The following is a 72089-nucleotide window of genomic DNA, read 5'->3' as shown; positions in this document are numbered from 1 at the left end:
GTGCACCTAGGTTAAGGATCTTGGCAATTGAGAACCACCCTTCTCTATCTTCAACAACTAATTCTTAGCAATGGTGTTGCTAAAATCTTTAGAATTGGTCATAAATTGGGAATATGATAGACTAATGATCCAATATTCATACACTTATTTTGGTGGAATTTGTAGGGCTCCCATGATAGTGATACATTTTATATACACTAAGACTTCACCATTATGATCCTGGATACATCTTTTAGCAACATCATACTTATCTCTACACTCTAAAACAAGTTATGGGCAAGGGATGACTCTAAGAAAACCAACAGCTTGAACTAGACCACTCCCAAATACTCTTTCATCTATGGAACTAGGTTGGAAGTTCTTGAATCTAGACACTACTTTTTCAATTTCCTCATCTACAAGAGTTGTATCCCATAATTTTGGTAAGAAGCTCATTAAAGGTATGGGTTTCTTTCTTTTGGCAACTTAGGGCACAAGGTAGCCATGAGATGTGCATGTTTTAACTTGTAGAACTAAACAGTGGATGTAAAGAGACCAAACAAGCTCTAAAAATGCTAAAAGAAAATAAAAATAGAGGATTTGGGTAAGAAATGCATACTCACCATGGTTGATTTCATGAAAATCCTCTAATGCAGAAAATAATTGCTATTCAACTTTTGACTCTAAGAAGACACACCAAGCTTACTTTTTAAAGGAAGTTGTGGAATTTAATAGAAAAAGGGATTTTATGACTTGGTTGAATGAAATACATGCTAAAAGATAGGGAAAGGTATTGATGTAACTAGAAGTCATAACCTCTTAATGAAGAAATTTCCTTTACACATGCCAAATCTCCTTTTACTACCAACTTTCCCAATGATCATTAAACACACATCTTTTCACCTTTACCTAGAGGAATAAAGTATTTTTGTATGCCACATGTCTACAGGTGGTAAGATATAAGCATGTGATCTTTGAGCTATTGAACTATAAAATAGTTGGTTCAAAGGTCAAGTTCTAACCACCAGCAATATTGGGACATAGTGTTCAACAGACCCAACCCATGACCTTTAACATAAATAGACATTATTGAACTTTGAACTCCGAGCTAACAAAAACTTGAGGTACAAGTTCAATCATATTCAAGAGTGCCAATGTCTTCCAAAAAACACAAGGTTTCATGTCAATCATACAAAGCATGTAACCTTGAATCTTTGATCCTTGATCCTTCAACCTTCAACCTTGATGTTCATGGTTCAAGTTCAAGACTCAAGAATGAAAATGAAAACAACATAAAAATACCTGAAAAAAATATAGTAAGAAGGATGTATCTAAATTTTATGTTACATTTGCATTATACATTTGCAATTGTTTTAAATAAATGAATGAATTTACAATTAAAATTGGTGTATATATGTATTTACTATTTGCACTTTACTTAAGTTTACTTAGGTTAATGCATTATGTTATTATTTATTTAGGTGAGACACTTAGGAGTTTGTGTACTCTCATGAGTTTTCATGTTGACAACACATAAGTACGCAACTCTAATTCAACACATGGTGTCTACAACACTGGAGTTTGCATCATTCATTGAGTTGTCATGTAGACAACACAATTATTCGCACTTGCTTTTTAGCACATGTTGTCTACAACACTGATTTGCATGCTACACCATTGCAGGCTTATCCTCTCATCATCGTACTTACTTTCATGCTTAATGGAGGATAACCCATATCTAGTGGACATGTGCCTGGTTGTATGACTTATCATGTTGCTAACTTCTATGCATTCTAGAAGCTCTTTAGAGGCCTTTATATACAAGCACTCCTAGTGTACTTTCATATGGCATATTGAATGAATATATCGTCATTCTGATCATACTCTCTTTGGTCTATTGTTGTGGTTGTGTTTGAGTTCCTTGGTCTTGGGCGAATTTTTCCCTATGGTAAATTCTTAAAATTAACTTCCTTATAAAAGGAGAAAGATAAAACCTAAAAGTTGTAGAAACCCTAAAGGGAAATATCCTAGGTTGTATGAAAATAATTAATTAAAGATATAATAATTATATGCCTAAAGTTTAGCTTAAGTAAAGTAGAGATAATAAGTGACTTAATAATTAAATCAAAATGATTTAATTAATAAGAAAACATCTTATTACTCTAACAACCCCCTTAAGATGAACTTGGGGAGTAACTAAAAACCTAGAAACTACTACTAAAAGCAAATGCAAATGGGTCCCAACAACAAAGGCTAGATCAGGTACACCCATGCACAACCAAATTTGTGTAAAGAGGAGAAATACATAAAACCACATGGGAAAAACCCTACTCCAAAAAGAGATGGAAAAAATATCTCGAAGATAGGAACAAAAGGATGATCATGAAGAATACAACTAAAGCATGAAACTGCAAACTCTGTCAAACTGTTAATCTGAAGAACCTCCACTATATAGAACATGACCAGGTAGAAAAGACTAACTCTAAAGAGTTGATCAATCAAAGATGGAAGATATTTTTAGGACCTCCAAAAATAAGAATGAAGGAGTGGCCATATGGTAAATGATCCATCTCACTAAAATGCATAAGTATCCAACCACTACAATTTCCTAGTACATAGGAACATAGACTGAATATAAAGATCAATCTATTGAACCAAGAAATAAATACAACCAATAAACCCCCTATAATTCTAAGAAGTAAGAAAGGAACACTGAAACTGAATGCATAATCTCTTGCAAAAAGAAGAACTAGGAACATCAAGAGTGTAGAAGAAGTACAAACACCTATAATAGTGCATGCCACTTGATAAGGGAAGATGGTGAATATGGCCAACATGAAACCCCCCAAGGCACTTTATAATATAGTATGAGTACAACAAAACACAAATATATGCAAGATCCTAAAATGCAACAGAGTGACACTTTATCTCAGAGCATTTACAAAAATGTTACAAAAGGATATCAATAAAGATCAAAAGAAACATAAGGTTGGTACAATAGATAGTACATCCCATGATGAGTCATCTAAAAAAATGAAAATGATCCCTGGACCTGAAACAACCAAGATATCCACTAGAATGCCAAAAATGTAAAAAAACAAAATAAGATGTACCTAGAGCTAAATTTGGAAAAATAACTAGCATCACTAGAAATAGTATAGAAAGAGCTTTCCAATTATATTAAAAAAATTCCCAAGTTAGAGATCAGATGCTCAAGATATGTCTCCCAGAGTGCAAAATAGAACCCCTAGCTTTGACTACATAAAAAGGCAACCAAATAGCATCAAAAGTTCAAATAACCTATATCATCACAACAAAATTGGGAAGAGCTTTATGATGATATACAATTTGTCAAAAAATACATTTGTTTGATGAAGATATGACCAAAATACAACCAATTGCTTTTTATATAAAAAAAACTCAAAAAGATGATAGTTTTAAGGTCATCAAATTTCGGCCAAAGGATGATGACATCATGCACTACAATGCAAGGTAGCTACATTGACATGTGTCAATACCTGGCTAACATACACCTACTTTGATGATGCAGGTGTCACATATTTTTTTTTTTTTAAAGAAAGAACTTTTTAATTTTTTTTAAAGAAACACCCTTTTTTTCTAAAAAGATTTTGTTTGATTTTGATTTTAAAAAAGAAAAAGAAAATTGTCATCTTGGGAAGCAATCTAGGGAAAAATTATTTTGCCTCAAATTGCAACTATGTCCAAATTGGACAAATTTTATATGGAAATAGGGGTTTTTGGATGCTACAATTCTAATGGTGAGGCCCATATGGGCTCAAAGTGCACTGAGAAAAGTGAACCCTCAAATCCAATACAAAATACCTCTAAAAAATGGCATATCTAAAAACTAAAGCTACACCTCTTATGAAGGTAATAGGGGCATGAAATTATGGACCCCTGATACCATGTTAAAGTTGATGAAAGTGTAACCCTACAACTCCCAAGAATCATTGCATGCAAGCACATGTCATAGAAAGAGAGGAGTAAAGCTATGGACATTGGAATTCACAGATCCATAAAAGATGAACCATTCTTGATGTACAAAAAAAATATTGTAATTGTATTTGAATGAATGAATGAATTTACAATTATCGTCCATATAAAAGGAGAAAGGTAAAAACTAAAAGGTAGAAACCCTAAAAATAAAAGACTTAATTATTATATGCCTAAAGTTTAGCTTAAGTAAACTGTATATAATAAGTGACTTAATAATTAAACCAAAATGATTTAATTAAAAAGAAAATATCTTATTACTTTAACAATTACATCTAATCCACATCTAATTCAAATTTCTTCTCTCATAGGCACAAAAGTTGAGGTAGGAGTTAATTTCTATACATCCTCCTCCATTTTTCCTCAAATCACAAAATTCACCACCTGCTTGGGCTTTATCTCGATAAATTCAAGATTCAGATGATTTATTATCAATTTTTTCACTTATATTTTTTATTCTCCTTGAACCACTTAACATTATTTGAACCATGCATAATTTATGTCAAAATTAATGTTTCAGGTATAGGTCACACCTGGGGTGATCTATATCTATATAGATCACACTTAGGGTAACTTATACCTCATGGATTTAATTTGTATATTTTGGGTCCCATTACAAAGTATTTTATTTCTTTTGCTTAGTAGAATCAATGTTCATGAATTTGAAGCCCAAAATCACTATAAAAGTAACACACTTGCCTTATTTAGACATAACTAGACATGATCAAGCAAAGTGGATGTACCAATTTGACAACAAAGAATTCACAAGGTGGAATCCATGACTTGAAGTTATCCATTTGCAACAAGGGGTTGATAATTCAAGCATTTCAGTTGAGCATCTCAACCTAACATTTAGGACATCATATCTACACTATGGAGACACAATAATTGTGAAGATGGCTAGGTATACCTTTTCCCTTGGGGGATTGGTATGACTCCTTTTTATTTTTAGATCAATGCCTTATTAGTTCAAATTTATACAAATACATGCATTCATGCACATTTTGATTGCATTTACATGCTAAGGTTTTACTCTTTAGGGTTATATCTTGACATTTTACATTTATGTTACTAGCTCTGTTGCATTCTAGATATACAATCTAGATACACAAGTACTATCACACTTCTACACTTTTCTAATGACTATATGTGGAGGTGGAAATCACCAAAATGAGGGGTTGACTAAGGAAAACCCTTATATAGCCAGCCACCTACACACACTTTCCAGATTTGTAGGTTTTAGAACCTAGATTCAAATACAAATCTAGATACTCATTTGGAAGCTTGTCCCATTTCCGATTTTCTATTACAAATTTTGATACTATTGGGTGTAGGTCTTAAGTTCAACCTATACCTGACAATCTAGATTTGCAAATCCAGTTGTAGAACTAAAAAGACAATCAAAAAACCTTCCCATACCCATTTTATGATTTTTGTTGGCAACAATTTTAGCTATAGGGCTAAAAGGGCTGACCTGTTCATGGAGCAAAACAAAAAATTGGTAATTTCAATTTTTAGTTAGCAAGGTGATTGGTTTGGAAATCAGAACATTAAACCAGTCTTGAAAGTACATTGATCCACTTTCATTTTTAGGTGCAAACATCCCCTTTCTTGCATCTACATTTATGGATCAAATTTTTACATCTCTTTTACATTATATTTATAAATCCTGCACACAAGGAAATCTAAGCCTTCAAGGGTTTAGATCCAATGTTTGTACTCTTTGCTCACTTGGCTATATTTGACAGATCCATGCTATGTAAGTAAGGGTTTCTTCCTTGATTCCTAATGTATATAGTAAGTGGTAGTTTATCATCATTGATAACTATTTCACCATATACACTTACATATAGATACAAAAATGCCCATCACATGTAAATGCTAAAATAAACTCAATACATTCATCTTGATATTTTTATGACACTTAAATGAATTTTTTTTTTCAATATTTATTTTATATTATTTCTATCACAATATTAGTACATTAATGCTCTCAATAAAAATTATATAATACATAAGTATATAAATATAATGGTGAGATAACATAATAATAATGATATAATTAACATTTTAATAGATTTCTTACTTTTTCTTTTATTTTTTATTTTTTTATCGGTAAATGACTAAAGCCTTGTATTATATTAGGTTAGAAAAGTTTACATAGTTCTCTGTTCAAACGGGCATTGGTAGGAAAGAATGGAGTAAGAAAACCTCTAGTCTAGCCCGGGACCGAAGTCCAATATTGTACAGATTTAAAAGGGGCATAACCCAATGAAAATATAAGTTTTTCTTACAAAAAGTTACAAATATGATGAAAAGGGAGCAACGTGCCCAAGGAGAGACAAAAGAGTCGAAAATCCAAACAAAAGGTAGAGATCTATCCTGCATATGCAAGACAACACATGACAAACTTCCAAAAGGGGTTAGTAGCCAGAGTTAAGGAACAAAATAAAACCAAGGGATGTGTATACAAAACCAATCAACACATAATGAAACCTCTGCAACACGGACCTCTTTAAATATGTTGTCCTTTCCTTCCTTTGTTGTTTATGCCATATTTCCAAACTCCACATTAATAGTAAGTGCAAAGTATCATTATCAGTTAATTACATAAATTCCAACTATCTAAAAATTAGCTATAAGTGACAAATAATAATCCTACTTTGTTTTGATGAAAACTGTCAAATATGAATATCGTTATACTAATAAATGAATCCTTGTCTATATTTAGCTATATATTCCTCTTAACATTCTATTCTCTTGTCAATTTATGAGGCTAATTTGATTAGATGATTGGATTAACTTTTAATGGTGCTTATTTTTCTTCAGTTACTACCCTATTATTGATATCCCTTAAGATCCTTGGTGATTCCATGCTTAGTTTAAAGATGAAGATTACTAATTACAAAATAAGTTTGAAAGAAAAACCTTGTCATACAACCAATAAATTAAGGTTTAGGCTAAACCATCCCCGAATAAGTTTAACAACTATACCAAATTTTCTATATCCATCTATTGTTATTTATGAAACCTAGTTATAAAAGCTTGTTGAGCCTATGCCAACCTCATAATCATGAAACAATAAGCTTTTGAACCAACCATAAATGAGAGACACATTGAGTCATCTACATATGAAAAGGAATGATCTTAGAAGAGAGCAAGAGCTAAGATCCATAATCGAAGCAAAGGAAAAGACCACCAAGTAGGGCCAAGCCCAAGAACACCGATGAAACATAGAAAGCAACAACAGGGCAAAGTAAACATATGTAATATATTCATAGAATGTTTTATATTCAGCAGAAATATATACAATAACCCATCAGGCACAGAAGCTACCCATAGCCAAGAGGCAACCGATAAACAACCCAAGACAAAATGCTAGAAAGCCTAAATACAAAAAATATACTAAGATAGGGCTCTAGAGTCCAACTAAAAAGCCCTAGCAGAATACCCTGAGAAGCATTTAGAAAAAGACGCCCCAAAAAAACCCACCAAAGAGAGGGAGATAGAACCACCACAGTCGTGATGGAAACAAGAACACCAAAAAGCCACTAAAACCAGACCACCAATCCTAGCTACACACCTACCTCCTCCTTCTAGAAGACCATGATGATTTTAGAATCTTCCTTAATATCTTTGGCCCTAGACCCAGGAGGAAACTCATAAGTGCTTCTGGTTCTACTTGACTTGTCTAAATTGGGAAGACAGAATTCCATTGCTTCCAAGTCTGCAAAGGGAACTCCTGGATGTATGTATGCATCAAAGGAATTTAGATAATTCAAGATCCACTCCTTATTAAGATCCTCTATAATATCCCTCCAATGTAGTAGAAACTAAACGCTAGCTTCCATCCTGGGCCATTCACGAAAGAAGAGGATGTTATCCTAAATAACCAATATGGGGTTCCTAGGAACAATTGCTAGCTCAAAACTCCCCAATGGATGAGCCATATAAGCTTTCAGCAAGGGTATTTTGAGCTTCTTATCAATGCTAAAGACCAACTATTCTAGACTTACCAACCAGATAGGATAGAATATGTATAGCAGAGCTAGATGATATCCCATTTCTCAATTTTGGCCCTAACTAGACATCCAATCCAGGTACCTATAATGTCACTATTGGTATGCCATATAAAGTCATAAGTGAAGTCACCTTCACCTAAAACCCTACTAATGGCTACCCTGTTCATATCATCTATAGGATTGAGAAAATGAGTCCATCTCTTCAGCTTCACATTGCCTCAAAATGCCATAGTTCAGACTTCAACAACATGACATAGACTAATATTGGTATCCATGTTGACACCTACTTAGGATAGACACAAGACCCTTAAGAAAAATGTAGAGATATAAGGAACCAACACAAATATATAGAAGCTTCAATGAAATTGGGAAAGATCTAGAAGGAATCCAGCGGTGATGCAATCACAATACAACTAGGCAATGATTCATATAATGCGGAGGATAATAAAAAGCAGTGCCAATGATCATGATTAATCGGAGTGATGATACCAAATAAGTTGAGAAATGTGAGCCAAATTCACACCTAATGTGATAAGATCATATTACCAAGTGTCGAAGGGAAATGCTAAAGAAGTCTAAAAAATATGATTACCTTAGCCAACTAAATTTGATTAATCAATTGAGTATTTTTTCCATCTGTTCCTTTGTTAAGTAATTGGTCTGATTCTATATTACCTTCTCTATAAATGTGTGAAAACCTTACTTCTTAAAATTTATCCAAAAGCCTAAGAGTTTTTTCTAGTTTTGAATTTAATATCCAATTAGGGGTCTTTCCTTTTCTAAGTGCATTAAGGATGATTTTTGAGTCTCCTTCAATTATTATCTTCTTGATTTTTAAGTTTATACACTATTTTAACCCTTCATGTACTGCTTCTAATTCTGCTATATTATTTGAGACTATTCCTAAGGGCTTAGCTCACTTCATGAGGCAATTTTTGGATTCCTCCCTAATTATACACCCTATTCTTACTACTCCTGTATTGCCTCTAAGGGCTGCATCGAAATTAAGTTTCTTCCATCCTTTAGGTGGGGGTTCCCATTTGCATTCTTTTCTAGCTTTACTATTCTTGTTTTTATAGATGAGGGGTGGATTAATTAGATATTTCCAATTCTTTTTTGTTTCTGCATCCCATTCTGAGAAGGGCCCTTCTTCTTTTGAAGTTTTTTTGAGATTACAATTTATAACTTTTGCAATGGTTGCTTCAATCTTGTTAAGGAGAGATGATATATTAAGTTCTTCATTATTAAAGATCTGTCTGTTTCTTTCCTTCCATGTCTCCCATGCTAGAATTGTTGGAGTAATGTTCCAAAGTTTTCTATAAACTTTATTATTAGGTTTTTTGGCCATCCTATTAGGTGATCTTACCATGTCCCTAGAAGTGGGGTTGACCAATTCAATTTGAATTTTAAGCCATTCCCATCATTTCTTAGCATATTTGCATTAGTATAAGAGATGTTGAGCCATGTCTAAGTTTTCTTTGCAAAGGATGCACCTCGAAGGGCCTTCAAATCCCATTTTCCTGATTCTATCTACTGTTAGGATTTAGTTTTGAGAGGCTGCCCATAGAAAGATTCCAACTTTGGGTAGACCAATTGGGTCCCAACAAAGATTTACCAAAACTTTTATTGCTTCCCATCTTTGTGAGTTTATTATTTGATTATATCCCTCCTTTACCTTGTAAGTTATGTCTTTAGTAGCTACCCAGATAAGCTTATCCTCTCTATTGAAATAGTTTATTAGATGCTCTCTAAGTATGGCTTCTAATTTCTCTTAGTCTGCAGGGTTAAGACCTCTATTTTCTAAGGATTTCCATTTTGATGGGGCTTCTTCATTAGAGGGATCATGTTGGATGTAGTCATCTACCTTGGTTCCCTAGATTGATATAAATAGAATTTTTGCATTGTTAGTAATATTAGATTGCTCAAGAGGGCGATGCCCATTCTAGGAGTCTTCCAATAATAGGGCTTTATCTCCTCTACCAATATCTCAAGTTGTAAATTTTGTAATCAAGGGGCGATATTTTAGCATAAAATTCCATGTTACAGACCCTTTGGGGGGTTCCTTGTTCTTAATAATGATGTGCTATCTAATGCATTCAGATAATTATTATATAAAATTCTAGCCCATTTGTTGTCTCTTTCTTGGTACATTCTCCAGATTTGTTTAGTGTCTAATGCTTCATTTTGCCAATCTAGATTTTTAATTCCTAGCCCTCCTGCTTCATTAGGCCTACAATTTTTTTCCTATCTTATTAAAGTTGCCTTCTTCTTATCCTTTATGCCTTTCCAAAAGAAATCTCTCAGTTTTGTTTCTATTTTTTGATTGATTTTCTTTGGTAATTGTGAACATGTTAGTTGATAGATGGGTATTGCTAATAGAACTGATTTGATTTTTGTAGCTTTCCTAGCTTTGGTTAAGCATTTTCCTTTCCATGCTTTTGTATAATTATCTATTCTTTCCAATGTTTGTTCCCATCTTTGGTTCTTTTTTACCCCTTTATCCAGGTATATTCCTAAATATTTACAAGGGAAGGTACCTTTCTTGTATCCTATTTCATTACATATTTATTCTTCTCTTTCTAATGGTGTATTTAGGGGAAAAAAAATCAATTTTTCTGCATTTATTTTCTGTCCCGATGCTTTTGTATAGTTGTTCAGAATTGTCTTAATGTTGTCTATTCCTTTTTTAGTACTAACTCCAGCTAATATTGTGCCATTAATGAATTGTTGATGTGTGGTATTAGCCACATTCTTCGTGACCTTAATTCCTTTAATTTTCTTTTCAATTTGTGCTATCTTAATTGTTCTCCTGAAGGTTTTAGCCATAATTATGTAAAAGAGGGGGAGATAGGGTCACCTTGTCAGATCTCCCTAGATATGCTAAAGAAACCTTCTAGGGTTCCATTTATAAGGAGCAAAATTTTAGGGGTAGATATACATTGAAAAATGATGTTAATCCATTGATGTGAAAAATCCAAATGCTTCTAATGTTTTACATAGGAATCTCCAGCCTAGTTTATCATATGCTTTTTGAATATCTAGTTTTAGTAGAATACATGCTTCTTTATTCTTTGATGTTAAATGGAATATTTCTTGTATGATTGAGATGTCACCTAGAATAGATCTCCTAGGAACAAACCCTATCTATTCTTTTGATATTAATTTAGGGATATATTCTTTTAATTGGTTTGCTAAAGCTTTAGAAAAAAAATTTTAGATAGTATTGCAAAGAGTGATAGGTCTGGAGTCTCCTGGTTCTTTAGCCTTACTTTTATTTGGAATTAGAGTTAGGAATGTATTATTAATTTTTTCAAGTAGTATCCCTCCATTTCTTGATGCTTCTATTGCTTTCCATAGATCTACTCCTATAATTTCCCAACATTTTTGGAAGAAGAAAGTCTGAAATTCATCTGGTCCTGGTGATTTATTTAGATTGAATATAAAGAGAGTTGTTTTAATCTCTTGCAGAGAGAAAGGTTTTGTTAGAATTCCTTTTAGAATAACTGAGCGGGGGGGGTGAATCAGTTATCCAAGGTCCAATGATGTCCAATACAACTTTTTCTACAAATCCTTAATGGCACATAGCTAAAATTATCATGCATGCAATTGAACATTAAACAACCATGAAAAGTAAACATGCATCACACCATAACACTAAGGATTTTGATGACCTAGAAACCCTCCAGGAATAAGAAGGTAAAACTGGGGTGGGGGTGATACTCACTGAATAACTGCACAATCGATTTCAACCACTTCTGATGGTCTGCCCTGTTAAAGGCTTTACACATTTTAAGATGTGACCTTGTTAAAGGATTTAAGAGCATTCAACTTAGAATGTCACCCTGTTAAAGGATTTACATAGAGCTGTTAGACTCACCCAAGTCCATGGGATTTTTAGTCAACTTCTCAAAAGAATCTTTCATCCCTCTCTAAGGATCTCTTATCCTCCTCTCTAAGGATCTCTTATCCTTCTTCTAAGGATCTCTTTATCCTTCTCCTGAGGATCTCTTTATCCTTCTCCTGGGGATCTCTTTATCCTTTTCTTGAGGCTTATTCACCTAGCTGTTAAGCTAACCTAGCAATCTAGGGTTTCAATGTCTAATACAATGGTAAGAAAGTATTAGAAGGGTTTTTACCTAATACAGATTGTAACCCTAACTATGTAGATTTCATATCACTCTTTAGTTCTTTTCTTTGCTTGGCTTCCCTCCCTTTCAGTGCCGATACCTTGTTCACCCTTCAAGATATGTCTCCTTGAGTTCTTCCACTCGTTATGCCAAAGCACTCTATGGTCGCTTGATCAACTCAGAGTCTTGATGCTCTGTTCTTACTCCTCTTGGCTTCTTTGCATGACCATACTTTATGACCAACACGTTGTTAAAGGATTTAAGAACATTCAACTTAGAATGTCACCTTGTTAAAGGATTTACATAGAGCTATTAGACTCACCCAAGTCCATGGGATTTTCAGTCACCTTCTCAAAAGAATCTTTCATCCCTCTCTAAGGATCTCCTATCCTCCTCTCTAAGGATCTCTTTATCCTTCTCCTGAGGATCTCTTTATCCTTCTCCTAGGGATCTCTTTATCCTTTTCTTGAGGCTTATTCACCTAGCTGTTAAGCTAACCTAGCAATGTAGGGTTTTAATGTCTAATATAATGGTAAGAAAGTATTAGAAGGGTTTTGACCTAATAAAAATTGCAACCCTAACTGTGCAGATTTCAGATCACTCTTCAGTTCTTTTCTTTGCTTGGCTTCCCTCCCTTTTAGTGCTGACACCTTGTTCACCCTTCAAGATCTGTCTCCTTGAGTTCTTCCACTCGTTATGTCAAAGCACTCTATGGTCGCTTGACCAACTCAGAGTCTTGATGCTCTGTTCTTACTCCTCTTGGCTTCTTTGCATGACCATACTTTATGACCAACTCCCTCTCATGCATGCGCATTTGATCTCTGACCTGTAACTCCTTATAAAGAAGTTTTGTTCTCAATTTCTCGCTCAAATCTTAATTTTCTCTTGAGAAAATGGTATTGTTTTCCCTCCAAATTGTTTCTTCTAGAAACTTCATGATAAATCCATTAGCATTCACCTTGAAAATGGTTTGCATGGATTACATAGAATTCTGTGACATCTACTCATCATCCCTATCATCCAACTAATTCACAAAATTCGATGTAACAACCTTATCGTTGTTGATCTGGTGAATCTTTGACTTTAACAAATAATGCAGCAACTCGTCATCATTGGTTTACTGATGCTCGGCTCCTTCTGTGTTACTCGGCTTCTATTATTATTTACTGGCACTCGACACCTAAAGAAATTTTGTGTTACTCGGCACCTGATCTTCACTCAGCACCTGAAGTCACTTGGCACTTGATCTTCACTTGGCACCTGAAGGCCACTCGGCACACACTAAGTTGAACTTGCTCGGCTTCGACTGAGAATTTGTTTAGTACTAACTAGCTAGCTTGGCTCCCTTCAATGAACTTAGTTAATCCTTACATCTTTGATGCATCTCAGTGTGTCCATCCTCTGTGTCTTAAAGTATGTCATCAATACACTATTTCATCAATGGCTTAGCTAATCCTTATACTTCATTACAACACCATAACTTCAACCTTTCTCTAGGTACTCTAGTTACATCTTATTGATTGCCACCTCCTTTTCAATCAACCAATTGATAGTATTTGGGTCACTAAAGCAATTGTCATTCCTGCAAGTAGCAAGTTTGACATTAATGACAAAACAATGATTGAAACATTCTTTACTAGTTCCATTATTCTTCATTCATGATCTTTTTCAATCATTTCCAACAGGTTTATTGAGAGATTTATTATCTTCTTTTGTGTCACCTTAGGAATTTCTTTCAACATCTCCTTTCGTGCTACTAGGTTAGACGATTCATTATTATTAAGGATATCTTTATAGTAATCTACAAATATTCCTACGATTTCAGCTAAATTGTCTATTGAATTTCCTTGTCTATCTTTAATTTTTGATATATTGTTAGTAGCTCTATGTTGTAATGCACTAGTATGAAAGTATTTTGTATTACAATCTCCTTCTACCAACCATTTTTCCCTAGATTTTTGTTTCCAAAACACCTCTTCCTTGGCTAAAATTTCTTATTGTTTTAATATGTATTCTTTTTCTTGCAAATATGTTTTGTTATTGATTCCTTTTATAATGACTTTTTTTTTTTTTGTCAACTTTCTTCTATATCCAATTTTTCTTTAAATATATTGTTGATTTTTTTTTTATTCCATTTAAGAATTTTTTCCTTTACCATCTTTAATTTGGATATAAAGAAAAACATTTTTCATCCATGAACTTGTCTTTCTTGCCACCAATTTTTTATATTGTCCATGAAGTTTTTATCGAGGAACCACATTTTTCACATTTAAGTGGATTTATAATGGGTTTAGATGGTTCCTTGATATCTATTTTTACAAGAAACTGATCCAACCTTGCCAGTGGTAGAATTTCTACCTTGATTTCTCTCTCTAAGTTGCTTAAGTCTCCTTTTAAAAAAAAATCTGTCCAACCTTTCTGCTATATAGCTAAAATCTTTTCATCTATTATTCCATGTATATGTTCCTTTTTCAGTTGTTATATCTATAAATGAGTTGTTTTCTGCCCATTCTCTAAAACCCTCTATTACTTGTGGAATTATCTAAATACCCCCATATTTTTCTTCCCTTTTTAATATTGCATTGAAGTCTCCTCCAATAATGAAGTTCTTATCTTGATGATTAATTAAAAAATGAGCTAATCTCATTCCATACTTCTAATTTGTCTATTGTTTGGGTAGGGTCGTAGACATTTATTATTATGATATGGACATTATTTTTAGTACTTGCAACCCTAAATCCCATCCAATTAGGATTATTGGCTATTATTTCTAGATCAATCTTCTGATAATTCTATTTCAAACAATGTAAGGTTACGCTTCAACAAGCATTCCAGGTTGTTATTCTCATTGATCCTTGGGAAGGTTCTTTCCCTTCCCACTTTGTAATATTTCACTAATCTTGGTTTGTTCCTTTGCTTGTCCTGCTGCCTCCCTAAGCTCTCTTAGTGATTTCTGTCCTCTTTTAAGTTTTTGTTTTCCACAATTAGGTGTTTTCAAACCTACTTGATTGATGGATATTCCTATATTTTCCAAATTTGATTGGTATCTGACCTTTGTGGATATTTCTAACTCTTCTACTTCTTGTTCCCCTTCTGATAAAAGCTCTTTTATCATTTGATCATTTAATAGATTTTCTTCTTCTTCTACAATCTTACCTCCCCCCTCATTTCTACTATTTTATGCTCTTTCCATGAAGATTTTTTCCCCTAGGATTCCAAACTCTTCCCAGGCTGTCTTGTCTCCTAGCTAATTTTCCTAGTCTTCTATAGGTTTGCTTGATTGATCATTGCTTTGCTCTACTTCTATAATTTTAAAGTTTCTATCTCCACTAGTATTAATGGCTCTAAAGATGTCTTGTCCTCTATCCTGATTACCTCTTCCTTTTCCAGATCAAACATATCCATCCCACTGATGGGTGTCTGCCAAGACTTATAACTTTTTGCCTTTGATTTTTTCTTGATTCTAACATTACTCCATTGAGTTGATTCAATAGCTGGTATGCCAAGGCTCTAATTTCCTTTTTCAATCATTACTTATTCCTTTTCTATAGGGCCTTGTTCTTGATTAATAATTTTTTCTATTCTCATTATTGCGGTCTCCCTATTGCTGTGCACTACCCTCTGATCTGTATCCATTTCCTCTTCTGATACTTTTTGTCTCTATATTGATTTCTCTTTATGTATGTTAGAAATGCTTTAGAATAACTAAGAGGGGGGGTGAATCAGTTATTCAAGGTCCAACATGTCCAATTCAAACTTTTCATCAAGTAAAGTGTGCCCATCAAACTATTCATTCATATAAGCTTTAACTTTCCTATTTAGCAAGTTATTGTAAATCAACATGCAAGCATAACACATAAACAAATCAACACATAACATAGTGATTTACATGAAAATCCAATTTGGGAAAAACTACCAATAACATGCTACTCAATTCTCACTCTTCTAAAGTGATGCCCTTTGAAAGGTCTGCCCTATTAAAGGCTTACAACACACTGTTAAATGTGACCTGGTTAAAGGATTTAACCACCCTGTTAGAAGTAGGCCTAGTTAGAGGACTTTAGAACATTCACTTGGAATGCCACCTTGTTAAAGGATTTACAAATGGCTATTAAACCAACCTAAGTCCATAGGATTTTCTTCTATCCTAACTAATACAATTGCTAGAGAGTAACAATTAGGGGTTTTGACCTAATTACAAAATACAACTCAACTTGTAGATCTCGGATCACCATTCAGCTCATAACATTGCCTGGCTTTCAATCTCTGCAACCCTTGACAGCTTGCCCTCCTTTCAAGCTTAGTCTCCTTGAGTCTCCATGCTTACTGTACTAGTGTAATCATCTCTCTTTGACCACTTGTCAAAGCAGAGTCTCTATGCTCTATTCTTCCTTCTCCTAAATGTCTTCTCCTTGACACCCTTCTAACCACTTCGCAATTTGGCACACTAGCAGCTCTTGCTTCTTGGTCTGTGACTCCTTAAATAGAAGTTTGGAACTTCCTTTCTCACTCAATTCTTCACTCCTTTAATTTCAATTTGTATGGATTAGGTAGGATTCATTGAATCTAACCCATGTTTTGTTTCTTCTAGAAACATCATGAAGAATCCTCTTGAATTCACTCATAAATGATTTACATAGAATTTTGTGCCACCAACTCATCATCCTTTTCCTCCAACTGGTTCACAAAATTCAAGGTAATAACTTTGTCGGCTCAGATTTGGCAAATCTTTGACATTTCCAACAATGTAGTAGCTCGACACTATTGAAATTCCAATGCTCGACACATACTATGTTACTCAGCATCAACTACATTTTACTAATACTCGACACTTGAAGTTCACTCGACACCTACTAAGACTTTCTAATGCTCGACACCTATTACTTTTCTCTTCACTTACACTTCACTCGACACACACTAGATTTTGCATTTGCTTGGCTCCAACTGAGAATTTGCTCGACTTCAACTAGCTTGCTTGGCACCCACTAATGAACTTAGTTTAAGCTTTGCAGTCAACCTTATTCTAACTTATACTTCTAATGTTTCTAGATGTGGCCAACCTCTATGTGTTTGAATATGTTACCAATACATCATTTAACTATTGTCTTAATTGATCCTTGCACTTCATTACAAAATCATAACTCAACCTTTCCCTTAGGTGCTTTTGTTACATCTCGTTGATCAAATCCTCTTATCAATCAACTAAGTGATAGCACTTGGATCTTATAAGCAATTGTCATTCCTACAAATAGTAGGTTTGACATCAATGACAAAACAATGATTGAAGACATTCTTTTAACAACACACTTCCTTCTTTGCAACAATCTCCCTCTTTGGCATTGATGGCAAACCAAACTGATCAACCATCAGACCAAACTATTCAACCATGTTAACTAGGTTAGAACAGTAAGTCAAATGCCAAGAGGTAATTGTGTTACCATTAGTTTTCACATCTCTCTTTTGATCTACTATCCTAATTGCTTCATTTCTACTTCTCCCCCTTAGTTGCTATATCTTTTCTTACATTCTCTCCTTCTGTATGCATTGCTCATCTTATGCTATTTCTCTTTGTTCTAATCGGCTTCTTCACCTTCTTCCTCAACTATTGATCAGTTCTGCTATTTCTCCCTCAATCTTTATTTGATCAGTTTCTACATTTTCTCCCTCTTTCTTCATTCTTTATCTTCTCAACAGTTTTTGATCAGTTTCTTGGCATTTCTCCCTCTTTGACAACAATGCCAAAGACATATTATTTCAGCATCTTATCATGTAAGTGTAGCTTTTGTAGGTTCTTTCAATTTCTCCCTCTGTCACCTTGCTTGTGACTGATTTGGAATTTCATCACTTCAATTACTTTAGGCATGACTCTTAAAGTAAATATCCTTTGCATCAATGTGTAATATTTCAACAATCAGCTCATTTGATGCAGGGTAGTCTTGTTTTTGCTTCAAGTAGCCTTGGCTAGGGGTATCACCCCTAACTTACCTCTAAGATACTCAAAAGCATCTTTAGGTAGTACTTTTTTGAAGATGTCAGCATTCTGTTCCTTTGAGCTAACATATTCCATCTTCACTTGTTTGTCTTCCACCAATTATCTTACATAGTGATACTTGATTGCAATGTGCTCGATTTTGGCATGCATTACAGGATTCTTTGATATGTTGATAATACTTGTATTATCACAATAAAGTATCATAGGCTCATTTACCTCTTCCTTCATACCTTGCAATAGATGTTTGATCCATACAATATTGGTGCAATTTATAGTAGCTGCAACATATTTAGCTTCTACAATGGAGTGTGAGGTGCAACTTTTCTTTTTGCTGGTCCATGTAATCAATCTTTTTCCCAAGAAAAGTGCTCCTCCACTAGTGCTTTTTTTTCCATCAATATTACCTCCCTAATATGCATCAGTGTAGGCTCTTAGCTCAAACTTTTCACTCCTCTTGTAGTACAAACCAAAGTCATCAGTTCTTTTTAGATACCTCGGTATTCTCTTTACTGCCATCATATGATTTTCTCTTGGATTTTTAGAAAATCTTGCTACTATTCCAACAGTTAATGCAATATCTGGTCTATTATGTACAACATATTGCAACTTTCCAATCATTGATCTATACATCGTTTGATTCATTTCAGCTGACTCATCATTTTTTGATAACTTATGTCCTGTTGCCATTGGTGTGCTAACTGGTTTTGAGTCTTCCAATCCAAATGTTTTGAGTATCTCTTTGATGTATTTTGATTGAGTTACAAATATGTTATGCTTCAATTGATGTACTTGCAATCCAACGAAGAATTTGATTTCTCCAAACATTGACATCTCAAACTCATGTTTCATTTGATCAGCAAAATCTTTGCATAGAACATCTTTTCCTCCAAATATTATATTATCAACAAATATTTCTGATATCAAAATGTCTTTACCTTTTTTTGCCTTGATGTACAAGTTGCTATTGTCATCTGTTTCTCAAATCCAATCTTCACAAGATATTTGTGCAGTCTCTCATACCATGTTCTTGGTGCTTGCTTCAAACCATAAAGTGCCTTATACAGTTTGCAAACCATATCCTTGTTATTGTCATCAACAAATCCATCTGGTTGTTCTATGTAAACTTCTTCTTCTAGTATACCATTCAAAAAAATAGCCTTCAAATCCATTTGGTAGACTTTGAAACCTTTGTATGCAACATATGCAAGTAATGTTCTGACTCCTTCCATTCTTGCAACAGGGGCAAATGTTTCCCCATAATCTAGTCCTTCTTCTTGTGCATAGCCTTTGCAAACTAATCTGGCTTTGTTTCTTGTTATCTCACCATTCTTATCAAGTTTTTTCCTAAACACCCATTTGGTACCAATTACATTCTTATTAGCTGGTCTAGGAACTAGGATCTAGGTTTTGTTCTTCTCAATCTGATCTATCTCTTCTTCCATAGCTTTATACCAGTCATCATCTTGTAGTGCATCTTTCACTATTTTGGGTACAACCTTGCTTAGTAGACATGATTCATTTCTCATTCTATTCCTTTTCATTGGTTGTGCTTCCTTGTCACCAATGATTTGATCTACAGGGTGATGTCTTCTCACATACTTGGCTAACCTTGGTTCTATCCTTCTTTCCATGTTTGATCCTTTAGCTTTAGAGTCATTTTTATCTCCTTCATATAGTACTTCATCATCTCTTTCATGTGTACTATTTTCAAAGTTAGAATGTGCATTTTCTTCATTTTGTAACTCGGCTTCTGAATGCAGCACAACATTTGCTGGCTGTGACTCGGCTGATACTGAGATTTGTTGCTGATTTTCAGTTTGATTGGCAACATTGTCTTCAACAGTCATTCCTTCATAGAAGTATACAAAGGATCTATAATCTTCTAGTTGCTTGGAGTCATCAACTTTGACTTCTGCATGCTCATCAAAATTTACATTTGCACTCTCCATAATTTTGTTAGTGTTAGCATTCAAACACTTATATGCTTTGCTTTTAATGGAGTATCCAAGGAATATGCCTTCATCACTCTTAGCATCGAACTTGCCATTTCTAGTATCTTTAAGAATATAGCATTTACAACCAAAGACTTTGAAATGTTTTACATTAGGTGAGTGACCATACCATAGTTCAAAAGGTGTTGCATTTGTACCTTTCTTGACTTGGACTCTATTCAAGGTGTAAACAACAATACTTATAGCTTCTCTCTAGTACTTTATAGAAACATTCTTCTCCATCATCAAGGTTCTAACACAGTCTATTATTGATCTATTCCTTCTTTTAGTAATACCATTTTGAGGTGGAGTTCTTGGTGATGATGTTTGCCTTCTGATACCTTTTTCATTGCAGAATATTTCAAATTTCTTTGATGTAAACTCTCCTCCTTTGTCTGATCTTAGACATTTCAAACTCTTACCTATTTCCTTCTCAACTTTGGCCAAATACCACTTGAACATTTGAAATGCGTCAAATTTTTGTTTTAAAAACATAACAGTCATCATCCTGGAATAGTCATCTACAAATAACATTATGTATCTATCTCCTAGGTAGCTTTGTACTTCTATTGGACCACATAAGTCTGTATGGACTAACTCTAGTACTTCTTTGGAAGTATATGTTTTGCTTTTGAAACTAGACTTAGTCATTTTCCCTAGCTGATATTGTTTGCACATTGTATTTTCAGGCTTCTTCAATGTAGACAAACCTCTAACTTTCTTCTTTTTGCTAATGCTATTCAGATTGTCAAAGTTAACATGACACAACCTTTTATGCCATAACCACACATCATCAAGTCTAACAAGACAAGTTGCATCTTCAATATCTAGGTAGAATAGATTACTCCTAGTTTGTTCACCTTTTCCCATCAGATTTCCATTAGTGTCATAGATCTTGGCAATTTTATTTCCAAATTCAACTTTGCAACCTACATTGCCTAACTATGATACACTCAACGAATTGTAGTTTAATCCTTCAACATAGTATGCATTATCACATGAGATTTTCTCTGTAAGTTTAATTGAACCATTTCCTTTGATTTGACATGGAGCATCATTACCAAATCTAACACTATTTCTATCATATTGAGTAAAAGTAATGAACTTACTTTTATCTCCTGTCATGTGATGTGAGCAACCACTGTCTATGATCCACTTGTCATTCTTGTTTACATAGGTTACTAGTGTTGTGGCTTCATCTTCATCCGATTCATCCTTCATGGCTACATACACTACTTCATCATCATTCTCATCAGAATCTTCTTCAACAATGTAGCATCTTTTGCCTTTGTCCTTGTAATCTTGCTATCATCTTCTCTTTTATTCTTGTACTTGCTTCCTTCTTTGTAGTTCTTCTTCTATGTACACCTTGTAGCAATATGACCTACTTCATTGCAATTAAAACATATGATAGGCAACTTACCTTTGAATTTACGTTTACCTCTATGGAATCTCCTAACCAGTAGTGCTTCCAACTATTCCACATCTTCCTCATCTGTGCTACTGTCACTGGATGCATGTTTTCCTTTTCTTCTCTTCTTGTTTGATGTCACCTCCTCAGTTTCTTTCAATGTTAGCTTGCCTTTGAAATTAGATTCAAGGTTCTCAAGTCTATAGTTGTCAAAATTGGATAATTCAAATGTAGTAAGTCTTCCTATTATTCCTTTAAAGGATAGAGTGTTCCCTTGTACACACCTTAACTTTTGAATGGTTGAAACTTTAATGGCATAGATAGGGAGTAGGGTTCTCAAGTATTTTCTATTGATATTCTCTTCTTCCAATTGACCACCCAAACTTCTTATTGCACTTACCACTTCTTTCATTCTCGATCCGTATTGAGCAGCATTCTCACCTTCCTCCATTTTCATGTCATCAAACTTTCCTCTGAGGCTTTCTCTCTTTCCTCTTTGGACATTCTAATCTCCTCCATAGGTATCTGTGAGGGCTTTCCACATCTTGAATGCAGTATCACATTCTTTGATATCATCAAATTCAGCATAACTAAGTGCAGAGGCAATCTCCAATGTTGCCTGATTGTGCTCCTTTCTTTTGTTCAAATAATCTGCAGTAAGAGGTCCAACTGGGTCTACATGCTTTGTTCCAATTGAGGTTTTTGCATAATCACCTATTGATCCAAGATACAATTTCATCAGACTCTATCATGTAACGAAGTTCTCTTTGTTGAGCTTGGGAACTTCTCTCTTAGACATCTTGATCTTCCTACTTCTAGTACCTTGAAACTAAATCAGCAGATGGCTCTGATACGAATTGTTAGAAATGCTTTAGTGGGTGGGGGGGTGAATCAATTATTCAAGGTCCAATATGTCCAATTCAAAATTTTCATCAAGTAAAGTGTGCCCATCAAACTATTCATTCATCCAAGCTTTAACTTTCCTATTCAGCAAGTTACTGTAAATCAACATGCAAGCATAATACATAACATAGTGATTTACGTGGAAACCCAATTTGGGAAAAACTATCAGTAACATGCTACTCAATTCTCACTCTTTTGAAGTGATGCCCTATGAAAGGCCTACCCTATTAAAGACTTACAACACACTATTAAATGTGACCTGGTTAAAGAATTTAACCACCCTATTAGAAGTGGGCCTGGTTAGAGGACTTTAGAACATTCACTTGGAATGCCACCCTGTTAAAGGATTTACAAATGGCTATTAAACCAACCTAAGTCCATAGGATTTTCTTCTATCCTAATTGATACAATTGCTTGAGAGTAACAATTAGGGGTTTTGACCTAATTATAGAATACAACTCAACTTGTAGATCTTAGATCACCATTTAGCTCATAACATTGCCTGACTTTTAGTCTTTGCAACCCTCGATAGCTTGCCCTCCTTTCAAGCTTAGTCTCCTTGAGTCTCCATGCTCATTGTACCAGTGTAATCATCTCTCTTTGACCACTTGTCGAAGCAGAGTCTCTGTGCTCTGTTCTTCCTTCTCCTAGATGTCTTCTCCTTAACACCCTTCTAACCACTTTGCAATTTGGCACACTAGCAACTCTTGCTTCTTGGTCAGTGACTCCTTAAATAGAAGTCTAGAACTTCCTTTCCCACTCGATTCTTCCCTCCTTTAATTTCAATTCATATGGATTAGGTAGGATTCATTTAATCTAACCCATATTTTGTTTCTTCTAGAAACATCATGAAGAATCCTCTTGAATTTTCTCAAAAATGGATTACATAGAATTTTGTGCCACCAGCTCATCATCCTTATCCTCCAACTGGTTCACAAAATTCAAGGTAACAACTTTGTCAGCTCAGATTTGGAAAATCTTTGACATTTCCAATAATGTAGCAACTCGACACTATTGAAATTCTGATGCTCGGCACATACTGTGTTACTCGGCATCAACTACATTTTACTGATGCTCAGCACCTGAAGTTCACTCGACACCTACTAAGATTTTCTCATGCTCAGCACCTATTACTTTGCTCGGCACTTGAACTTCACTTGACACACACTAGATTTTGCATTTGCTCAGCTCCAACTGAGATTTTACTCGGCTTCAACTAGCTTGCTCGACACCCGCTAATGAACTTAGTTTAAGCTTTGCAGCAAACCTTGTTCTAACTTATACTTCTAATGTTTCTAGGTGTGGCCAACCTCTGTGTCTTTGAATATGTTACCAATACATCATTTAACCATTGTCTTAACTGATCCTTGCACTTCATTACAAAATCATAATTCAACCTTTCCCTTAGGTGCTTTTGTTACATCTTCTTGATCAAATCCTCTTCATCAATCAACTAAGTGATAGTACTTCGATCTTATAAGCAATTGTCATTCCTACAAATAGTAGGTTTGACATCAATGACAAAACAATGATTGAAAACATTCTTTTAACAATTGACTTCCTTCTTTGCAACAATCTCCCTCTTTGATCTTCAATCTTCTTCATTAATGATCTTTTGAATTAGATTTCCAACAATGTATTATTTTCTGATTCTTTCCTCATGACTAATTTGCCTTTATTATCTATATGGTTACAATCTGCTATAATAAATTGATCTTCCAAATCATTTTGTAAGAGCAACACCTCGTGAGAAAGCATGTTCAACTTTTTCATATTGACCTCTATTTCTTCTAGGGTTTCCTTATCTTGTCTGCACTCTTTACAATTCTTATATTTCTCTATTATGGGTCGATTATCCATTTTTTCTTTTTTATCTTTGGATCTTTTGTTTTAATTATGTCTTTCCTCTGATCTTCTTGCTCTACCTCTTTTTTCCTTCCATACTTGACTATTTGTGTTCTCTTTGTCCTCTGGTTTTCTTTTATCCTTTTTTTTGCCTACCTTCTTCTCCCTTTTCCTAAGATTTCTTAAGACTTCTTTTAGATTGTTCTTTATGTTTTCCTTCTTAAAGTTTGTTGCAATTATTTCATTGATTTCTCCTTCATATTTATTAAAGGTTAATTTATATAATGATCTGTTCATTATGATTTTCTTTATTATAGGTTCATTTTGTTCCGTTTTCATTGAAACTAAGAATCTTATCTTACTTGATTTATAATCGTTTACTTCAAAACCTATAAGATCTCCTAAGGCTTTCCCTATTCTTTTTATAATGTTAATATCATTTAGTTTTGGGGGAATATTTGCACATTTCATCCATTTTATTGCCTCTATCTTCTGATTACTATTTTCATTAAAATTAGGTTGTCATGCTATGAATTTAATTGGGTGCCCTTTGTAATAATAATTTGATATTTCTACCAATTCGTTCCTAATTTTATGATCTTGACATTGCAAATACCAAGAGTGATTATCAAAAGGGGTTATGTTACTTACCTTTGCATCACAGATCTTTGTTAGGTTCTTTTCCAAGTTAGTTTTGTATCTTGTCAGGCCATTCTAAATCACATGAATTCCGAGATTAGAGCATTCCTACCATTTTGCATCACTATATTCGTTGCTAGTTATAATTGTTTCATTATTTTCAACATTGTTAGTATCTCTAAGAAATGGGTTAACTAGTTCAATCTGCTTGTTAATTACAAGCTACTCCTTTTTATGCAGAGGGATATATATCGATGGCTTGAGTGTCATTACTACAATTTTAGTTGATCTATTTATAGGGTTAATGGGCAGGGGTGAAACTAGTTTCTACTTTGTCATAAGGGCTTTAGACTGGTGCGGGTTATGTTTAGAGATTCCTATAGGTATATTGTTTTCTTCTGAAACCTTTGTGGGTCACGATAACATACCTAGGCTTGGGATATTAATGATTGAGGTAGAATTCTTCTACTTACCTCCGCTATTGATATATTTGGTTTTTTTGAAAAAGGCTTCTTGGTTCTTTAATCGCTGATTAGATGAATCTTTGATGGCTCGCTTGGTTTTGATATTATCTGCTCGTGTCTAAGCTTTGTGTTTTTCTATTTTTTGACTTGTTGCCATCCATCTTCGTCTTTATTTTTTTGATTATTGATGATGTCTGCACTTTGATTTGCATGGAGCCGGATTAGGGTTTCAAAATTGGTGATCTTTGCCATTGATTTACTAGTTTGTTGTTCTTCTTGGTTTGTTTATAAAGCTTCAAAACAATTTTGAGTTGGAAGATAACTCTTCCCTATAATCTGTTGATGATTTTATGCCTTTTTAGAGTGGTTCTAAAGCTTGGATTTGCTTGCAGGGGCATGTGAATGATAACCCTTTTTGTTATCGAGTCTTGTCGGGGGCCTTGCTTTTTTCGTCATTTTCACTAGGCAAAGTATTTCGCTTGTAAGTATGAAAAAAAAATTGTTATCTTATAGATTTTTTACTTTTGTCAAATATACAAATAAAAAATAAAAATACAATAATATAATAATAATTTGATTCTTATTTTCTTACATTTAGGAAAAAAAAAAAAAAAAAAAAGAATAAAAAGAATATAGTAAATGTAACTTCAACAATATCTCTAGTGCATTAACATTCTTAATATATTATGTACATATAGAAGACAAGAGCTTATAACACAATACTAAAATTGTAAGAGATTTTAGATTCAAGTTTACTTGGACTTAACACATAATAATAATTAAATTTAATAAATAATAATAGATAAATAAGAAATAATCAAAACTTTAATTCATTATATCATATATGTAATAACGGTGATGTGATTTTTATAGAATTTTTAGTGTTATAATTAAAATAAAAAATATTATAACATTTAATATTAATTATTATTATTATTATCATAATGTAATGATAATTTGGTATTAAATAATTTTTTAAATAGAATAATGAACCAAAAAAGAAGCAGCTTTAACCCATTTTTAATAATAGATATATTTACACACGAATTAGTCCTCCTAAAATTAGCTTCATCTATATCGGGCCGTGTTCAATCATTGCCAAAAAAAACCTCTACGAATCTAGTAGGCTCTCTATTTAGGAAATACCAGATCGTCGGACTCGACATACAAAATCGTGGACTTTCCTGTCTGTGTCTCTGGAGATTTATCGATTACTGGTCAATACATTCTGCGCCATATAGTGAAATTAGTCTGTAAAAGCACGAACTTTCCTGTACCTGACGAAGATGACAGACAATTTGAGGAATCCGTGTCTTACAATGCATCAACCCTGGGCTTCGCTGTTGGTGCATGGGATCAAGCGAGTGGAAGGCCGCTCTTGGCCTGCGCCTCTCCGAGGTGAGCTTCTTTTAACCTCTTCCTCACTCTCTCTCACTCTTTCTAAATTGGACCCTGGACGAACCCTATATAATTTGAACAGTGGATAGTCGGTTGGAAACTTGAAAGGAAGTACTTCGCAAACACGCCATTTGCCTTTTTTGAATTACGGATAAGTTGCTACTTGTTTCACTTTTCGTCGCTTTGTTTTCATTTCCGGAGATTATCCTTAAAAAATCTGATTTTTATTTAGCAAGTTGACCCTCAAATTCGAATATTATCTAAATTTTAACTCTAAATTTCCTAATTTTTTGATGACCGATCCCTAGCATTACATTTAGTAAACAATTCGCATGCCATTTGCGTTTTTTGAGTTACTTTGAAGTTGCTACTTGATTCAGTCTTCGTCGCTTTGTTTTCATTTCCGTAGAGTATCCTTCAAAAATCTGATTTTTAGTTACCAAGTTGACCCTTAAATTTGAAATATTATCTAAAACTCAACTCAAAAAATTCCTACTCTTTTTTTTTGAAAGACCGACCCCTAGCATTACATTTTAGTAAACAGTTGGCCCTCAATTTGTTTTCGAGCGATCAACTTGATCATTCTCCTCTCATTGGAATTGAATTTCAGTGAATAAAAATAAGCTGCCCACAAATTGTAGGCAGAGAATATTGGATACCAATTGTTTTCTGAGTCCCCGGTTGTTTGTACTCAGCTCATGTGAAAGAAAGTGGGCACTCACGTGGAGGGCGGTAAATAGTTATTTGTAAAAAGCTAAATACGATTAAATAGTTGTGTAAAGCGGAGTGCAATCAAATATTAGAGTTGCTTCTCACATTGCTTATAAATTTTTAAATTGTTATAACATTTTATACTGAATTTAGTTCTACATTATCGTTTAGCTATCAGCACAAGCTGTAGGGCGAAACTTCTTTTGGCTAAGAGCTAAGAATTGAGAGGTATCTATTTTGTTGAAGTTGTCTAGGACACAATTCTTACCTCATGGCTTATGGTGTGGGGCCTTGCACTTGGCAAAGATGTCAAGGTGTGCCGATTCAAAACCATTTAACTTCACGAGTAGACCAAGGGCTCATTTACATGTTATGGCTTTTCAATCTATGTGATGATTTATTGCAATTCTTATTCAATTGTATAGGTTCCAATCAATATTTATTGATCGATATGAGATGAACAAAGGACTCATTAGAATTGATCTCTCATGATAATGAATGGTCCACTTATCCTTCATTGTATCTTGCTGATTGTCAATAGAGTGAAACATAGGATTTGCAACGGGCCCACCCATCCAAGTACTACTCTAGCTCAAGAGCTTAACCATTGAGCTTCTTTCACAATCAATTATACTTAGATTGCCAAACCCTTAATGTGTCGATGGATATTGACTTCTAATTATGGAGTTGAATTGTGATAACTAATCATACAAGTTGATAGACTGCAATTGTTTCACATACATGAAAATAGATGTATTCAAATATTATGTTACATTTCCTTCACTGTCAACAACTTTTGGGATATGATTTCAGTTCTTCTTGGAAGAATTGGGACACCCTCAGAGGGATAATTATTTGTTTATAGATAGTCAGAGTGCCATTCATCTCGTGAAGAATTTTGCTTTGCATTCAAAGACAAAATACATTTAGTTGCGGTACCATTTCATTTGGTTAGTTTTGGATGATGGACATTAAAGTTGGACAAGATACATACAGATGACAATCCAACAGATATGTTTACCAAGGTAGTGACAAGGGAGAAGCTGAACTCCTCTTTAGCTTTGGTTGGTCTTCTAGACTAAACATAATAAAATAACAACAAAGTCCAGGGTGGTTTGATCTAGTGGGAGCCCCATGTCGTAGCGATATTGCTACAGGATCAAGTCTCCAGGTGGGAGATTGTTGTTTAATGTGGACCCTAATCAGTCCCCAAGTGGGAGATTGTTAGTTTGTGGTGACTGATCAGGGAAGTACTGTACATACTTCATAATTTTTTGGGCCGACATGTTGTAATTAATTATAACCCTAAAGTGGCAAAATACTTGTATAAAAGTGCTAGGGTTAGGGATTTTCATATGTGTGATGCGATAGTTGTTTCTTGCGGCTGTATTGAGCTGTAAGGGATTATGGATTGTAATCAGGTTGTAATCACTGGATTGATATAATATTGGACTTGTTGTTTGGTGGACGTAGCCCAGGGATTGGGTGAACCACATTAGATCTTGGTGTCTTGTGTTCTCTTTTGTGCGATTCAATATTTTCTGATATTGCTTATATTTGTATGTAATTATTATTTCTGTCTGTGGTTTAATCCTAACATAGAGTTCATAATATGAGGTGTATTTACTTGGCCACAATTCATTCATCAGACACCGATTTCTACTTTGTCTTTTCTAGTTTAACTTAATTAAAGGTACATAGATTATATGAAAGCCTCAAAGTGTCTTTTTTAAAGAGAAATTTGGGATATTTAGATGGAGAAATCTTCTTTTGTAAAGATGATGATCTGGTGAAGTACAAGTTGTGATTAATGATTGATTGCAGTGTTGGGAATACATGATGTGATACTTTGCTTTGCAATTTTTTAGACACATTGTTGATATACAACTTAATTCTTCTGTTTCCAATGTAGTTTGACCACAAGTAAGAAATCACTCTGCATATTACAGATGTTACTCTACACATTGAACAGAGTGCTGGTCTCGTTTTGTTTATTTAGTGCACGTGGAAAAGCAAACTACTTTGTGGAAGTATTTGGACAAGTCCATTTTGCTAAGTTTGGTAGAGAAATATATAGCCAGAAATGTGAAACTTGAGAGATTTCAAACCTGAAGCTCAATGATGAACACAATTGGGAAGTTGGAGCAATGGAAAATAAGACATATTGCATGCTAATTTATTAAAAACAAACATTCATGATGCATAGAACTTTCATAAAATTCCAAGTCATATGAACAAGAATTTAATCTACTGAGTTGAGAAATATAAGCACGTTAGGGGTAGTTTACACCTTTTCAAGGCATCCTTGGACTTCTTGCAGCTGGATTCATACCTCACACATCCTTCAACTGTCACATTGCATGACATTGCCCACATTGCAGCCTGGAAAATATTGTGTTAAAGTACATCATTGTGTTGGGCTATTCAAACATTACCATATGATTTCTTGCTGATACCAATTTTTTTTTCCGATGGGTGAAATTTGCAGCATGTACCACGGTACAAAGCTGTGTAGCACAGTGGGCATTACTGTGTACCGCTGGACAAGCCCTTGGAAAGAGAGAGGTCAATGAGTTTAAGCCCAAATGATACTTCACCTTGCAGGTAAGGACATTGATTCCAACATCTGTACATGTTCTCAGTGCGATCCAATCCTTCTGTAGATTCAATTTTGCGGCAATACGAGTCTTTAAATCTATTTATTGTATAATTACCAATTCATGAGGAATACAAGAGCTTTCTACACTATCCCTTGTTTCTGTAGAATAGGTATAGACTTCACCTTGTAGGTAAGGATATTGATTCCAACATCTGTACATGTTCTCAGTGCGATCCAATCCTTCTGTAGATTCAATTTTGCGGCAATACGAGTCTTTAAATCTATTTATTGTATAATTACCAATTCATGAGGAATACAAGAGCTTTCTATGCTATCCCTTGTTTCTATAGAATAGGTATAGCACATTGCCATTTACTCTTTCATTTCATCATATGCTCAATATGCTTTACGATTTAACAAGTCAGGTTCATATCTCATAGTTTTTGGGTTGTCTATTGTGTAACACTTGGGACCTAGGCTTGGTATAAACCACTTATAGAGTATAACATACCTCTTCAAATTTGTAAAGTAGGAAATATGAAATCTTGGGGAATTATGTACCTTTAGGCTGGATTTCCATTTCGGTAACATGGACATATGTGAAATGTCTCATTTTTGAAATAGGATTTAATAATAAATAAAAATATTAAAGAATAAAAATAAAATCCAAATTGAAATTAAAAATTACTGTAATTAAAATATATCATAATAACTTAAGTAAAGTTTAATGAATAGTCAAAAGGCATGAAATGAAAACTTGTGACTCCCTCAAACTTGGGGTATAAAAGGAAGAAGCAAACTTTATGTGTAAAGGGGAAGAGAGGAAGGAAGAGAGTGTTGTTTTTCCAGGGTTGCTTGATTATACATGGGCAATGACTCTTATGGCCCTCCCAAATATAGACGTTATATTTGTCTGCCCCAAGAACTATGATATATTGATCTGCATATTTATTCGATTGGTATTATTGTATATTGGATGAGATCACACATCTCATACGTGTGTGTGTGTGTGTATCTATCTTATATCTTTTGTATATATATATTGATATATGTGAGAGGTGACTTTTAACCAAGGGGCACTAGTCTTCCAAGCAGCACCAATTAATATATTATTAAAATAATATAGTAGTTATTATATTATTATGTAATACAACAATTATTATATTATCATGTAATATAACAATTATATAATAATATAATAATATTATCTCGCAATAATAACATAAATATAGTCACAACCTTTGTGCTATCTATGTTGGCTTGTGGATTCCAATCACAACTACAATAAAAGAAAATCACAAATTTAACTGTGAAAAAATGGTGGTAAACAAAATTGCTGGACAAAAATCAGAGACAAAGGCTTTAAAACACCCTAGATGCTGCCCTTTGCAGAAGATGTGTAGAAAAAGATAGGTCAAAAATGCCCAAAAAGAATGCCACGAAATTGCAAAAAAAAACAGGCTCACAAAAGATGTCAAGTGCAGACTCAAAAACTCCAAAAAGCCAACCTCTTTTCAGAGCAAGGTGGTCGTGTGGGCAGGATAAAAGAAGACTGTGCCCAGACAAAAAAGATACACAAACCCTACACAAATTTTAAAAAGAACAAATTCCAGCAAGTTTGAACACATTTTAACAAAGGATGTTGAAAATCTTGAGTCTAAAATTTCATGTAAAAATTAAAGTTTTTCAAAACCTATTTCAAGAAATAAGTCAAAAAATTTCAATAATGAAATTATATTTGTTTGAAAAAAAGCTCTGATACCATCTTATGCTAAAATAATGAATGTGTTATTTAACAGAAATCGTAAATGATCTATATATACAAGTATACACAAGAATGTTTCTATAACTAACAAAGAGAGAGATAAAACCATTTCGAAGAGAGAAAGAGAAAGTTTCCATATTGAACAAAGAGAGAATATGGAAAACATAGAAGAGGAGTGACCATTAGAAATTGAAGTAAATCTACTGAAGGGAGAGAAACAAAAATAGAGAGATTTAACTCTAATAAAATTAACACTCCCTCCTAGCAAGGGATGATTCCTTCTTATCATATATTGGTTACATTACCTTTATTGTGATGATTGCCCATAATGGCTACATCTGTATGTGAAAAGACATCACCTCTTGTGACATCAACCATCATGACTTATCCATCAATGTTACTTCATGTGATATCCACCATTTTGTCTATCCATATTTATCATGTCACCTGATATCTACCATTATGGCTTAGATATCTTTGTATGTAATATCCACCATTATGGCCATACATAAATATTACACCATGAGATGTCAACCATCATTTTGAAATTGCCACCTTACAATGATGGTAAGATGCACATTTGTCCACCATTTTGAGATCGTCACCTGACAATGATATTAACCATGGCTCATCTAGAGGGGGAACACACAAGTACAAGAAAGTCCCCATGAATTCTCTCACGTGGTGTTGTCATGGTGTCACGCACTTGACATCGAACCATGAACCATGTCAAAGGTTGGTAATAAGGGCTTACACCTCAAGTCTCTCTCTAAGAGAAATGCATTACAAGGATTGACACCGCAATTTCTCTGTCTCAGAGAAATGTACTATGAGGGCTGACTCAATTTCTCTATCTCACAAAAATGCACTATGAGTTTTGACACCTCAATTTTCCTATCTCAAAGGAAATGTATCACGAGGACTAACACTTCAATTTCTTCATCTCAGAGAAGAATGCTAAGTTATGGACTCTCTCACATGACATCCACCATTGCTACTCTGAGAGAGTGAATCCACCATGACTGCTCCTAGAGGGTGGAAGAAGGGCTTTCACCACAAACTTCTTTCATAGAGAAGAATACATTTTAGTACATCTAAAGGAGTCACCAATGTTGGGACTCCCTCTCAATAAGGGTTTCATTCTCGGTAACTCTAAGCTTGTCTTGGAAATGCACAAACTTCACTTTAGCAAGGGGCTTGGTGAGAATATCGAACATCTGATCTTTAGTACTAATGTAATTTAATTGAATAGCATTCATTTGCACTATATCTCTAATATAGTAATATTGGATCTTCACATACTTTGACTTGTCATGAATTACAAGATTGGATTTTGCATCACTCTTGAGGCTTGTTCGTTTGGTGGAATTGGCTTGGAATTGTCATTGTCAAATCCTAGAATAACATATTCTAAATTTGTTTTCAAAATATAAACATGGAATGAGGATTTGTTAATTCCCATTTACCCCCAAAACATGGATTTTAATCTCCCATCTAAAAAAGTGGAAATGGAAAATCAATTCCAATTCCACTTAAATGAGAATTGAGGGTAAATGAAATTTAATAATTTTTGAGTTTTACTATCATTTCTCTCCACCTTGTGGTTTCATTCTCGCAGATTCGGGTGACATTGTGGAGGAGGGTTTCATCTCTGCAACTGCAACTTCTTGAACACCTTGGATCTGCTGGTAACGGTTGCATTTTTTATCAGTGTTGTGTAGAACACACTAGAGCATGAAACAACTATTATGGGCATCCCTCTCTTGTATGCTCTTCTGATGCCGTCTGAGTCTTCCCTTTGTTGTGTCTTGCCAGTGAAGGGATGAGTGTGGAAGTTTGCGACCACTTTGTAATGCTCGCTGCTCAACTTGATGTCGTTCTCCGGATTATCCAGCTTAATATCTCCTTCTGCTCCTGCAAAACCCACTTCACTGTCAATTTTAAGACATAACAAACAAAAGTAGTGAAGTAGCACTTAAATATTATATGCAAACCTTGGGGTGAGCGATCTTTTGAGGCATGTTGGACAAGGAGATATTTGTTGTTGTTGGCATTGTTGGAGTCGGCGTAAGTCTACCCTCCTCTCACTTGGGTGGATTTGGGGTTCTGCACAAAACTTTTCTTCCACATAGTGTGTCTTGAACATCCTTGTCTGCTAGGATATTTGTGACCTTTGAAGTGTTGGTGTTTGTTGCTAAAGCAATAATTAAAATACACGACACAACAACTAATGAAAGAGAAGCATGCCCATCCATTTCAAAGCTCAATATGTTCAACATAGGTGTTGTTTATATCGAATGAGAAGATGTTGCATGTATTTATAGTGAAGATCAGCTGAGTGGTAATAATGGAGCTTTGTGGCTTCTAGTGCAAGGTGACTCACAATCAACAATTGCTTCATTAATTTAGAGCAACAGAAGGTGAAAAAATGAGATGTAAAATGATGTATGAATCACAAAATTTTGTCAACATTAATCACTAAAAATTGCAGTTAACTTGATTTTCAAACTAGTTGGATAGGATTACATTGTCAACATTTCATGAGATAAAATGCCTAGAAAATAGTTTATTGCCTTTGTTAGTATATTGATAGGTTAATATCTATTGAAAATAATAATAGAGAATTATGGAACCAAACACAGAAAATGCATCTTCTCAACATGAATTCTAGGTGAACCAAACAGTTTTAACCATATTCTAGAAACCATTTTCCGGGTTTAAAACTTCCTGAATTGTCAAATACTAGAATTTGACAATCCAAACATTATTTAATTCCACCAAACAAACGGTCCCTTGGTGAATTCCAAGCTCACCAAGTATCCATCTATCCAGGAGTATTACGACTTAGGTCTTTGCTCAAAGGCCTTCTAGCCATGGGACTCCATCTCATGAATCAAAGTCTTCTGATTGATGACTAGAGAAGTCATCTCAACATGGTCTATTCCTTTTGAAGCAATATGACCACGATCCTTGGTAATCAAATGAAGAAAATCCTCTAGTTTTTCTCTCTAAAGCTCAAGATCTTGCATTAATCTCTTGACTTCTTTGTCCAGTGTTGCCTCTAATGGATTGTCCGACTCCCTATTTTGAAAAAACGTCTCCAGTTACCAACTCAGTCTCATAGTATAAACCTTCCTTGAATGCAATCTCATATGATTCTTGGTTCGTCCTGAAAGCATTAATGAGATTATCTAATGCAAATGAAGCATACATGATTCACTATTCTTTATGTATAATCATAAGATTAACTCCATAAAATTCATAATCAAAATTCAAAGGTATAATCATCGAATACTTATGTCTTGTAGTCAAAGGATAACGTCCTCTAGGCGATACTTGAACCCTTGAGCAACAGAGCCTTCAATTGAAATTGGGTTAGTACTCTTGAAGATTCGAGAGCAGACGATCATCTTCCTTGATAACTCTGACTTTGACCAGGTATTCCTTAGCATTATCTCCTCCAATGGATGTTCCTTCCATGCATGCCCAGAGTCATTGCTGGACTTCTAACTCGAAAGATAACATCGACCTCTTTCTCTCCGCAATTGAGTTGCATACAAGATGCACAACCTCATCGAAATTGAGTAATTTGCAACTTGGTGGGCTGTACTGGCTGCATCAAAACAAGCTGAACATGACATCAGACATTACATCTGCCAGTTGGCTTTTGCCAAACTGAGCCTATGACTGGCTAACCTTGGTGTGCATCAACCAAATAGAGATTCAAACCAGGAGAAAATAGTGCCACTTGCACATGGACAATAAATCTGTGATGTCATGGGTAGATTATCACAGTCTAATATAATGGATGTCATGGGTAGATTATCAGAGTCTAATATAATGAACCGATCCAATGCATGGAAGGGTGAAGCACTCTAAATTAAATGCTCTTCATATTGCAGACCATGAATGGCTGCACAAAATATGAATTCCAGCTTATCTTTTCCTCATGTCAACAGTTCAATACCAAACTCCTGATGACAAATTGTAGCTACGAGTGCAGTCTGTAGTGTCACAGCTCCAAACATATTCCCATCTTCTTTTGTTTAAGGGGAAGGCTTGTGATCACTGTATAAACTATCAATGTGTGCTGAAAATGTTGGTGTAATCGAATCTTTACACCTAGGTAAATATATCAATGTTCAACCACTATGATTTTCTCAACAAGATCAACTACAATATATAGTTTGCTCAAATTTTATCATAGTTGCCCCAAATACTTACATATATAATGCGATCGCTGTAAATGCAAGTACAAGGGGACTGAGGCAAATGATATGAATTGGGCTATCCTTACTTACAACAACCAGAAGCTTTAAACATGCAGCTCCTTAAGGAAGGATCTCTTCTTGAATAATATCCATTGCATCAATATTTCTGAGCTTTGTAAATGCACAACAAAATTAAAAACTCTAGTTTCCAATCATTGGGTGTATTCACAGTCCAAATAGTCAATTCATGGCAGTATGAACAAAATATCACAATATTCAGCTAAGTCTTGACAATAGTCTTGTTGTAGATATGATGTTTGTTGATAATTATGCGCGTTTTGAATACTGAACACCCATATCAATTCTTCTTGGTAGATATTATAAAATTCCATCCATGAAATCCTTTTATGAATATATTCTTGTCTTGTATTGTCCTTTTGGGTCGGACTGCTCTAGATCACCATTCCCCATTTCTACACAAACTCTATTGATTTGAATAGTTCCTTGAGTGCTTCCTCTTTCTGATTCTATTTTCTCTAATTACTTGAAATATGTAATGGCTGTGTGATGAATAAGATTTTCTGCTTCCTTTTGATGAAGCATTGTCAGACTGATCTGTCAATATGGTCCTTATATGTAACTGTGGACTAGTAAGTTGCTGCTACAGTGGGTTAAATGCATCGAATGTAATCCATACCTTTTTTGGTGACTAATGTCTAGCGCTGTGTGTACCTCTATTCTCCACTGACTTGTTGGTTCTCCTCCTCGTGGTTGCCATCCTTGTATGGTTTGCTGGATATTAAATCATTAAATTTGTAATATGTGTATGCCCCTCTACCATCCTAATCATCAACTTCCCCCGCGTTAGCAGGTGCGATGTCTTATGTGAAAGCTAATGAATGAACCAACTTTCTCTCAGTACCCGGATACTCCACAATAATGGTCCCCCGCCCCTGCACATAATTTATATGATCAACTATCAAAGGACCACTTTTTCCATGGCATAGCGATCAAGAGATCTGCCAGATTTTTTTACACATACTTGATCTTTTTGATCAACTTTGAGAGTACAAAAATGAAATATTTTGCAGTCCAATACTCCTATAGCTTCTTCCATGGTTAATGTTGAACAACAATTTCAAATTCAATTTATTTTGTTATCGTTTCTGGTAACTTATTTCTAAAACCTCATAAGTCTGGTAGGGAACTTGCTTTGATACCATGTTGTTTTCCAGGGTTGCTCGATTATCCACAAGCAATAACTCTTATTGCCCACCCAACCATAGACGATATATTCGTCTCCCCTGAGCATTATGATATATTGATCTCCATATTTATTCAATTGGTATTATTGCATATTGAATGAGATCACACATCTCTTATAATATATATATATATATATATATATATATATATATATATATATATATATATGTATATATATATATATATATAATGTGAGAGGTGGTTTTCGCCAAGGGGCACCACTCTCTTCTAAGTGGCACCAATTAATATAATGTAATAATTATGTTTCCATATAATAAAATATAATAATTGTACTATATAATACTATAATTATATTATCTCACAATAATAATATAAATATAATCACAACCTTTGTGATATCTATGTCAGCTTGTGGATTTAGGCCACAACTACAAATAAAATCAACATAGAGCATATATGTAAACAATTCTCTTTGCAAGCGAAGACTTCAATGATGCTTGCCTTCTGATCTAAAAGGAGAGAGCTTGGACAGCTCCTCCTTTTGGGTACAATAAGTTGAACATGGATGGCAGCTCAAGGGGCAACCCGGATCAAGCTAGTAATTGGGGCATTGGTAGATATTCAAATAAGTCATAAATTTGTAGCCTTCTTTGCTGGAAAATTGTGGCGTGTAACCAATAATCTAGTGAAGATAAAAACTGTTTATAAAGGAATGAGAGAGGCTTCATAAAATTGAGTAGCAAAAACTAACCAATAAGCTAGCACAGATCAAATCTGTTATAAAGGAATGCGAGAAGGTGGCAAAAACTACAAGTTGAATTTGATTAAAAGCTAATCATCAGCTTTTTATTTGACCTTAATGGTTTCAAGTATTAGGGGAAATTTTAAAGTTAGTTGGACAAGTTCCAAGATGTTCAATTCAGTCATGTTCCTTGATAATGCACTAGAGTAGCAGATGGGCTCTTGACAGTCCTATCATGACCTTGTTTGCACATCGGCCCATTACAAATGGGACCCCATTTATTTGGCTGAACAAGCCAAGTCTTTTTGCACTTAAAATTGTCTCACGACCCTTGAACTACTTTGATGCTTCGTCCGTAGTCTGGAAATAAATGTTACCTGCCTCTAGCTATGAGAAAAAGGAAGTTTTATGAGGGATAGAGAAACATGGCTAAGTATGAAAAGGATTGTTTTTTCAAGAGGGCATGCTAGTGGAATTTTGAGCATTTGCATAAACTTAATATTTTTGGTACATACTATTTTTAGTAGTGGGTCGGTCTAATCTGGTGTTTGAACAAGCTTACTATCTAAATTTTATTGGAAATCTATTTTTGGCAGGTCTATTTTGGAACAAGTGACACTAGTAGAGGAATGAACAAAAGGGTATTCAATTCAATATTCAGGGAGTTGAACAATTCTAGCAGTTGGTTGAAATGTCGAGAAAGATCTTTGAAAAAGCTTCCAAAAGTGAAAAGCTAGGAAAAGCTTGAAAATGGCCAAGTCTAAGAACATTCTGGAAAAAGCATCCCAAAAGAAGAAAGGGATGAAAATTACGGAGTATGGAAAGATCCTAATTAATGCCCAATAGTAGAAATTGAGAGGAGATGTGAAGAAATGGACAAGTATGGGTGAAACTGCTAAAAATGGCTTTAAGTGTAAGGAAAAATCCTTGATCAAGTTCCATGTGTGCTCATGAGAGCTGAAGTTACTATGCCAAGGAATGTTGCAAAATGCACAAAATCCTTCATCCACCGTCAAGTGCACCCATGGGCTTGGAAGTTTCTATGCTAATGAAAGTGTTCTAAGCTAAGTCATAGGTTTTCTCAAATTTTTGGCTTGAAGTTTGAAATTTGACCAATCCATAAAATTGAATTCCGAAGAGTTCGGCTGAAGTTCATACAGAGAAGTCCAACATTTTTGAAAAACATTTTTTTAAAGGCCTTGTTAGGGGTTTCAATCAATTTTTTCAATAACTAATGGTTCTTTATTGTAAGTACCAATTGTTTGACGCTGGTGCAACCAAGAAATTAAATAAGGTTTAGCACCAAATTCCCGTTTATCTTGCAACTACAAGTTCCCTATAACAATGAATTTCGTGGGGCAACTACAAGCTCTAGTTTTATAATGGTATTAGTCTACAATGGGTGGAAGATTTCATGGTATGTTGGTTTGCCGATTACCATCTTCTCTGTGTGCGTCATTACTCTTCGATAACTCATATGTTCCTATTTTTTTATTGACATTTGAAGTTTTTGTTTAATGTTTCATTTTATAGTTTGAAGTTTAGGTTTTCTATTTCGTTTTTTTTTTAATTTTTGTTTTCTTGTGTTTTGATTTTTTTAATTTATTTAGTAATATGAAATAAAATTTATTATTTTCTAAGTTTAAGCATATTAGTTCTTAATTTAAATATTAATATTTAGTATAGCTTATTTATTAATATTTTAATTTACATGTTCTCTTAACTGCAATAAATTTAAGTTTTTTTATTTTTTAATTATTTTTCGTTTTGTAAAGTTGAAATAAAATATCCATATATTTTGATTTTATGTTTTTTTGATGGGTAACGGGCCAAAGCCAAGATTAATTATTATTATTTATTGAGATTAATTATCGAGTAGATTCGTACCCAATACCTCCTAGATGAGAGGTGCACAACTTACTGTTGTACTAGTAGGTTGTTGCCTTATTTTGATTTTAAGTTTTAAATGATATGATTTAATTACTATATTTTGTTTTATAAACTTAATGTCTTTTAACTTTAAAATTAGTTTTGGTTTTGATTTATTTAAAAAATGTGATATCTTTTTATAATGATTTCAAATCCCTGTTGTAATGTTAAACTATTTTGATGATATATTGGATATTCTTATATTTTTTAAAATATTCTTTTTTGAGGTAAAAGGCATAATGCCCTATATATTATATTAAAATGTTGATAAATATTGTTTTCTTGTTCAAAGTGCAGGCATTGAGGGAAAAAGAATAGGGAAGAAAATCCCTAGTGTTGCTCAGAACGTTAATGTCCTGTCAATGAGATATTACAATTGCCTTTGATACTTATCTGTTGCCCCACTTATCATTCTCTAACCAATTTGCAAAGTGGAAATTTTGTGTTCTAGTAAGGTCCTAGGTGTGTATGAGTCTAAGTCCGAGTCCCCTTAGGTGGAAAGAGTCGTCATTAGATTTTTCATCTTCCTCTTCCCCACATTTCATAGTCGGGTGGTTTTCCTTTTGTGTTGTGAGTTTTTGCAGGTAATTTAGTACCTAATCTGATGGAGATTCACGAAACATGCAAGGATCATTTTGCAAGAGTTATATTTGCTTGGGATTCATCATTTTCTCCATGAGAACAGAAGTTTGCAGAAACTTGGACTTCCTCTTCTCCTTGGCGGGTTTTCAACCCATGAAGGCGATTTTTCGCGGAAAGCAGCAAATGATGCATACGGGTCGAAATAAGAAGATAACAAGGTACCCTATGACAAATTAATGTTCCTCTTACAATTATCTACTTCAGGAAACATTTGGGATTTGACACAATTCTCAGAATCATTCTATGCGGAAAACTAGAAACCGACTTCTCCTCGGCGGGTTTTTAACCTATGAAGTCAGTTTCCTGAAAAAGCTAATTCTGAAGGAAAAGAAGCAAAGGTGGGTCCCTAATGACTTTCGCACTACTTTTGGACATCTCCGAACCCAAAGGAAACCATGATCAAAAGGTGAAGTTAAAAGGCAAGCTTGGGTGGAGAAATGAAAATTGTCTTCTCCTCGGCGAGTTTTCAACCCATGAGGACAATTTTTCAGATTTTAAGAAAAATCAAGTTGATGAGCGGATTAAACCCATATTTTGTGTGCTAAACCTCTCAAGATGATAATGGAAATAATCTAACCATTGCGGGAAAGATCTACTAAGCAGAATTCACTTCAATGGATATTTTGTTACGAAATATGCTGTTTATAACTTTCCGAGACTTAGTGGAAAACAAGAAAGTAAATATGAGAGATAGAAAGTCACCGTTGGACCAATGGAATAGTGAAAGGACACCTTAATATCTGTTAAAACTATGCATTTACTGTTCCAATGGATCTCTCCTTCAATTCATTCGTGTGGTGCAAATTCTGAAGATCAACGAGTGAATTGAAGTCCCTATATAGATGGAAATGTGAACAATTACAAAACTACCTCTCTCTTGAACTGTTATTCTGTTAAAATTGCATGACCTTTTCAAAAAGCCAGTAAACACACATTTGTTATTCCTTTCATTTTTTGGGTTCAAGTTCATTTTCAAACAGAATGGCAACTAAATTTGCGAGTTTTGATGGATTGAAGTCTTCACTATAGAATTTCACAGATGCTTCTCTCCATTTCTATGACATGCAAGATTTCTAGAAGAGGGTGAGATCAAGGCCTATTCATCCCATTACTGAGAAGCTCCGAGGATGTGGGCTAGTTGAAGCAGCAGGTTTTCCAGTTGCAGTCCAAGCTCCGGAGTTGATATATGAATGTGTAAATCATTATAACCCGGACACTAGACAGATTGTATTGCCGGATGACATAGTATTGATCTCCATTGATAGGCAAATTGTAGTAAATTGTCTTCGAGTCCCGGAGCGGGAAGAGTTTCAGATTTGACAATTGGTGGAGCCGTCTCTAAGTTTGCTGCGAAGAAAATGGTTTGGAGAAAAGAGATTATGCAATCATGGTTTCAAAAACCATGGAGCGCCAAGAGTAAGGTCCCTAAGACTCTTTTTGGTACTAATCTCAAGCCCGAGATTGTCGACATCCTAGTTCTCTTGCATAGATTGAAAGGTGAGGTAGAAGCTTTAAACTTCGTTGAGCAATATTTCTTTTTGGTACAAGTTATCTGCTTTGACACCCAATATATTGATTGGGCTCATGAGGTAAGTGAGATTCTGTCCAATGCTCTTAATGCTGCAAAATTCTACAACACCTTCTATATGTCCTCTTTTCTGATTTACATATTAACTTCTCTACAATTATGGCTAGGCCTCTCAAGGGTAGAGAATTTCCCTGATAATTTGAAGTCTTATGAGTTCTATCCATGTTTGCAATTGGAAAATAGTTATGTAGAATATATAAGAGTCAATGATGCATTTACCATGAGGATTTGCAGGGAGCTCGAGGGATGCCCAGAGAGGAGATTTAGCCCCGAAGCTATGGCGACAGTTAGTCAGTTTGGGATTTATTTTATTCAGTTCTCATCATTTTCATATTTGCGTCTTGCAGCTTTTGATGGATTCCCCTTGAAGCTGCCAAGATATCCAAGCGATATGATCATGTTGATTGAGATCGTGAGACAAGCCATTCAAGTGAACATGCTGAGTGGGAGTCTAAAGAAGAAAGGTTACGAGTTCCCTATGAAGGTGGGAGCTTTCAGTTGTGAGTCCTGTTCTGATGCAAAGACCATGTCAAAGGTGTTCGAAATGAAATATAAATTGGAGATGTATGAAGTTTTAAGGCCTATGTTTGATCCAAATGGATATGCAAGAGAGGTGTTGCAGATTGGAAGTGTTATCAAACATATCACCACTATTGAAGACTACTGGGCCGATTGCAAGGATGAATTCGAGAGTCGTGATCTTGCTTTCGCTAGACTCACAGTAGATCAAGTGAAAATGTATAAGGTTGATATCAATGTGGAGGGAGTAGAAGATGATGGGTAGAATATGTATAGCAATACATATTTAACAAAGTTAAGAAATATTCCCATCAGCGCAGAGCCTTATCAAGATACTGGGGATGATCTAGATGTCACGATGGCCTGAATTATTAAAAGAACCGGGAAGTGGGTCAAGTGGACTACAACAAGGAGAAGTTGAAGTAAAAGCACCCCCACTCAAGCTTCTCCAATAGTGGCCCCTGCTTCTTCCTCACAAGGTGGCACATCAGGTGTAACTCTGGCCATAACTCAAGGACCAACTCAACTAGTAGGTGGAGGTGACCAACCTCCAGACAAAAATATCCCTTTGGCTAAGACTTGTCATGACGGCTCCTCCCCAGTGATTGGTTCCCAGCCAAAAGCTGAGAAGAAGGTGGACGAGCCGAAAGATAGTGCTGCTACTCTAGTTCCCTCACCTCCAACTAGTCCAGTTCCATCTACAAGCCCTACATTTCTCCTCCTAAGCAGTCCTCATGTGCAAGTAGTGGACATAGGGGATGGAGGAAGTAGTGATAACGAATCCACTGAATTAGATGAAGCAGCTAAGAAGACTGCAGAAGCAGAGAAAGGCCAAGTGTCCTGAAAGCTTGTTTCACAAGCTCAAAAGAATCCCTTCTCTTCGACTGCGAAGGCAGTCACTTCAGTCAAAAGGAAGATGTTTAGCATTGAGTCTCTCGGGATGGCTTCAAAGGTGATAGGCACAGATTCATGGTTGGAAGATACTCTGGATAGGAAGAGAAAGAGGAAAGATGAAGGTGCTCCCAACAAGGATACCTTATCCCTTGCTGTTTGTTCTAGCTCCGCATTGACTAAGGTTAAGAAACAAAAGACCTTGTCTATCCTTGGGCAAGACCCTGAAATAGGGCATTTAACAATGGAGATAGCCAAACCTACTAAAGAAGGAAGGATTGAGGATATGACTATGGATGATTTCACCATGCATTCAGTAGATCTCGGGGAAGCTAGACGTGATACCAAAGTCAGCTTGTGGAAGTCCACAAACGAGGTGATTGAAGGACAACTGGAAAGTCTTAAGTTGTCAAAGGTCCGGATGAAAGTAGAAATTCAGGAATTGAATAATTTCATAAGGCAAAGAGTCACCCCTTTGGCAAGCATTTCCGGGATGCCCATTACTAGGGATCCCATAGCCACAGATGTCCAGGCACTTATCTCCCAGTTCCAAGAAGATAAGCATTTTGGGCGAATCAACAGAGAGTGGAGTGAGAAGATCAAGGCAAAAGGACTCTCCATTATAGAGCAGATTGGTAATGCCATATGAAGATTGGAAATAGAAAAGGATAACATATCATCAAATAGGGCCACCTTGGTTGCAGAAAAAGTCAAGAGTGATGATTGTGTTTCTTTGTTGAAGATGATCATCCATATGAAGGTAAAAGATGCCGTTGAAGCAAAGATTTTTCCCAAAGGAGATGAGCCCCTAGTTGAGTGGTTTTAGAGCATGTAGTTCAAATCCGAAATGATCATGGTGGTAGAAGGACTTAAAGAAACTGAAGTCAAAGCAAAAAAGGAGTAGGACAGAGATTATGAACTACTAAGAGGTTTGCATACAGACTCGCAGTCTAGTGGGCAAGGGAAGGCAATAATTGGAGTAATTGTCATGCAGACCAACTTCTCCAAATTCATATGATCTGATAGGAATAACTTCTAGTCGCTAGGATAGAATTTCCGAGCTTTCGAGGCTTGGTGGATGTGTGCACGTGGCCATGGAAGAATTGCAAGATTGGTTGAGCGCCATTAAGGGTTTGGCTTGAGGGCATTCTAAATGGCTCTTGAGATACACCAATGTGCATGTCCATAAACATGAAGAGCTAATTCCAATCACTGTTGCCGCCAAAGCCTATAGGGCAAAGGCAGAAAAGGGAAAGAAGGTGAAGTGATTCATATTTTGCCCTTTCCATTTTTGTTATGTAATCAGTATAGTAGACGAATTGGCTCCTTGGCATTTGTTTTTTTTGAGGAGATGAAACTATTGAACTTCCATTTGTAATGGTCATCTCGGTCCTATATGTATGATAATGAAAGATTAATAAAAGGTCGGCTAATTTTTGGTGTGAAGTACTTGATGTTGCAGAGTCAATTGAATGGTATTTTGTATCAATTATTTTTTGTTCCAATTTGTTAGATGTTAATGGTTTTATCTTCTCTTTGTTTGAATTAAAAAGGAAAGAACAGAGCTTCGTTCCCTTGTTTTCAGGCAGCAAACTGATCATGATAAGTATTGTCGTTATGAGTTTGAAAGGGATCTCGTAGGCGTTTTTCTGTGATTTAGTTTTCCTTTCTCTGCATTTTGTTTCTGATAAAGTTAGCTTAGTAGCAGCTAGCATGCATATTAGAACCATTCGATCTTGTGAGTTCATAGGATGTGTGAAACTCATAAGCTTAGTTAATCCTCTCTAAACTATTTCTCGCCTGGGTTAAGTCTTGTATAGTTTTAACCCGGTTAACCTCTCCTGTTCTCAGGTTAAGAACATACCTTGTTAAACTTAGGATAAACAAAATTCATTGCAAATCCGCAATAGGGAGTTGTACCTAACAATTCAAAGGGAAGTTAGCCTTCCTAGAAGCAACTTTCCAAACTGTTGTAATCAGCGTTTGTTCACAAATTAGGGCACCTGTGAGTCAGAACTGGAAAGAACAAATCTGTTTACCAACATTATCAAAAGGTATACGATCCTTTATGACTTTTCTACATATACATTAAGTAAATCATGTTAATTTGTATTCTACATGATCCTTCATTGTTGTTGCTTCAAAGCTTTCCGATGATTTGAAGGAGTCTATACCTTCCTTTTCTTGTTAGTGATTAGGGTGTATTTTGTCCAAGTCATTAATAAGGCTTCATTGACTTGTAATAAATGGATTGTGATTCCCTCTTTTCTTGATTTGAGGGATGCTGCAACATGACTCATCTTGGCCAAGATTATTGTTAGCAAACATTTATATCATTACAAACCAAGAATCTTAAACATATATGCTTAGTAACCGTTAGGATAAAATAGATGATTACCATATTTTAGATGTAATAGTTGTTCATCTATAGTCTATTTGAGGTCTTTCATTATATGTTAATAAGTAGTCTTGGAATTTTAATCTTTTAGCTAATGGGATGATCATCATTTCAATATAAAGTCTAAGCAAAAGGAAGATTTATACAGAAGCATTGTCATTGTTTGTTCCTATCTATTCTAAAGGGAATTTTCGAAGAATGCACTATTCTTAAAAAGATATGGTATTATGTTATAGACTTTATTTGAGGGAATGGTTTTAATCCTTAATTTTTAAGATTAATATCAGTCCGTAATCTGTACCGATGAATTTATGGTCAATTTATCCTCCTTGTCAGCTCCTAGCTTAGCCAGTTTATCGGCTTCTTTGTTTCCTTCTTGAAAAATGTGTTTTATCAATACCTCCTCAAATGACATGAGTATTGTTGTTGCGTATTCTAATTTAGATTGTAGTTGCCAATTGGGTGTGTTTTCCTTTTTGATAGCATTTAAGATGATTCGTGAATCTCTTATAATTAGTTTCGAAATCCTCAAATTCCTACATATGCTTAGACCTTTTATTAGGGCTTCCATTTCTGCTAGCTTATTTGAAATATCTCCTATTGGTTTTTCTCTTTTAGCGAGGCATAGGCCTTTTTTTGAATGTATAATGCATCCTAATCTTGCTTTCTCCAGAGTTCCTCTAAAGGCATTGTCAAAATTTAGTTTACCCAACCTGGGGGAGCCGGGATCCATTTGCATTCTGCTCTAGCCATCTTATTTGCTTTGGAATATAATAACAGTGGATTAATAAGGTAAGTCCAATTATGCCCCATCTTTGTATCCTAGTCTGTGAATGTTCCTTCTTCTTTGTAAGAATTCCTTAAGTTGTTTGCGACTTCTATACTATTTGCCTCTATTTTATTAATGAGGGAAGGGATCTCCATGGCTGTATTATAGAATATTCTTCTGTTTCTTTCTTTCCAAATTTCCCATAGTAATATAGAGGGAGATATGAGCCAAAGATTATTATAAACTCTTTGTCTTTCATTTTTGGGCCAACTTATTAGGTGTTCCAATATTGTATTTGGAAGTGGTGATTGCCAATTTAGTTTTTGACATAGCCACGTCCAACTTTCTTTTGTGTATGGACTTAATAGGAAGTGTTTTGCTATTTCTGAAGCTTTTTCACATAAGGGGCACCTAGATGGTTCCTCAAATCTCATCTTTCTAAAATGGTCCGCCGTTAATATTCTATTCTAAAGGGCTGCCCATAAAAAATACCAGCTTTAGGGAGGCATGCCTTATCCCAGCATAAGTTCAGTGCATCTCAATCTCTTGCTATTGCTGAGAGTTAATTATCATATCATATCCTTTTTTTACATTGTATTTTCCGTCTTTTGACGCCCCCCATATTAATTTGTCTTTCCTTTCTTTATGATTTGGTAGTCTTTGTTTTAATATAGTTTTAAAAATATTATAAACAAATATATATGTTGAATTTAATGTTGATTTTTTTAATCAAAATTTTCACCTTGCGGAACTTCATAATTGTCGAACTCAAACTCAACTCAAACTTTGTGATAGAGGTTTTAAGTATGAAAATATCTAACTAAGATCCATATGCAACCTTAAGTGCTAATTCCAGAGGGGCAAGGAAAATGTGACAGTTGAAATCCCCCATTATGAGCTAAATGCACCCTAGGGCACAAATTCTTGTGTACCAAGGAAAATTTTGAAAACAACAAAGATCCCCCCTTCAAGTGCAAAGTATGCTCGAGGGCACTATCTCTCCCAAGTCATGAAATTTCACTAAGTTGTGAGATTCGTCCTTGGGCGCAAATCCTCAAGTGCTATGGAAAATGCTTCAACAATCAAAATCCTCCTTCAAGAGCAATGCGCTTCCATCGGCACTAGTTCATCCAAGATAAGGGATAGCGCTTAAGGTAGAAAGTCCACCATTATGCTTGATATACATCCATGAGAACTGAAGTTACTATGCCAAGGAATGAAGTCAAAAGGTAAAATCTGCCAAGGGGTCTCATATGTGCCCATAGTTTATATATTGCAAAAAGTGGTGGAAAGTTGGTTAAGTGTTTAAATCTCTCTTTATGTGTCATTTTCTTTCAAGGAGAAGTAGCATGGAAATGCTAAATTTAGGTAAGTATCATGAAATCCATTTACATATATAATATGTGCCCATGAAAACGATGTGACTAGAGACACGGAATTGAAGTTCCTAAGGAGGTATTTGGATAAAAAATATGGCATTTGGGAAGTCAATCACACAAGAACAAATGAGTATAATTTATAAATTTCTTGAATTTCATTTGAAAACCCAAAGTTTCTTGTCAAGAAAGAACAAGGAGAAAGAATTTGAGTTCTAGATGTTGAAGAAAGACATTCAAGTACCAAAATTCCAGTTCTAGTGTTGAAGACATCCAAGTTTCAAACAATCCAATTCAAGGTACTCAAGGTTCAAGGCCTCAAAGCTCAAAGTTCAAGTACAAATAAAGAAGACTGCAACATCTTGAAGTTACTTCAGAAATCTAAGATCAAATGCTAGAAAGTTGAAGTATGAAATACTTCAATAATGATGAAGTTGTTAACAAAGGGGATCAAGCATAGGCTATTTTGGGCAAAAGAGCATTAATGGCTTAGTAGGAAGCTTGTTCCATTTTGGGTCAACTTTGACCACTTTCCCACTAAGTAGCTAGCCTTCTTTTTATTGGTCTATGTGAACTCGCTAATTTATGACACAATTATCTCTTGCCTTAACCCCTATTAGAGTTGAGGCGACAAAATTTGGGCCTTTGACATTGTTTCAATTTGAGCCGCACATTTTTAATTTGAACAGCTATATAAAAACCCTACCTTCTCATTATAATATTTAAGATAGGGATATAGATAAATAGTTAGCTTATTAGAAGTAAATAGCTCTTGCTTCTCAAAGTAGAAGTAGGATAGGAGAAGCGGAAGACATTGTTGTAAGATTTAGGGAAAAAAAAAAATGATTATATTGAATATATGGTGGATTCATGTTTATTTCATCTTGTTGCATGTCATTCTTCCAATTCCTCAATTATTAGATAATGTGCTTTAATTTCAATGGTAAATATAATGATGTTTGATGAACCTCTATGCCTCGTACTTTTTTGCATCTTAACTTAGCATGAACCCATGATATATGGGTGCGTAACTTTGATCATTAAATGTGCATTTTTTATTATGATGGTGTACATTATGATATGAAAATCTTTGCATAACCCTCAAAAGATTGCACCAGTTCTTGTGGAGTTTTAGCTGATCATGGTGAAGCATCGCCTGGTTATTTGGATTTTCTCCCTTAGAGTTGTATCCATTAATGTCATTTCCCTTAGGCAGTGTAACACAGGGACTCACACTCCCCTCCCAAAGCTTGAAGTATCCATCCCCGAGATGTCAGTCTGCAACCATGCTGCCACTGAGATGGCTACTTGTATTTCTATTTGAATTTTGATTTTTGGATGTTACTATTGGGTATGTAATATGTTACTATGTTGAATGTTCAATGGTTCTTGTTCATGTTGCAATTTTGGTATGTTCAACTTGGTATGTTCTACTGAAACATCATTTTATAACTATCATTTTAAGTTCTATATGTATACTATACATCACCCCTTCCTGCCCCGTCCTCCCCTTGCTGGCCTCCCATATTCCCCGTGTCCTAGAAACTTGTCCTGCTGTCCCGCCATACCCTAGTATTGGTGTTACATTGCCCCTCGGTCCTTCTAACCCACCCCCCTCTAATTTCAGTACATTTCAGTTGTGGGTTGTTAAAGGAAAAAGCATTGCGAGATTGCAATATCTGATGGAGAAGTTCCCAATCAGCATTGCAGAAGAGGTTAAGAACGATTCAAACTTAAGTCCCCTTGTGTTACTAGCATATCACAATGACCATTGAGCTTATCCACACATAAAAGGAACTTTGGAATCTCTTGTGCGATCTTTCGCCATCTTAGCATACATTCATGAGAGGATAAGATATCTCATTATTTTATTCTGTGTTGGTGTGGTCACAAAACACCCATCAACAAGCCCAAAGCTTATTTGTAATGATTTTCCCCCTCAATGGTGGTCAATCAAGCTTCAAGAGGCTCTAGGAAAGATTTTAGATCTGACTTGCCCCAATGCATTCTTCTGTATACCTCTCTCTCTATATCGCACAGGATTGGATTGATAGCTTTCAGGCTTGGGACAAATGAATGCATCTGGTTGGATTTTTATCTAATATGATGAAATTATTTGTTTTAAGAAGTCCTGTTGTTGGTTGCTTCTTATTTTGAAAAGGGTGCCTGTTGCGTCAGTCTTGTGATGTAGGGCTTCTTCCATATATGTGTCCATTATGTACTGTTGTTTAATCTTAAAAGTATCTATTTTTTGACTACCAATATGCTAAAAGTATATGGTCTTACTTTTTGGTAATATGTTGGGTTAGGAAAACAAATGTGGTTTTACTTGGCCAGAAATCTTTTTTGAATTTGTGAGGAAATTTGGTAAAGAACTAAACAAGTTCTGGCATATTTTATCCTTCATAATCCTTTGGCACATTTGGAGAGCTAGAAATGATGAAGTATTTCAGGGCAAAAGGAGTTGCCTTAACAAAATTTCACTATGATTTCACTTTCATCATTTTGTAGGTTGCCATGTTCTTGAAGATTCCAAAAGAAAGACTTTAGAAGCTACTAGACAATGTGCTCACTGTGACCTATAATCTTGAATTTGAAAAGGTTGAATGGTGGTCAAATCATGAAACATATGGTGCGAAAGGTGCAGAAAGTGCTTATCAAGAAGAGATATCATACTATATGTGCCCGCATGGTATTGATCCTTTTGATTTTCTTGTGGCCAGTTTTGGCACCATTTATTAGAGGAAGAATGATGATATGGACAAGTGGACTGAAAAAACAACAATCATGAATGAGTTGTTGATTTTAATGCATGAAAACTAGGATGATAAACTGAGTTTGATAACTGTTAGTTCGTAATTTTTCAGAGTTGCCGTTTTTATTCTTTATTTTTGGTTCACTCTTGTTTTCAAATGTTTATGTTGAACCATCAGTTCTGCCAAGAGTCAGATGTAATTTGAGGTATGATAACATTTCAATCAATCATTCACAAACCTCACGCTTTCAATTCCTTCTTCTTCCAAGCTTATTGTTGACCAAGTCTAATCCCCGGGTTTACTTTGTAAACAATTTGGTTAAGGTAATTATCAGTGATTTATTTTTCTTTGATATGTCTTGAACCTCTTGTACCCCTTGTACCAATTGAACTAAGTTCAAAAGGTTCAATTGGTTCATCGTTTCAAACTGTTTTTGGTCCTCATGCAATATGGTTGATGGGCCCTATCTTTTCGCACCACAGAGTCCAATTCTTAGAAGATGCACTACAGCTGGATGCCTTTTTGGGCCTGACACGGATCTTGTGTGATGTCATCAATCACAGATGGTTAATAAATCAAGGTAATTATCAAATATCATGTCGAGAGTTATTTTTAAAGGGTGGAAGAGAAATTTGGCATGTGCGGAGGCAACATATCATTTAAATTGCTTGCTTTACATTTATTGTCAGGCGGGTCAGGCACCACCTTGTCACATCCTCCTTTTGCGGCATGTGTAATTAATTATGACCTTCCCATGATTAATGCCTTGATTTTGCTACGAATTATATGAGTGAAATTTCCCCCCTTTGAAGACATATTTTTCTTCAATTGAATGAGTGTTGACATTAGGAGTCCGAAGAAGGGAACTTTCTTTCATAGTCGTGATAATTTCTGCTATTCAAGTAATTCTTGAACCCTTTAGTCCTTTTTCTTTCACCTGTTAGCAGAAGAAATTTGTTTGCTTCTTTGAATTTCAAGCAACGGGAGGGATTTTTAAACCATGAAGTCTACTTTGCACAATTTTGGGAATACCCGTAGTTTGTGTAGTAAATCTCCTATTGTATCAGACACAGGTCATTTAGGGGTCGATCTAGGCGGGGTAACAGATAGATTGTGTAAGAAACTAGCACAACCCTTCTCTACCAAAGTCTTAGACACTAACTTTCTTATGGCCTCCACTTTCCCACAAGCCTACCCATGTCCGGAGTTTATTCAAGAATGCATTCAGAGATATGATATACCTAGTGGAAGTATTTTGAAGCTGAACATCTCTAGGGAAACCGTGTCCAAAATGTTTCATCTTGAAGAGCAAGAATTTGCAGATTTGACTCTTGCTTTATTGCGGGCTAGATTAAAAAGAAAAAGGTGGATGTTTATAGAAATGCCATTGTGAAGAGCTGGTTTGTAACCCCTTATAAAGGTGGCTCTAGGTTACCCAAGATTCTTAAGAAAGGTCAAATGACTCCTCAGGTTCACGATGTCATGGTCTTGTTGCATCAAATTTGTGGTTCCCCAAATGTGTCTTCCTCTGAGGAATCGATGTAATTTTATATTCAAATTATTTTGAAAGGATCTCAATTTTTAGATTGGGCTGAATTGATTGCTAGTTCTTTAAGAAGTCAGCTCAGAGGAGATTTAAGTATGAAGAAAGATTTTTATATGCCCTCCTATTTGACATATATGCTGGCTAGTACACAATATTTGCAGTATTTACCTCATGAACCTTGGGCGGAAAACATCAAAATATATAACTATTACCCTGTGTTGCATAGAGATAAAGTTTTGGAAAGTTTTAGGAAAGTTCATGACACTTTTTCAGGGAAGTTGTGCTTCAAAATGAAAAGTTCCCCTTACCATAGGTTCTCTTCTGAATCTATGAAATTTGTCCAAACCTTTGGTAGCATTTATATCCAATTTCCCAAGTTTACCTACGCAAGGGTGGGTGGTTTTGATGAAGAAGCTTTGAGACTCCCTAGGTTTGCTCTTGATTGTTTCATTTTAGCTGAAGTATCTCGGCAACTCGTCTCAATCATAAATAAATTTCAATTGATGAAGCTTTTGATGTCATTTTTCCCCTCAAGCTAGGTAAGCTAACTTGTAAGAGTATGGGGGACACTATGTGCATAAGTTCAGATTTAATCAATTTCCATCTTGGCTCCTATCATGCTAGGCAAAACTTTGATAGCAAAGGGATAACTCATAGCCTATTTGATTCTCGTGTGAAGTTTTTGCATGATCCTAATGTTGAAGACGATTGGGAAGATTGTGCAGATGAGCTAGAAGTTTGGAGGAGAGAATATAGTAGGTTCACCATTTCCCACATTAGACATTTCCATTCAAATTTGGATATTGATGTCTTTGGTATAAAAGAAGATAAAGTAGATTTAATAGGCACTCAAATAACAAAATCTTTAATTTCTAGCAAAGCAATTATTAATTGGGAGTCTGAAGAAGAGGATAACCTCCTTGAGAGAACAAGGACAGTGTTTGAGAGAACCGATTCTTGGTTAATAATGAAAAAGGCACAATGTGTTGAGCAATCAATTGATTCCCATTCTAATGTTCAATTCAACCCTGTAGGTAATAGGAGGTCCGCAAGGATTAAAAAGGTGCAAAGCAATAATCCCCCTTTGGTGAAAAAGGCCCCTTCTAAGAGATGAAGCAATATGGCAACACCTGTTGGGTCAAGTGAAGCAGGTTGATAGCGAGCTTGATAGGGATTTTGGTGGCATCCTGATTGATAACCTTTAGCGGGTTCAAATGACAATAGGAATTTCTCCACAGAGGATGGAGAACTTGAACATTCCAGTTAAAGACAAGGAACTTCAAAAGGTTTCAGATTCCATACCCAATTGGCTAGTGGCCTTGGTTAATAAGAAAAGGAGCTTAGTCCCTGTTTGCTTCCCTATCGATGACATTGTGAGTACATACACTGCCAGAGCCCTGATATCTAAAAGGACTAAAAGTTCAGCCAGGATAGTGTTTGATCAAGACACACATAACAACATTGCTGAACTGGCGACTTATAACCTGAAAGATGACATTGGTAGATTAGACTTGATTAACTTTGAGATCACTCGTACCAATCTGGGGGTGATTAACTAAGAAACAAAGGAGCATTGGGTGGAATCATCCACAAAACAAATTATTTTGCAACCATAGAAGGATGGTGTTGAGAAGAAGAGACTGAAGGCAGAAAACCATATGATGGCAGAATACATTAGATCATTAAAAGGGCAAAGTGCTGCGACTGATAGTTCATCTCTGCTCATATTTGATCCCAGTGCACCCGAAAATCAACAGCTTATGGATGATTTGAAGAAGGGGAAAGCCATAATCTCTGTCATCCATAATTGGATTGATTGTTTGATAAATATGCTTACTAAGTGCGTACGAGACCTACATAAGGTATTTACTCTTGCTGAAGCAGTGATAGGTGAGGCTTGTATTCAGATGACAGTATGGAAAGCGAAATCTGAAAGATTGTCCACTATGATTACGCAACTAGCAGATGTGGAGGAGTATGGCCTTGATAAATTCCTAGAGGAAAATCTGTTGCAGATGGTCGATGTAGGGCTCATTTATATATTGCTGAAGAACATAGCTTGGCAGGTCTCTAATTATGGTTCGGCCATTTCTTGTATTTAGTCTTTTAAGAAGGAATTCAAAACAATTCAAGATGGTGTGAATAAAGACCTGCAGACTGTTAGTTCAGTCTCCTTGGCGCCTTTCAAAGAAGGAGGTTAAGATATAGAAATGTTGGTTAAGCAATATGAAGAACCACTATATGCGATAAAAAATGGAACTGACTTGACCGTGGCAAAGCTTACCAAGTATGCTAAAGTTGAAACTATGGTTAGCATGTGTAGCTAGCAGCTGCCAGAATACTTGGACAATGTTAGTAGAATGAAACAGGATAGGGACACGTGGAAGAATCGCCTGCAAAGCATAAAGAGCCCGAACAAGAATGCTATGTCAGAATTCATCGGCACATACAGAGTCTAGAAAGTGGTGCAAGGACCTCCTGCTCAAGATGACAATGAGGAAGAAGAAGAGCCGTTGAAGAAGCATGATGATGATTCTCTCTAGAGAATCTTTACTTTATGCTCTTTTCATTTTCAAGTTTTAAATCAGTTGCTTCAAGGGTTTGTGTACCCGTTAAAGACTTGGTAATTTTAACTGTTTTTAAACTTTTCAAGAATTGGGTTTTGATGGAGATTCTGGGACATCACTTTATTTAAACTAGGAACTCAGTAGTGTTAGGGGTTGGCAGTTTTTGATGGATATCATACTGTGAACTTTTATCTAAGTTTTAATAGTTATGCAAATGTTTTAAGTTTTCCAGCATTGTATCTGAACAAGATTGTTCTTTTTGGAACGGGAAAGATCTGATTATTCAAAGATTATATTGTTTGGATTGCTCGCTGTTGATTTAGTATTGAATCAATATTAACTGTTTAAGTCTCTTCCTGGTGTTGGATAATATATTGAGAATATGGTAGATAAGTTATCTGTTTTGTATGCCTTTATGAGAAGTGATTGATAGAGAAACTGTGCGTTCTCTCCGTTTTATTCTTTCTTGTTTATTTAATCGCTGTTTATCTGATTATCCCGTTGTCCAAGAATAGATGGGAAGCCCTACTACTTTCTGGTTAAAAGTAATTCTCATTTAAAAGGATGTTTTGATTGAATATCTAATAAGGGAGCTGAACCTCACCAAAATTCAGAGAGGAATTAAGGAAGTTAAGTTTCCTCAACTGTTGGGAAATTGTATTTGTCTTGTAAATTTGGGCATAGAAGTTCTTAATTATTTCTTTTTATTAAAAGACAAATCTGTACACCAACAATAACTTAGCAGGAATTAGGATATAAAATGCTGCTGGGAGCAATATATATTAATATTATCTTGCTTACTACTGCTGTCCGTAAGGTGGTGGTTTCTTATTCTTGATGGATGTCTAAACTACATAACTAATGTTTGACTCCTATTCTGTCCCAATTTTCCTGTAAGGTTTTGGTACGTTTTGTTATCATTATAGTGTTCTAGTTCTTCAGTTTGTGCTGGCCTGTTTGTCATCCTATATTGTTGTAAACTATTTTAGTAAAGCTAAACTATTATCAATATAAAAAAAATTGCTGAAAACACGTGGTTTCTGGGTTCAGTACCTGGGACAAACTTGGATTAGTCTAGGCGGGGTTAGATTCTTGTCAAGATGGGGTTTTTATTCTTCCCTGGCCTAGTCATTTGGCTAGGCCCAAGCCACACATTGGGCAGTCCAAAAATAAGTTGCAAAAAACAAAAACAAGGGAACTTAATTAACCCTAAATGTTCAATTTTTGAAGTATCTAGAGCTTGGTTAAAAGAGGTAAAATTATGCGGAGTCCCTATGGCCTTGAATGCCTTAATTTGGACATTTTAGCCTTGGATGCGAAGTCCCTGTGGCCTTGGATGCCTTAATTGCTGCTTCTGAACCCTGGGAAGGTCTGACACCGCCAGACCACGTCCTGCATTTAAAACATACAAGATAAAAATTGTTTTTGGCTACCTGGATAGAAAAGAAGCATTTTTTCCCAATGATTTTCTAATTAAATCTTGTGTAGTTAATTTTTTTTGTTCTTTTGGTTTCACGCGTCCATCAGAATTCTGAGTAATGCAATTATGGTGTAATACTGTAATTCATTTTAATTTACTTGAACAAATATTTGACAATTAACATTTTTTGTCAATTATCAGTGAGAAAATCAATTCTGTGTGACCAAATCAATTCTGTATTTTGTTTTCTATATGTTTGTGTTGATTATGCTAATACAAATGTACATATACATACACGCATGCACATGTAGTACGACTGAATCTAGCTGTTCTGATATGAGCAAAAATTAGCAAACAGCCGAATCTGGACCAAGCACAAACCCAAACTCAAACCTGAACCAGCACCATGGTGAAAGGGTAATCCTACATGAATCAGCAACATAGTGAATAAGGTAATTCTGCATATTTTTTTCTGCCTGATTATTAAAAAAATAAAAACATAATGAAATAATGAAGCTTCTTTACCATTTTGTTCAGCTTTGCATTGCATGTGTAGCAAGATAGATTAGAGATTGGAAGAAATCAATGATGAACAAAATGGTAAAGAAACATCAGTATTATATTATGGTTTAACTAATCAACTACAAAAATAGATATAAGATTGCCTTTTTCACCAGTCCATCCAGATAGATTAGATATTGAAAGAAACAAAATATCTTTGTTAAATATTACTGTCTTTTTTGTGTTAATTGGAATAATTATCTGTTGTAGGATGACAGCTCTATTTGTTTAAGTTTTGTAACATTATGGATACCGTTTGCCTTAATCTTCATTTTTCAATGTTTGTAGGTCGTCTGTGGATTCATGCAGCTGCAAAAGTTCCAGAACCTGCCACAATCCAAGCTATGGAGGAGTTTTATAAAGAAATATATAGAATCGATGGAGTGACAGATATAAAATTTCCAGAATATTATCCAGTTTCTCAACTTCTAGGTGATCACATTAGCTATCTCTCAAACTATTGTGTTTTAATCCCAAGTTAAACTTACTACAAATTATGTATAACACTATAAAACAAGCCTTAGTTAAGAAAAAAAGATTGTGAATCAGAAGTCTGAATTTTAAATGATAATTAAAAAATCATTTCCTGTTTTGAGGACCCAAAAATAAATCAGAAAATCCATGAAATATCTAATTGTAAGAAAATAACACAAGTTATGCTGACTGATTCTACAAAATCTCCTGTCTGGACTTGTGTTTCGATCCTGATCCTGGACCTACCTGGGTTTGCCTAGGGTCACTGGCTCCTGTTCAAGTGATCCCCTGCGAGAGGTATGAAATAACTAGATTTGTGGTTGCTTTAACCTTCTTGTCCACCGGGGTGTTTGCAGTTCCCATGATATATTTTCATAAATTTCTCTCTTTTAGCCAAATTCTCAGTCCTTGAAACCCTTCAACAAATATAAATGTCCATGTCATATAGCTACAATTAGGCCCTATTTTTGTTTTTAGCCATAAACTCTTGGGGTTGAGTGTTCTTAGATTTTTATTCTTTTCTATGCTGACTTCCATGTTAAGTTACCAGTTTGCTTGTTTTAGGGCTGGACCAGGGTTGGTGATGCAGGAGCATCCTGAGTGTTGCATCCCCCAAAAATATTTCTGATTTGTCTTTCAATAAGGGCTATCTTAGTGCAGATTTGCTATTTCTGGAAGCTTACCATTTTTAGTAAGTTGGTCGGTCGAGCTCAAAATGTTCTGATTTCTTCCCTGGAGGTACATCTTAGATATATCAGTCTGCCAAGTTTCATTGCAATATCAAGTCTATTTGTGAAGTTATAGATTTTTTTTGGTATTGGCAGCAGGGTATTAAAACTTTGGACTCAGTTTTAAAGGCTTTAGAGGCTCCAAGAAGGGGTCAAACCTTGGTTGATTGGAGTTTACATGAGTTAGGTGTTGTTGACCAATTCATGGCATTTCCAAAATAGGGTCATAATAGTGAATTAGAGCAATTAATGATGAGTAATGGTCATCGAAAGTTGCACCTTTTGAAATGGATGAAAATTAATTTTCTTTGTAGTTTCTCGAGTTTTGAAAGTTCTTAAGGCCTACTCCAATGTAATAAAATATGAATAATGATAATATTTTATGTTTGGTTGGCCTCAGGGTCTAGGGTTAAAATTTCTAGAACCTTCATGAGTGGTGGGAAATTGCCTATATAAAGAAGGCCTGTAGGGTTGTCTTTGAAGTTCTAAGGAATGTTGATGGTGGCTTTGGCTTACAAAATATTGTAAGGAAAATGCCCTTGTCGCTTTGCATGTTATATTTTTGAAATTCGTAACCATATTTTTGGAGATAACAAGAAGCCAATTTTCTGTTTGTGCAACTTGTTATTTCTCTATTCCTGTTGTGTGTTTGTGTTATTTAGGGGAATACTGTTCATCAGTTGGATTTAAACTAGTTCTTAGATTGTGTTCGGTTCACTTGTGGGTTTGCCTAGGATTTAAACCCAGGTAGGCTGGTTTACCCAGGTTGAACCCAGGTCGAACCAGACCAAACAAAGGGAGACTGAGTTTGAACAATGTACATTTCCATTGAAAAACTCTCATTTAGTGGGGAAAACAATTATTAAGAATTTGAATAAGATCTTTAACGATACAAAAGAAAATTTGCTGAAGTTCAGATATTTATTACATCAAAATAAACTCGCCATCAAAGATTTCTTCCAGGAAATTTTTATAGGCAATTGCTAACAATAACCCCTGTCCAATTAATTTGAAGCTCTCTATAATGAAGGGAGTTACGAACTACATTTTTAACATTTTTCATGTTGGATGTTAGTTACATATAAACAAGCTCTATGTACACCGAAATAGTAATAAGCATTTGAGGACTTGGAAAGCAAGAATGGTATTGATGTAGCTGATCCCTTTGGCATTGGCACTGGTTTTTAATCAACTAATGCCTTTGATGATGGTGACAAAGAAGAAGGAAAAGATTTAGATAATCCATTAGATGACTGAAGCTTAGCATAAAGTTCCAATTGTTGGAAGTCAGAACAATGATACTTGAACTCAATATTATTACTTTAACATTTAATGTTGATGCGATGCTATGATTACAAGTTTATGTTGTTTTTGTCTTTTTTATGATACTATATGAGATTCTAATCTTAATTCATGCTTCTAGGCTGCATACATACCTACATATATATAATTTTTATATGTTTTTGTACTAACAAGCCCAAACAAACCCGAACCCCATTTCAAAATTTTTCCGTATTGGTGAACCGCTTCTTCTAACCCGAACTTTAACTAGAACTCAAACCAGTAACTTAGCTTCTGTGCCTTGCTTGGATGTGGATTACTAATTAGAAAAATGAGTTGTTGAGCTCAGGAAGTCTCGCAGACATGATGTTTTTGAATCAACTTCTTGGGTATCCAAGTTCCTAGTTGGTTTGCTTTGCTTGTGTTGGGAGTCATTGAGTCTGGGTAATAACTAGCAAGTCTTGTAAGTCTGTAACAATGGCTGTAGGATAGTTGTGTAACTATGACAATAGTTCTTGGTGAGAAGGGAATCTAAACTTTAGCAATTACTTGTGTAATACTGCATAGTTAAAAATATTGTTATCAGCAACTTATCGCTGAGGACAATAGTTAAAGAAACCTTTTAATGATGTATTTTTTATCTGGGGACTCAAGTCCCCTTACATTCCAGGAGGCCAAGTTTAACTCCATCATTCTACAAGCTCTTTGGTATTTTCTTCTGGGGATTTAAAGTTCTTAAAAAAACTAGGAAGTTGTTTTTTCCGTTTCTTGTTTTCCTTAGGTAAGTTTGTGGAACTCGGGGGTCTTCCTCTTTTCCTAGGAGTTTTATCTTGGTTATCATATTCTTCTTGTTTATCCTCTCCTTTATTTGAGAGGCTTCCCATCCTGGGTCTCCTCTTCTTCTTCAGTGCTTTCTCCGAGGGGGAATTCCATCAATATTCATTCTTTCCTTCTCCTTACTAGAGCTTGCAAACAGGCTCTCTATTTCTTCCACAATGGGTGGAGAGGATTTGACAGGGAATGCATTGCACTCCATCGGTGGGAGCACCTCTGGATGAATCATGTCCGTTTTATGACAATCAATTCAAAGTCTGATAATCTATCAAATCCTTTATACATATCCTGATGTTCAGTTAAACAGTTTACATTGTCTTGAGAGGAGCTATTATCTTCTGCCATTCTTTCATTTTCTCCATTCTCTGGGGTTACTTCCATCGGGGGAGTTTTAATACCCACCCCATCACTCTCCACACCTACTACACACGGAGACGCTCCTTCTAGCCTATGAATACCACAAATGACAGACTTTGGCCTGATCTTGGAGGAGGATAAACTCCTGGTCTTCTGAAGGGCAAGATGCTGGGCATTCAAAGTTCTGTGTTTAGGCTTGAAGGGAGGTGCATCAGGACCAAAATTTAGAGTATCAATATCTGGCAATCTGCAGATAATTGGGGCTGAGTGTTATGCACAAATTTGCCCTTTTTATTATTATCTACAAATTTAGCTTGAAGGGCATCAAGCACTTCTCGCAATTGCTGATAGAAGTTAGAGAGGGTTGAGAGGGTAGCTTAGTGTGAACAGGATTAGGGGGACAATTACCCAAATGTGGCTTACTCTTGGATTTAATAAGAGGGCAGTTCTTCCTTCTATGACCCTCTTTCTTGCACATGAAACAAACATTAAACCCTCTGAGGAAGGTAACAGGGCATGGGAAAAATTGGCCTTCAATATCAAAGGTTAGTTCTTTAGGGATATCAATTATTGGGTTAATGGCTATAAGAATGCGAGCATCCATGCGCAGTAGGAGGTTGGAGGTGTAATGCGAGCATCTATGTGCAGTAGGAGGTTGGAGTTGTGGTCAACTTTGATAACATTTCCAATAGGGGCCATGGCTTGAGGGATGGAATCCCAAAGAAACGGAGGGATTTTCCCCACAGTTAACCACCTCAGGCAGGACAGGGCAACAACTTCATCAAGGACTGCATCTGGTGTCCACAGTAGGGCATGGAATACACTAGGACCAATCTTCCAGTACTGCTTGGCAATCACTTCTTTTTGTTGTTTAGGGTTGCAGAAAAAAACAAGGAACATGCCTATTCGAATTAGACTGAAATACAAAAATTGAAACCCAAATTTCTTATTCCACAAATTCCAAGTCCAATCATTCATATATTTCCTAGAGGGGATATCATTAATATCTTGAGCAACCAAAAAAATTGCAGAGTTTCTTATTCTGTGTTTCTCAGAATCGATAGCCATGGCCAGGGAAGCATTTGGCTTGATAACAAGAGACCTGGTGCAAGAAATCTTTCCCCCCTCCCTTGAGGTTGGGGGTTGGGCTGAGTTTTCTTGGGGTTGCTGGTTGAAGCACGTGCCATCCGGAACAGGAACTTTTCCCTCCGCCATGTCCCGAAAACTCTTCTCTTTAAGACTCTGGTCTCTATCTTTCACCTTGCTAGGGCCATTATTCTATGCAGTGGTACCCATTAAGCAGAGCCGACAACCTGTAAATCGCAATAAATGCGAGGAGCCTTCCATCAAAGGGAAGGGCTCCCAGAAAATTGTGCCCTAGTTGCAGAGAAAAACTCGATAGAAAAAACTTCTTTGACTTGGATTTTATGTAATTTGTTCTATATATTTGAATACCATATTTAGATTGTTTAGACTCAATTGACCTCTTATGAAATACTTTTGAGATGACTTGCGAGGATGTACAAAACATTGTGTGCCATAGTAATTAACAACCATTGAGGTAGTTAAATATGGATAGGGCCCAAATATTGAAAGCACTAGCCCTTAACAGTGATTAATGGACCTATGCAGGTACTTTAATTGAGCTTACCATGAGAATGGCCAGGTTCAGTGATGCTAATCAGTCATGTTAAAAGAAACATTTGATTATGTTTGACACCATGGTCAAAAAGTGAAGATTGTATAATAGCAGAGGAGAATGAAACATTTGTCAAGGAGGTTGAATGTGTCAAAAACAAGATAAACACCCTGCAATATCCCCTTGCTTTTGCTCTAGCTCCTATATAAGCAATGGAGATAAGTTCTTTGCCCAACAGAGTTTCACATTGTGAAGATATTGAATTTAGTGATTGGTACAGCTAGACTCTTCAATGTTGGGTGAATTTTGGAGGTTATAGGCTTATAGCTACATACATGGTGGTACCTCCATGCCCGTGTAACCCTTTGACATCAAAGACTACTTTGGCGACTATTAGTTTTCAAATTAATAATTAATCTGTAAGTTAATAAAAAACTTTTAATTTTATATTGACTTTGTTGACTCTCAATAGCCTGCACAACTGATTGGCAACGAAAAAGACAAAGGAGTTGTTATGTATGCATTTCAACACTCCCCTGGTCTCACACAAGAAAGTTGTGTACAAGGAGGGGGCATCAAGGCATAGGAATGTAGCACCAAATATATTCTGACTTGGATGCTTCCGTTACCCAGTTTTTCTTTATTTTCATTGAAACCCCAAATCTGGTGAACTGCCATACCCAAACCTGAACCAGAAATGTAGATCTTAAATGAAAAATTTCAGTTTTTCTATATTTCATGATAGTGCTATGGTTGCAGGTTGTGTTAATATAGTTGGATGCGTAAAATGTGAAGAACTTGTCTGCTGGGATGAACTTTCAAATGGTGTATGTATCTGATCCTTTGCAATGTTTCTTTTCTAAATATAAAATCAAACTTTGAGTTACAGATATATATTCATACAAATTAAGTTTATTTTTTGATGAGATCTGAAAAATGCACCATCATATGTTGTATGCAGGTACGCATGGAAGGACAGACAGACTTCTGTTGGCTGTGCGAGGATCCACAGGTATTTTCCTTCTGTACTTGTGGGAAAAACAATTCTTGCCATTCTTATATAGATTCCACAGCACATCAGTTTCTGATACATAATTTGGAGTTTATAAAACATCTGGATTCACTATGTCTTCAAGTTAAATTCAAATTGAATATTATACAATTGCTCTAGCTTTTTATCTATCATATTGAGCCACCCAGAGGTGCTTTTCTCATGTATTTGAAAACAATTATTCTTGAACTGCATCTTCTGCTGATTCTCACTTTCAAATTGACTTGCTATTATTCCCTAAAAGAAATTGTGAATCTAGGGCTGATGAAAAAATGAGACCGAGGACAAATTATTTGGTAAACAGTTTGTGCAATTGCTTCCATTTGTTGCTGATTTAAACCTAATCTGTAGAAATCAACCATGAAATATCTCATTCTTGTTTTCTAAATAAATTGGAGTCTTGCATTTGTGATTTTAATGGCACATGCAATTTTCGAGGATCTAGATTACAAAAGCTTTAGGATTTGTTTTTTTAATACCTAGACATTCTAATCAGTGCTTCTACAAGATACTCAGCCCGTCAGATTAATATATAATCATCCTTGCAGTACCATAATTTGTATTGTAAAATTGTATATGCAGGAGATTTGGAATTGGTCTCATTGTACGTCATACCATGGTTAATTTCATTTTTGTTAGATAATCATAGCCTTGCATTGCCGTGATTCATCCTTTTACTCTTCATAGTTTTTTATATGCCGCACTTTAAATGCTTCACCCAAAATCATTTTATAAGAATTTTTTACTATGGTGAGTAGTGTGATAACAATCTTCTCCTCCTCTTACATAATTTTTAGTTTTCTATCTTGGGTTATCTCTGCAATTATTCCCCTTCGAAATGCCATTTTAGCTTTCATAACTCCTTTTTCACTACTAATCTTCTATTTCTTTATCCTCTTTCCTAATTGATGTCAACTGATTGACTGGCCCTTTTTACCATGTTTTATCCATCTTACTAACTTTTCTCATATTACCACTTTTGCTTTTGTAATAGTCTCCCTTCACCTCATAATTATCAGACTTAAAATCTTTTTGGTTCTGCTGTCTTGAGTTCTCTCTACAATCTTCCTGTCGATGTTATATTAGCTCCCAAACATCTGTACTCATCAATCATCTGTATTTCTTTCTTCTTTTTGTCCTGTCTACCTGCGTTTTTCTATCTCCCACCCATCTGATAGTATATTGATGTCATATCTATCACTGCTTAAACATATTTTTGTTAAGCTGTCTTGGGTTCTTTTAACAATCTTCTCCTCACCTGTTCTATTAGCCACCATATTTTGTAATTGTGATAACCTGTATTTCTTTCTTTCTGTGCAGTCTGCTGTCAATTCTTGCCTGTGCATTTTTTCCTTCTCATATTGATATACTTTTTTTTCTTGTTCTCTCGATTTTCTCTATTGCTATTCTTATGTTACTTAGCTGTGACAGTTGTGATGTCTTGGGCCTTGTTCTCTGCATTTAACTAGTTCATTGTTTCTCATGTTGTAATTTTCTCCAATCTGTATTTCCAAGCTCCTTGCAAACTTCCATTGGGTCTGTACACACTACAAACTAATCAGTCTTTGTTTTTTCCCCCATCTTTTTGTTTCTCTCTGCACCTGTCTCACAGTCAAAATTGATGGCGCCTCATAAATCACATGACTGGAATGGAGGCAACATATCAAATATACCTCCATTAATGAGAGGGACAAAGCAAAAGACAATTGATTCATCATCAAATTTTAAAAGACAGTATAATGGACATCAAAATGTCATGACACAAATATTTCTACATCATAATAACAATAGTGATCCTCTGGCACTGCAAAACATGGAGTTGTAACCTGTCACTGCACTTGATTCTCGAATGCATGAGATGTGATTGGATAAGCTAGATGGTCAGGCTCTCTAGCAGCCGTTAATAGAATCATATGATTTTATCTGAGCAGATTTTAACTTGCCATTTTTCAAATGAATATTCTTACATGACACATTATTCCTCTCTCTCATTTGAACTACCTCTGACTTGATTTGAAAATAACTAATTTTGATATGACCATCTTACTGGCTCCCTAAAGGGACTTAATAAGACAACCTGCTGTTTTACGCTTACTAGTAACCTACCCTGGACTTCATATACCAGGATCCACTTGATGGAAAATTTAGAGTTGCATTAAATCATGATCACAACATAGAAGTGTCCTGAATAATGACATGTTATCCCCTTCTAAAACTTCTCTATCATTCTTTACTACAACTTCCAATTGAATCAGTTATTGAATTTTACCAAATTACGCTGTTTTCTTGCTTTTGCACTATTTAACAATTACAAACAATAGATTTTATACAAATCAACTTTTTTGAATGAATTGATGACCCTTTACAACAGTGATTGAATTACGTACCTTTTTCTTCGATTCTTTTTAAATGACTAGACTGGCTTGAGATAATATCATGCAAGTGGTGATATATTTGACTTTAGGCAACATTTCATTTTTTTGTTCTTGCCCCCAATTTTGTTTAATTTCAGTTCTGAATGCTGGTTGCATGATATTATGTGGCAGAAATTAGTGGTTCCTTTTGAAATGCGTGGATATCAAGGTGTCTATAACCTAGAAAGGAAGGTATTTCTCTTTTTTTTGTGAAGGATTGCAATTTGATTATGTCTTGTCTTTATGAACAATGGAAGTATAGCTGGAGGAGATATTTTGTTTAAAGCACGTCACTATACTCTATGACTCGGTGCTGTGGCTTATAAAATCAGAAGATTGTTCTGATGCTGTAGAAAATTGTGACAGATTTTTTCCTCAGCAGTGAGAGGCCTTAGGCCAATGCAGAGTCCGTTACCAGTTAAATTTGCTCTTCCAGATCCTTCAAATTCGTTCTCCTTGAAGCCTGGAGCTCTCGCTACTCATAATAGTTCATTACCTGAGAATCTGGTAAAGACACCTGGCTTGGATGCAGCAATTGCAGGAGCACGAGCAGCTGCAACACAGTTCACAAGAAAAGGGCCAGAGGCTAGGGATGAATCAGGTCGAGTCAAGTCTGATAGGCTAAAAGGCCAAGGTAGCAAATCAAGATCAAGTAAAACTGGGTCTGATAGTGCAATAGAGCAAGGTGGCTTTCTTGAATCGGGCCAAATTAAATCACAGGCTGTTTCATCCAAGGTGAACTCAGTCATGTCGTCTCATTTGAATGGAACAGCTGCAGCGCCAGAAAAGATGATGCATGAGGAAGAGAGAAGACCACAATCAAATCAATCTTTAACATATAGGACAAATCAAGTTGACAGAGCTCGTTCAAATCATTCCGAAACTAGAGCCTCTTCATCTAGGGTGAGGTGTTCTCAACTTTAATGGTGATTCTAAATTTTTTGGAAACATGAAGGGCTGGTAAAGTTTAGAAAAAGTAAAACTAGAGATGTTTTTCTTGGATGCCAAAACCTATTTTCTTTTAAAGAATAGCTGTAGGTGGGGTCTTTGTTGCTGCAATTAGAGAATATTTTTATTCATTGAGGATGACCATTTGTGCTAGTGCTTATATATTACCTAAATATTTTCATATTATTGGTACAAAACCATGGCACATTATTTGAGAAAACTATTAACATTGTTTTAAATGACCATGCACAGATTTTTGCAGCAGCAGTAAGAGGCCTCAAACCAAGCTGAGGTCAAGTATCTGCAGATTTTTCAAAAGCTTGAAGTGAAAACATGGAGTTAATCTTTGTCTTGTTTCTGTGAAAGAAAACCTTTTCCCCAGACTTGAAACCATGGTAGTTCTGATGCTTGCAACCAAAAAACAATTGAGGATGACATTTTTACAGTAGCAGAATTGGTTCAGCCTGAGTTGGAAGTGTCTTTACATTTGTACATTATCAGCATCTATGATGGCCGCACACTTGTTAAATTTGGTGCGGTTTCAGATGTTTCAACTGTAAATAAATAATTTCAGGCTTCTACAGGCTATCAGAAGTTTGAAATAGTTTCTTTTTATTTTCATTTATCTCTTGTACTGTCTGCCTCCATGTTTAGATTTGATGATAGATGTCTGATTCATGTTATTGCTGAAAATCTGCTTTGTAATCCTATGAGACAAAAGTCACATGCAGAGGAGAGCAGACACGTCCAAAGGTTAGCCTTCCCTTGTATTATTCATGTCCCTGTTCTCCAAGTGATATCAATAATATGAATTATGAACCATGCAAATTTTATCAGTGTTTGATGCCTTCTAATTTAAGCTGTAGCAGGTGCATTGAATAGTAATTGGCCTTCGTATTCTGTGTTGTAAAAACACTTGGATGTATTCTCATAGGTGTTACTATGTGCTTCTTGTTATCATTGATCTAAATGTAATTATAATCTGCATATGACCCAGCAAAAGAGAAGATATGATATACTCAAATTGAGAACTAAATGAATCTCTTTGGATTTGAATCCTCATCAGCAAGAATTAACCTTAATCACAGATTCTTGATAAATTTAACAAGAGGATCAGTTGCAAGTTTTCTTTGCTGCATTTTTAATGATGTATTTTCAATATCCACTTGTTTTTATCTCTGTGTTTGCATTCGAGATTGTCAAGTTTCTTGCTGTTATACTGTTTTATTCACAACTTATTGTTATCTGAAGTAAATAAAATAAAGCTTCTATTACCTTTTTATTGGTCCTCTGGAAAGTGTCACTGCAATGTGAGAATTTTATATGAACATGGCTAGTGGCTTTTCTCTAACAACTTTCTTTAACTGCCTTAAAGCAAGAGAGGAAACTTTGCTTTGACCTTGTGTAATTCATCCTATGGTCATGGATCTCATGATATGATCTCCTAGGGATTGCTACGTGTCCGAATTACATCAGCAGTACAATGTTTTTATCTACACAATAGTAACACGTACTTAATTCCAAGACCGAATGTACTTTCCATCTGTTTGTTTTTTCCTTATGGGCAACTCTAAGTTCAGTGGAGAGTGATATTCTATCTTAGTCTGACATTTATGATCTAAACTGATAGCTGCATTACATCTGTGCATTACAGGATTCTAAAAGGGTAGTTATAAGTATGATATTCTTATGTGCGAAACAGGAACATGCACTCAATTTTTTATTTGATGTTTTTCAATTTTTCAATTGATGTCTTTTTTTAACAAATAATACAATCATAAGCTTTTCATTCAATCTTTATTATTGACCTATATTTCATGAGTAGTGGTTCATAAGAACAAGAACATTTATCTCATGAGCATGAATGACCATTTAGTATGCATTACAAGTAGGTGATGTCCAAATAGGTGAATTCTTGGATTTGGCGAGTAGGGTGCAATGTATTGACAATCCACAAATTTCTGCATTTCAACATTTTGGAATGACTTGTAAACATTTTGTTACTGATTTGATCACCTAAATTTGCCCATTTTTTGTATTAGCATACATTTGCCTTGACAAAGATATTTAGCTTCTTTAGAATAGACTTTTATTTCATTTTTGTATTAGCATACATTTGCCTTGACATAGATATGTTAGTTTCTTTAAGAATAGACTTCGGTTTCAATGTTGTTTATTCCAATTTGGGTCCTATCAACCAATTTTAAATTGTGTCCAATTGTATAGCTTTTCATTTTTTTTCCATTTTTTTTGGTAAATCATAGTCTGATTGCTCTCAATATGACAAAAATATTACTATTTTTGTCATTTTTTTTGTTGTGATTCCCTGCAATTTTACATTATTTTCCAGACATGTCTAATCGTGTCATATACATAATTATCATTTATTTATGCAAGTATGGTATGATTACTAGTGCAGTTATACACAATTTATGTAAATGTATACCATTGTCCCCATAGATATAAGTGATTTAGAGTTATTGAATGAACCATCTATATTTAACTTTGATGCAAGAGTATCTTGTGTTCTTTGACAATCTTGCATCAACCAAAAATATTTCCTATTATTTGTTCATGTTTGTTGATTGTACAATGACTAGTTCTATTTGTGTTCTTGCTTTCTACGCAGCTGGTTTCTTAAAATGGACCTATCGTGGATCCTTATTCTATGTTTGCGGAACTCAATTCCATCATATGTGGGAGGTATCCTTTCGCTTTACTTGTATAGTCTTCTTTCATAGCAACTTGAGTAAAGTGAGGATTTTAGCATTTGTGAGGTTTCTATTATATCAAGGCTTTTCACGGCCTTGGGAATCTCTTTTTGGATCATTTGTGGACCTATCTTTGTCCTTGCGGATATTAGTCGGCTTAATTGTAAGGTCACTAATTTCTCCTTTGGGGTTGGACTTATATTTTGTAATAAACTTCTCGACATGTCGACTTGTGGTCTTGCTGACTAAATATTTGAGATCTAGGATTAGAATAGATACAATGAAGTTGAATAGAAAAAAGATAATAAGAATTTGGCTCTATAAGCCTGAGCTTCTAAGCTCGCAAGTTGTACTTTGAATGTTTATGGCTGCAACTAGGTGTATGCACCCTAAAATGGTCGCTTAGACTATGGGCCTCCATTATTCAATTTATCAATTTTGTTGAATCAATAGTTTGCAATATTTTATTAAATCAATTCAAATTAATTTTCTTCATCAAATTTGATTATTTATTTTTCTAACGGTGATCATTTTATTTTAAGTCTTATTTAATTAAAAGAAAATCTTCTTTTTAATTAAATAAAATAAGTCTCCATTTAATTTAAAAAAAACCTCTCTTTTAATTAAATAATTCATCCACATTTAATTAATTAAGAAAAAAATTCATTTTTTAATTTAATTGAATATTTTTTATTTAATTAAAAGAAGTTGTTCTCTTTTAATTAAATAAATCTCCACTTAAAGAGGAAATAAAATAAATAAAAATTAAAAATTGCTTTACACTTAAATGCACATATTTCTAAGGGGGATTTCATTTAATTTTTTTTTAAATTTTCTCATTGGTGGATCTTTATTTCCCATGCATCATTTTTTCTCCACCCTTGACTAAATATTTTGGCTTCTTAATCTTGATTGTCCAATCTTTTTTATAAAAGAGAACCTTCTCTTAATTTTATATACACACACTCTATGCTATTGTTATGCTACAAGTTTGGAGAGCGATTTTTTAAAGAATTTGAATACTAAAGCTTTTTGTGGAGAACTTCTATCTTTTTGCCTTCTTCTTTCATGCATCCATGGCTTCCATTATTATATATCATCCATGCATTTTCATATTAGCTTAAATCTTGCATTGATAGATTATATTTTACATTGTTTTACATTGTTATCATATAGCTTAGCTTTCATCTCCATTTATATGCATATTGGATCTTTGAATATCTCATTTTATGGTATACTTGCATGGGTATAAATTAGGTTAAAGCTAAGGGCCTCCATTACGAACCCTTGCACTTTATGAATAGAGAGCTATGAGCCGCCATTTGAGACCTCATTCTTGAGCAATCTTGGATAGAACGACTCATAAAAGTGTGCTCACATTTTTGGTGCCCACCGTGGAGAAACCCAACCCACATTTACTTGTTAGTTTTAGACATTTTTAGATCTAACCTTGTTGTGCAAATTTGTTTGGAGACAAAAAATCCTATATTTGAAAGATTTGATCATATCTCTCAAACGGATATGTATTTTAATCTGAATTTTTTTTGCAGGTTCATGACACATCAGAGAAGCTTCAGTCCATTTTTAAAGATTTTTTTGAGGTATTTTAGATTTTTTAATAATTTTTTCTTGATTTTTCATGAAAAATTATTTTAGAGCGCAAATTAGCACATTAAATTTTTTTTTTTTTTACATTTTTCAAAAGGTCTTTGAATTCTAAATAGTGTTGGTTCTTTGTATTTTGATTTTAGAGATCATATTAGAGCTCAATAATTCGATTTGCAAAAATTGGTTTGTTTTGACAAAATGACTCTTTAAGACACAAATGAAAAGATATTATCAAAATTCTGACATTTTTGGAAAGCTCTTTGATTTTTCATGAAAAGTTATTTTAGAGAGCAAATTAGCACATTTTAAAAAAAAAATTACATTTTTCAAAAGGTCTTTGAATTCTAAATAGGGTTGGTTCTTTGTATTTTGATTTTAGAGATCATATTAGAGCTCAATAATTCGATTTGCAAAAACTGGTCTGTTTTGACAAAATGACCCTTTAAGGCACAAATGCAAAGATATTTTCAAAATTTTGACATTTTTGGAAAGCTCTCTGATTTTTGATAGGGGTCACTTCAAATCAGAGAAGCTTCAGTCCATTTTTTAAATTTTTGACCCTAAAATGGTCGCTTAGACTATGGGCCCCCATTATTCAATTTATCAATTTCTTGAATCAATAGTTTGCAATATTTTATTAAATCAATTCAAATCAATTTTCTTGATCAAATTCAATTATTTATTTTTCAAAAGTTGATCATTTTATCCTAAGTCTTATTTAATTAAAAGAAAATCTTCCTTTTAATTAAATAAAATAAGTCCCCATTTAATTAAAAGAAATCTTCTCTTTTAATTAAATAATTCATCCACATTTAATTAATTAAGAGGAAAACCCATCTTTTAATTTAATTGAACATTTTTTATTTAATTAAAAGAACTTGCTCCTTTTTAATTAAATAAATCTCCACTTAAAGAGGAAATAAAATAAATAAAAATTAAAAATTGCTTTACACTTAACTGCACATATTTTTAAGTGCGATTTCATTTAATTCTTTTCCTATTTTTTCATTGGTGGATCTTTATTTCCCATGGATCATTCTTT

The 72089-nt window shown here is 35.0% G+C and overlaps 1 protein-coding gene across 3 annotated transcripts; it reads left to right on the top strand.

Moving 5' to 3' along the window:
* Positions 1–26551: 26551 nt before the first annotated feature.
* Positions 26552–67564, top strand: LOC149545000 (RNA-binding ASCH domain protein). Of its 3 annotated transcripts, XM_089795510.1 has the most exons (8): positions 26552–26785; positions 56793–56893; positions 57291–57434; positions 63075–63142; positions 63277–63327; positions 65913–65972; positions 66147–66683; positions 66981–67564. In XM_089795510.1, the coding sequence occupies exons 3-8, from the start codon at positions 57347–57349 to the stop codon at positions 67017–67019; spliced, it is 843 nt and encodes a 280-aa protein (XP_089651636.1). In that variant the 5' UTR covers positions 26552–26785; positions 56793–56893; positions 57291–57346; the 3' UTR covers positions 67020–67564. The 3 variants fall into 3 exon arrangements, with proteins under 3 accessions (XP_089651636.1, XP_089651634.1, XP_089651635.1); XM_089795508.1 differs by lacking the exon at positions 56793–56893; XM_089795509.1 differs by lacking the exons at positions 56793–56893; positions 57291–57434.
* Positions 67565–72089: the final 4525 nt, after the last annotated feature.

This window comes from Cupressus sempervirens, chromosome 8 (assembly GCF_028749045.1).
Source record: "Cupressus sempervirens isolate cs-2001-9-10 chromosome 8, ASM2874904v1, whole genome shotgun sequence".
Lineage (NCBI taxonomy): Eukaryota > Viridiplantae > Streptophyta > Pinopsida > Cupressales > Cupressaceae > Cupressus > Cupressus sempervirens.
Note: the sequence above shows the minus strand (reverse complement) of the source record. Positions and strands in the feature narration are given on the sequence as shown.

What these genes read in the sequence shown, in the direction of transcription:
- LOC149545000 (XM_089795508.1), top strand. Translation starts at nt 26,674, where the DNA reads ATGACAGACAATTTGAGGAATCCGTGTCTTACAATGCATCAACCCTGG. An exon ending in TTGGCCTGCGCCTCTCCGAG is followed by an intron (nt 26,786 to 57,290) that starts GTGAGCTTCTTT and finishes CAATGTTTGTAG; the next exon opens with GTCGTCTGTGGATTCATGCA. An exon ending in TCTATAACCTAGAAAGGAAG is followed by an intron (nt 65,973 to 66,146) that starts GTATTTCTCTTT and finishes AAATTGTGACAG; the next exon opens with ATTTTTTCCTCAGCAGTGAG.